General features: G+C 42.8%; 1 protein-coding gene across 1 annotated transcript; it reads right to left on the bottom strand.

Moving 5' to 3' along the window:
* Positions 1 to 62,993: 62,993 nt before the first annotated feature.
* On the bottom strand, positions 62,994 to 70,700 carry LOC146859230 (uncharacterized). Its single transcript, XM_085646965.1, has 3 exons — positions 70,545 to 70,700; positions 69,861 to 69,962; positions 62,994 to 63,452 (listed from the first exon to the last, which is right to left on the bottom strand). The coding sequence occupies exons 1-3, from the start codon at positions 70,588 to 70,590 to the stop codon at positions 63,277 to 63,279; spliced, it is 324 nt and encodes a 107-aa protein (XP_085503091.1). The 5' UTR covers positions 70,591 to 70,700; the 3' UTR covers positions 62,994 to 63,276.
* Between the last annotated feature and the right edge of the window lie 1,389 nt (positions 70,701 to 72,089).

Below are 72,089 nucleotides of genomic sequence, written 5' to 3'. Positions count from 1 at the left end.
CTTTTCTCCCCCCTACTTGGCCAAGTTAATAACACTTGTGGCACTCAGGAGGATAAAAGGCCTACCCACACAATAGAGCCATTAACAGGGCTAGACCCATTTTCCTGGAAAGTAAGGGGTGAAGAGCAAATCTGCATTATCTATTTAACACCTCATGCTGCACCTGTGCTGAGAAAGCAGAAGCCTACAGAAGCAAAAGTGGAAAGTAAAACCTCAAAGCCAGGCAAGGCTCCGCTTTAAAGTTTTGGTGGTAAGATATTAGGCTGCTGTGTCAGTTTGAGGGGGAGCTGATGATCTCAGAAGGTCTTTCCATTGACGACTTGAAGTTACCAACTTAAAATGTCCCAGAAAGCTATGCAGGGGGGTTGAGAAAAGGGTGGATTGTTGATGTGGCATGCTATGGTTGACAAGGTGTGCCTGTCTTCTAGTGATATCCAACCCCACTTAAATGTCTTGCATAAGGGAAATACTTTGGAGACAACACTGGACCTGGGCTGCAATGCTGCAGTAATGCCTTGGATTGTTCAGACTCAGCATAAATCTTGTGATCCAAAAGCTAAAAAGACATATTTGGCTGTTGTTAAAAACTTCCATAAGGCAGTCAAAGAGGCACGCATTAACTTTGATGCTGGTAACATCAATGCTGCTCAGAACTGGGTCAGGGAAATGTTTTCTATTCTGCAGTCAAACATTAAAGGGCCTCATAAAAGTCCTATTCTTGATGGTTTGGGAGATATATTTGGCTATTTTGCTGCAAAAGTGGCTGATATTTATGCAAACATTTCATTGCGGGCACCCACACCAGGAACCCCACACAAAACCATGCCTACCGGCTTTGAACTCAATGGAAGCTTTGAAAGGCTCATATTTGCTATAAGATCCACATATCTGACATACCCAGTAATGCCTATAATGTTAAAAAAATTAGGGCAGATTCTTTCCCATTTTCATTAAACTTACTAACCTCTCCTTTACAACTGCAATGGTACCATCTTGTTGGAAACATGTAGTAGTTTTACCTTTGTAGAATAAATAGTTCTCTCAACCATGAGATGCCAGAGAATTATCATCCAATCTCGCTTTCTGCCAATTCTGGCAAAAGCCATGGAACAATTTAGCAATAAACAGCTGTCAGAATTTTGGGAGGAACACCAACTACTTCATCCCTCTCAAACAGGATTCTGACCTGCTCACATTGCAAAGACAGCATTGCTTGCTGTTACAGAAGAACCTTGTCAGACTGTGGTTAAAGGAGGCTCTTCAGCAGGGATACTACTAAATCTGAGTACAGCTTTTAATAGGTCTCCTGTTGAATGCTGATAAAATGTTTGAGTGGAATTGTCCCCCTTCTCTACCATGAACTGGCAGCTAGCATGAGGAGTTCCTCAAGGATCTTCCCTGAGAACGACTCTTTTCAACAATATGTCTGCCGGACGATGACACTGAACTGATCCTGTCCTTATCTTCATCTGATGATAGGGATTCATGCCAATTTAGGAACTGTATAACCTTGTGGCAGAATGGATAATTCTGAACTGCCTTAAGGATAAATCTGACAACACTGAGGTTTTCATAGTGGGCAAATAAACCTCCTGAGTTTGGATCACATTGGTAGTCTGTCATGTTACGAAAGCCTCCTAGTCTGAAGCCACATTCAAGAGTCTTGGAGGTCCATTAGGATGGGGGGTGGAAAAGCACCCCGACCGCCCGCCGGCACCGTGGTAAAACCGGCGTCCAAATTAGGATCAACCGCCTAAAAAAAAACGACCACGGAGGAACAAGGCCAAGAAAAAACGCCCATAGCGAGCAGAGATGGCCGAACTCCATCCGCGGCGGTCGGATTCACGGCAAAAAAACAACAACCTGCAGCAAGTATAGCGGAGACACTGCACCGGAAATTAGGATATCCCCGACAGTCCTGCGGCACGTACCGCTGTCTCCGACCGCCGTGGTCACACCATGGGAAGAATGGGAGAGCTAGCGAAAGAGCGGAAGCACAGCCACCACGGTGGACGATCAGTAAAAAACACACCTGACAGCAACACCCCAACTGGACACACCCACATAGCTGGGTATAAAACTAGCCCCTTCCCTGACCACAATCCTTTGCAATACTCCAGGAGAGAGAAGGGACACATACCCCAGCTTACAGGAGAGGCAAAGGACACAATATCACTAGCCACACCACACACAGCACCACCATCACCTCTACACCTGCACAACTAACCCCCCTGCACAACCACAACCACAACCACCACTCACACTCCTGAACTCACAACCACTTTGCACACCACACACCGTGGCCACACAGAAAATGCCCAAATTCACTGAGAGTGAGTTGAAGGTTATGAAAGATGAGATAGTCAGAGGGGACCCACAGCTTTTTGGTACCCTGGTCCAACAGACACGATTAGCCACAAGGACACAAATGTGGGCAAGGATAGTCCAAAGGGTCAATGCAGTAGGGACCACCCCAAGATCAAAAAAGGAGATCATGAAGTGGTGGCATGATCTGAAGAGGGTGGTCAAGGAGAGGAGGAGCAAGAAGCGTGAGCTGGCTCAGAGGACTGGCGGTGGACCTCCCATTCCACCAAAACCATTCACACACTGGGAGGAGAAGGTGCTTGCCATACTGCATCCAGAGACAAATGGCGGATTCTACTTCATCACGAAAGGTGGGCTGAAACATTAAGAACTGATGGGCAAGTAGGTCAGGTTTAACTTTTTCCCAGGTACGGCCAGCCAACTTATCACCTAATCAAATCAGCCTGACTGAGCCTGTTAAGGCTGACCAATCTACAGAGTCCACTAGAAGGCTGGATTTTGGCTTACAAAAGATAATGTTATATAACTTCTCTCCTATACTAGTTATGATAAATGAAACAGTGGCAAGTTGTTGCCTTTATCAACACCAATTTTTAAGTCCTTGAATGATATTTCAGCTCCTTTCGTTAGCCTATTTATAAGGTCCCTGATTATAGTTATATGGCCCTTACCCCTGGGCCAACTTGGGGAGACCTTTTGTGTATGCCTAGTATGTCAAATTAAGGTAGGCTATCACTTTTAAAGTGCCCACAACACCAAAGACAAATTTGTAGACACTTTACTTTTAAAAACAGTCTTTAAAGCAAGGCAACCTTTAGAATGAGAGCAGGCCCTAGGCAGTAGACGGATGGAAGTGCAGGGAATTTTCTGGGCCTCTAAACCTCCATTTCCTATAATATACTTGGGACTTATAGGTAGATTGAATCCCCTGGGCCCATTGTCTACTCGTGACTTATAGGGTCTGTCATGGCTAATTGTAAGTCTACCCAATTGCATGTACCTTTTCAATCAGGGCATTGGCCCAGGGCCTGATTAGCAGAGCCCAGGGCACAGTCAGAGTCAGTTACCACCAGTACTAGTCAGTGAAACATGGCTGTGAACAGGGCAAAATAATGACTTTCTAACAGATACAATTTTGTTTTTGTACATCACCGTATCTATTTTCATATTGACATTAACGTTCTCAATAGCAACATTCCTGCCTCTAGTTAAATTTTTAACTACACTATCTAACCCATACTATATGACAGTTACTTTATTGGGGGCCTGTTCTTCTTCGCATATGACAGTTACTACTTTTCTATTTAATTTTATTCTACCCAGTTTGAGGACTGTGTTTTTACAATAAGAAATCCCCAATGTCACAGAACCATATAAAGTAAAAAACACAATGAAAACCAGCAACAAAGATGTGCACATTCCAGAAAGACCCCGGGGGGCAGGAGAACCAGTTTGACAACCACTCCTTCTCTGGGGCACCTCTCTCCTCACGTAGGTCTCTTTATATATGGTGCAGTGCTGGGATGGCTAGAGTCAATGTCCCATTGTCTAAGTCATTCCCTGGGATAAATGTGCAGCAGGACGCACCAATCTTGGCACACATCCCTCCCTCCATCATGGTCATTACGTCTAACACATACCAATGCTGCATTACCATGATGCGGATAGCTCTCAGTCCTTCGTGGTTCGAATTAAGGGTGAACTCAGTGCTGTTCATCATTTTAAGCATTTCTCACCTGTTGTTTTAGACCCAGCTTTTCGTCTGCATGGTGAAGAAGGGTATGGGCCCAACCGCCGATATTTGGGTGTCTGAGAACAGTCCGAATTCTTCTGGAATATCCATGTACTGAGCCCAACCCAAAAAATCTGCAGTTCTTTTTTCACAGTCCTGATTCTGCAAGGTTGTCTTTTTCCTTAGCGGGTCTTGTACAAATCCAATAGTTCTTCTCCTGGAATGACCAGGGCCCGAGGTGTGTATGGTTACGAGGGAACAGAGTCCACGCCATCCAGAGATGAGCTGAGTGTAGGCAATCTCGCCGCACTGCCAGTATGTTAGAATGGGGGTCTCTAGTTGGCAGAGGTAGGTACCTTTGACCAAATAGGGACCTTTGCTTCTAGTCAGGATAAGGTAGTGCACTTCTAAAATAACCCCTGCTCACCCCCTTGGTAGCTTGGCATGAGAAGACAGGTTTATCTCAGGCACTGTGTAAAGCATTTGTGAACACATACAGTAATACAGTGAAAATACTACAAATGGACACCACACCAATTTAGAAAAATAAGTAATCTTTACTAGACTTAACACAAGACCAAACGACAAAAATCCACAATACTGTAATTAAAAATAGTCTCTAAAATGGTAGAAATAGCTTGGTTCAATGTAAATGGTAAATGCAACACTTTACTCTCTAAGTACCTTGGATGCGTCACGCAATACAAACAAATGGGTTGCAGAGACGGTGATTCATCGGTTCCTTACTGCAGCGCAGGGGAGGTGATGCGTCGGTTCCTTACTGGAGAGGAGGTGATGCGTCGGTTTCTTACTGTGATCCGGTGCGATGCGACAAGATGGCGCCTCGTTGCGATGCGATGAGACGATCCGGTGCGATGCGAGAAAATGGCATCTCGATGCAATAACGTTGGATGTGATGCATGCACGCCCGACGGCCGTGCAACGAACTCGGTAACTTCTGAGCCGTGACAGGCCCGGCGAGACGCCTTTCCGGTGATGCGACGGTGACCTATGTGGCGGCGACATGCTTCTCCGGTGATGCGACGCGCTTCGTCAATGATGCGATGGCAAACAGCTGCAGCGGCGACACGCTTCTTCGGCGATGCAACAGCAACTGCTGCGGCGGCAACACTCTTCTCCTCGTTGCGTCGTGCTTACAGCTCCCAGCGACTCGCAGTCTTCTCAGAGGGCTTAAACAACAGTAGGCACCTCCCAGCAGGCAGCATTCCACACCAAGGGAATTCATGGGAGCTGATGGTGAAGTATTGTATCCCTGAGACTAGAGGCAGGAGGCAAGCACAGTTCAAGCCCTTGGAGATTCTTGTTCAAGATTGCAAAAGTAGACACACAGTTCCTTTTCTCCTTTCCTTGGCGGTCATGGCGGCAGCCTCGTGGCAGGGTGAGGCCCGCTGCTCTGGCACAGTCTTTGGTCTTCACAGTTCACAAGTGAACGACACCTAGTGGCCCGGCCTATTTATTCACACTTCTAGGCTGAAGTGGCGCACGTCGGAGCAGCCCTCTTCGGTTACGCTTATGCTTACAAGGGGGAACGACACAGCTACATGACTGAGATCTTCCCTAGTGTTTGACGTAACATGTTTGGGTCCACTGTCCATAACACTACAAGCACCAGTAGTATTTGTGCAGATGGAGATGTGTGTGTTCTGCATACTGAGATGTGTCCAGCACATCACCGCTACACTTTGCACTGTGTGCATTGTTATTCAAGGGTGAATTGCTTCCTTCACATATAGTTTGTTCTCACCTGTCCCAATATTCAGCTATTGTGTGGCTGAGGGGCCATGCCGTTTTCAGAAAGTTTGCTGTATTGTTCTGTGCTGCCTCAGTGGTAGGAGGGGGTCCTGGGGGTGGTGGAGAGTGTTGTGGCGTTCTTGGGTTTTGGAGCTGCTTGATCAGTAGGTCTATGACATGTGTTGTTCTTCAGATGTGGCTCTGGGTTGGGCTCCCTTTCATACTGTATGTAGTTGTTTAATATTTAAAAAACAAGAAGACATTATATAGTTTAAATAACAAATACAAAAAAATACAAAAAAATACAAAAACTAATTTTAGGATATTAAAGTTACAAAATATCAATTTTTTTTTCAAAATTGCTGAGAAAAACATGAACATTATAATTAGGAATTAGTATTTAAATAACCTTTGAAATTCAGAAAAAAACATAGGTCTTAGGAACATTATAGTTAGAAATTAGTATTTAAAAAAACATTCAAATTTACTGAAAAAACGATTTCCACATTTCCCAACATTGAGCTATTATATGGCTGGGGGACCATGCCGTTTTTGGAGGGTTCGCTTTCCTGTTCTACACTGCCTTGGTGGTAGTAGGGAGAGGGGTGGTACTGCGGGGGGGGGGTCCTGAGGGTTGTGGCAGTGGGTGTTGTGTCCTTCTATAGGTCAAATGAAAATTATAATTAGAAGTTAGCATTAAAAAAACATTGAAATTCACTGAAAAAAACCATAGGTTTCAGGCACGTTATAGATAGAAATTAGCATTTAAAAAACCTTTGAATTTCACTGAAAAAACTAGGCCTGGGCGGTAAATTCCGTTCCGCTCGCGGAATTTGGGTAATTTCGCGTTCCGCGGAGAACGCGAAATTGCCCAAAAATCTGCGTTCTGCGACTTCGCGAAATCTTTTGCTTGTTCGCCATCTCCATATGCGTGTTCGCGAGATATTTCACCCCGAGCACACAAACAGCGATTGCGAACAGGAAAAAAGTTTCGCGAACAAGCAATTCCGCGTGTTCGCGGAATTTCTGCGTGTTCGCGGAGATTTTTTACCATTTCGCGGAGATTTGCGTTTTGCAATTACGCAAATTCCGCCCACCCCTAGAAAAAACCATAGGTTTCAGGCATGTTATAGTTACAAATTAGCATTTAAAAAACCTTAAAAATTCACTGAAAAAACCATAGGTTTCAGGCACGTTATAGTCAGAAATTAGAATTTAAGAAACCTTAGAAATTCACTGAAAAAAACATAGGTTTCAGGGACGTTATAGTTATAGTTCACTCATACAAAACCATAGAAATTCCACCGTCATAGTTAGTTCAACTAACTATAACTCGCGCCCCCGCAATGCACTGCTGATGACGTCACATATTACATCATTCATGACATGGTCAGTGACATTGAGTGGCTAAATGAAAAGAAACCACACCAGATATATATATATATAAAATGTATGTATTTCTTCCTAAACACACCCTACTAGTCTCTTTATGAGGCTAGAGGTAAAAGCACATAAGTTACACTTCAAATATTACAGTAAAGGAGCACAAATACACGTTAGGCCCTAGGGGCGGACCAAACCATATGCTAAGAAAGTGGTATAAGAAACACAACTTAACTAGACACAAAGCATAGAACCTGCCTGTAGAAACGCTGGGACTGCAAGGAACCACCCAAGGTAGTGACACAGAGGACCCAAGGGGGCTGTGTGCAGTGTCAGAACACAGCCGCGAGCTCCCGTTAGCTTCTATGGGGAAAGTCGGGGTTAGATTTTTAAAGTTTAAGGACACTTAGAAATGGACTAGGACCAAACCCTCTTGAACTAAGCCAGTTCTAGGGTCAATACCCACGGGAGCACCAGAGTACTCGAGTTACCTCACCCAGGGAAGCCAGGTGCATACGTGTCAAATGGTGTCGGGTCGCGTCGTCGTTTTCAATGGAAGCTGGTGAAGAAGTGCTGCTACTGGGAAGATGCGAAGTGTCCAAAGAGATCCAAGCCTGGATTGGAGATGTGAAGAACCTGAAAGCAGATGGGACAGAGTCTGGGTCACTTGCCAGTGACCAGGGGTATGATAGACGATGCCCACCAATGTCGGCTGCTTCAGGTGAGATGAGGTGAAGCTTGACTCTTCAGCCACGAGGACCAGGAGGCATTGAGGATGCCCAAGAGCTGAATTCGATCTGTCCCACAAAGGATGTCGAGTGCTGCAGCATCAGTGCCTGCATTGGACACAACAAGCCTTGGCAACAGCAGCCCACGCAGAAAGGAGAAAGATGCTTCGGTGCGGACCAGCAAGGTCCGAGGGACTCCCCAGCAAGGAGGAGTGAGGGCACATCTGGAGCAACCAGGAAAGCCAAAGAAAGTCAGAGTTACCTTCACAGGGACCCACCAGTTGACGGACCAGGGATCGCGAAGGGACCTCAAGAGAAATCACAAAATGGTTTGAGCTGGACTATGCACAGGGACACCAAATGTGCCCCCAGTGAAAGACTTCAAAGTACACTCAGAGTGCACCCATCCAGCCCCAATACACTAAAACCTGTCTGAGAGCTGGTAACACAGCCCTGTGACAGGAAACCTATTGTCCAGGCCTCCCCTGCCAGAGTTTTGGTCAGCAGCAGGAGGCCAGACTCCTGTCTGTGGCTGCAGCATCCATTTTGTGATTCCAGGGCTCTTTTAAGCTGGTACTGGGTATACCGGTGCTGCCATGTCTCTCCCTCTAGAAGGGTGATATCATACTCCCATACCAGTTACTGCTGTGGGGGAATGATTCCAAGGTGCTTGACACCAAACACAAAATGTTTCCGTGCAGCCAGTCCAAAGTTAGCATTTACTGTTTGGTTATAATGCACTTAAAAGTATATGGTCAGGCTGCATTACAGACAAACCCGGAGAAGAATTTCCGAAGGTTGCAGAGGGGCTCTGCTCATGCATGGGCACCCTCTCACACAAAACCAAGCACCCTGCCTTCAGGATTGATAAGGCCTGCCATAGGGGTGACTGATAAGTTTATATGTGAAGTGATAGGTGAGATATAGTGAACCTATATCTCAGTAAGGGGTACATGCACCACCTTACCCAGGCTTCAGTAGCAGACCTGTGGTGCCATTTTGGAGGGCTTCCCAGTGGTGGCATAATACATGCTTCAGCCCCTGGTAGGCCTCTGGGGTACCTATGCCCTGGGTACATAGTATACCATATACTAGGGACTTATAAGGGCACCTCAGAATCCAATCTGTGGTGTACCTAAGGTACTAGGAATCATTTTAGAGAGGAAGCAGCTAGGCTGGGTCCTGAATAGCAGGGCCTCAGCCCGACTAAAGTTGAAAAACAGTGTTACAGCAGTAAAAAAGTGGGGGTAACCAGAAGAAGCAGTTCCTACTCTCCTACAGCATGTATAATAAAATTAGCTGTTCGCTTTCTGTATGTTTTTGTATGGAGCATATTGTTCTCTACATATACCTCAAGATCTAAGAAGTGTACTTCTTTCGTGCTAATGTCACAGGTGAATGTGAGATTCAGTTTGTTGTTATTGATTTCTTGTGAAATTCTTTGTGCTGACTTGTGATCCCTTCCACAAGATGAATACATCATCTATGTATCTGGTCCAGAGGACCACATTCTCTGACCATTCTTTAGCATGGTTGACCTTGAGCTCCTGCTCATCCCACCAGCCCATATGCAAATTACCATAACTGGGCGAAGCAGGTACCCATTGCTATCCCCTTGGTTTGTTTGTAGGTATGCTGGTCATACATAAAGAGGATGTTGTCTAGACACCATTCGGCCATGTTAGGAAGCATAAGAGTTTGCTGGTGTAGAGGTATGGGTCTAGTTCTCAAGTAGTGTTTCAGTGCTCTGATCCCATCAACATGTCTAATACTCGTATAGAGAGCTGTGACATTTAAGATCATAAGTAAGTACTGTTCATCCCAGGACACGTTATATATTTTACGGGAAAAAAATATATATATATATCTCACAGAAACTCCGCCAAAGAAAGAGCAGAGGCCGCAGTAGGGGTAACAAGGAGGCTTTTTTATTCAGCAAGTATACAGCATGGCGAATGCATTTCGGGTTTAGTTAGCCTTCTACAGCGCCAGGAGTGTATCAGGAGGTACAGGCGCCATCGTAGATTTTAAATGTCCTGCTTCAAAACGATCGGTACTGGGCTGCTCCGGCCCCAAGGACAGTGCCTTTGCTCACCTACTGCAGGACACCTGATGCGTGTGAACTACAGATCCCAGAATGCTATGTTATTTCCTGGTAGGTAATGCGGGGGTAATCAAGTCGTAATGTGGGATATAGGGCATCACGATGTAGCTTGGACCAATTTCATGCATGTTTCTTGAACTCTGGTGCCCCCTTGGGTCCCCAGACCGCATCAACCCCCGAGGATCAGGACTCCACTCGGCGGGGGCAAGTCTGGCAATCCTTCTCGCCAGCGCGGAGTTAATAACTCCAACACCGCCCCATCTCCTCCCAAACCCGGAGGTGGACCTTGGTTAATCCAGTCCCCTGGAAATGCGAAAAGTTCACCGCAGCAGATGCCAGCGAGACCAAGGCCAACTTAGCGATGCGGGGGCCTCTGGAGCGCTTTTTTGTCTTGCATGCTTAAATGTCTCACATAAACTCCTCCAAAGAAAGAGCAGAGGCCGCAGTAGGGGTAACAAGGAGGCTTCTTTATTCAGCAAGTATACAGCATGGCGAATGCATTTCGGCGTTAGTTATCCTTCTTCAGCACCAGTAGTGTATCAGGAGGTGCATTCGCCATCATAGATTTTAAATGTCCTACCTCAAAACGATTGGTACTGGCCTGCTCCGCCCCCAAGGACAGTGCCTTTGCTCACCTACTGCAGGACACCTGATGCGTTTGAACTACAGATCCCAGAATGCTATGTTATTTCCAGGTAGGTAATGCAGGGGTAATCAAGTGGTAATGCAGGATATAGGGCATCACGATGTAGCTTGGACCAATTTCCTGCATGTTGCTTGAACTCCGGTACCCCCTTGGGTCCCCAGACCGCATCAACCCCCGAGGATCAGGACTCCACTTGGCGGGGGCAAGTCTGGCATTCCATCTCGCCCAGTGCATGGTTAAGAACTCCAACACCACCCCATCTCCTCCCGAACCCGGAGGTGGGCCTTGGTTAATACAGTCCTCTGGAAATGCGAAAAGTCCGCCGCAGCAGATGCCAGCGAGACCAAGGCCAATTTAGCGATGCAGCGGCCTCTGGAGCGCGTTTCTGGCTTGCGCGCTTAAATGTCTCACAGAAATTCCTCCAAAAAAAGAGCAGAGGCCGCAGTAGGGGTAACAAGGAGCCTTCTTTATTCAGCAAGTATACAGTATGGCGAATGCATTTCAGCGTTAGTTAGCCTTCTTCAGCGCCAGGAGTGTATCAGGAGGTGCAGGCGCAATCGTAGATTTTAAATGTCCTGCCTCAAAATGATTGGTACTGGGTCGCTCAGCCCCCAAGGACAGTGCCTTTGCTCACCTACTGCAGTACACCTGATGCATGTGAACTACAGATCCCAGAATGCTATGTAATTTCCAGGTAGGTAATGCAGGGGGTAATCAAGTGGTAATGCAGGATATAGGGCATCACAATGTAGCTTGGACCAATTTCCTGCATGTTGCTTGAACTACGGTGCCCCCTTGGGTCCCCAGACTGCATCAACTCCCGAGGATCAGGACTCCACTTGGCGGGGGCAAGTCTGGCAATCCATCTCGCCCAGCACAGAGTTAAGAACTCCAACACCGCCCCATCTCCTCCCGAACTCGGAGGTGGGCATTGGTTAAAACAGTCCTCTGGAAATGCGAAAAGTCCACCGCAGCAGATGCCAGCGAGACCAAGGCCAACTTAGCAATGCGGGGGTCTCTGGAGCGCGTTTCTGGCTTGCGCGCTTAAATGTCTCACAGAAACTCCTCCCGTAAAATATATAACGTAATATATATATTCACTGAAAAAACCATGGGTTTCACACACGTTATAGTTAGGAATTAGCATTTAAAAAACCTTAGAAATTCAATGAAAAAACCAAAGGTTTCACACATGTTATAGTTAGCTGGACATTTCACTCGTAAAAAACCATTGAAATTCCCCCGTTATAGTTAGTTCAGCTAACTATAACTCGCGCGCCCGCAATGCACTACTGATGACGTCACATATTACATCACTCATGACATGGTCAGTGACATCACTCATGACATCACTGATGACATCTCAAATGACATCACTGATGACATCATCCAGCGAATGTGTGTTTTTCTGAAAATTAAATATGTTTAATATATGTATATCTCAAGGTCGATGGAAGAATAAATGAGTATATAAGTGTCTAAATTGATGATTTGTTTTTGAAAAATTGATTGTGTAACTGACTGATTAAGTGTATCTTTATGAATACATGGCTAAGTGAGTAATGTTTAAATGTGTAAATACCTGTATCAGTCTCTCACTTTGTATATAAGTGGCTGCATGGGTTGGTGAGTAGCTTCATGAGTGTCTATATAGGTTATTAGTTGGTTTTTTGAGTATCAGTATGAGTGTCTGAGTGTCTTCATGGTTCGGTGGGGGTTATTATGTAGTGCATAGGTGCATGAATGAGTGACTCACTGTTTGTATGTGTTGAAGACAGCATGTGTGTAGGACCGTATGGGTGGATGAGTGTGTGTATGGGTGTGTTAGTGAGTGAATGACTGTCTCAATAGTGTCTTTATAAGTAACTACATATGTTTTAAACTAGTATATATGACTATTGGTGTATATAAGTAAGTATATGTGCGAGTGAGAGATTGGAAGAGTGGCTGTATGAATAAGTATGTGTTTCTATAAGTGATTATTTAAAAGACTAAGTATGTGTAAGTTTCTGTAAAAGTAAGTGTGGTGGTGTGTGTATAACTGTATATGCAGGTAAATGGATGTTTGATTCTTTATTAGCATGAGTGACTATGTGTGAGTAACTCTATGAATGAGTGGCATTGTGTTACAGGATGTTTAGGTGTATGAGTACATATGATGTGTGAGTACATGTATGAGTGACTGTATAGGATTGTTGGTGGATGAGTGGATGTGTATGTGGATCTTAGAATTACTGAATAGGTTGTTGTAACTGTTATTGGTATGTCCATTTTTTTGAAAATTTCAGTCTCTATTTTTAAATGTGTGTATCAAAGGTTATATTAGGGTGAGAGGAGGTCTACCACTCTATCACAAGGATGATGTCATCAGTGATGTCATTTGAGATGTCAGCAGTGATGTCATGAGTGATGTCACTGACCATGTCATGAGTGATGTAATATGTGACGTCATCAGTAGTGCATTGCGGGCGCGCGAGTTATAGTTAGCTGAACTAACTATAACGGGGGAATTTCAATGGTTTTTTACGAGTGAAATGTCCAGCTAACTATAACATGTGTGAAACCTTTGGTTTTTTCATTGAATTTCTAAGGTTTTTTAAATGTTAATTCCTAACTATAACGTGTGTGAAACCCATGGTTTTTTCAGTGAATTTCAAAGGTTTTTTAAATGCTAATTCCTAATTATAACGTGTGTGAAACCCATGGTTTTTTCAGTGAATTTGCAAGGTTTTTTAAATGCTAATTTTTTTTTTTTTTCTTCTTTTTTTTTTTTTACATATTTTTATTTTAATTTTCTATCCTTTTTTAAAGACTATGGTTAAATTTTAAAAATTCTACAATATGTTTTTATTTTACATTTTTTTTAAAATAAACAGGTAAAATTTATTAGCAATACATTTTTTCCTTTTTTTTTTTATTTTTTTTTTGGGCGCGTACGGTAAGCTTACTGTAAGCGTACGGTTTACGCAATGTCCGTAATTTATCTACGCTGTTTGCGTATATTTACGCAATTTGCGTAGCCGCGCGTACTGCGCGTGGGGCGCGTACGCGTGTACGCTACACGCGCACGTTACGCGGAAGTGTTGGGGAGTGACTGTTATGCGCATGCGCGCGAGCGCGTGTCTTTTTTACGCGCATGCGTACTTTTGCCGTAAGCGCACCGTAAGCGTACGGTGGGTCATGTGATCATGAAACACAACTTTTGATTGGTTGAAACTACTTTCAGTTCTAGAACTCTCCTACACCACACCCATTGCCCTCATTTCTGCTTGTGATCCCTTAGGAGAAGGAGCTGGGTTGTCTTTGTGATACGATGGCAGAACAGCAGAGCTCTTCTGAGAGTGAGGCTAGCAGCACTACCTTGAGGCAGAGAGCGAGGAAACAAAAGACCTCTTACGTATGGGAGTATTTTTCTTTTCCAGAAGGCCAGCAAAAGGTAAATGCACCCTTAGTGACTTGTAAGCTGTGTAAGCGTGTACTTTCAAGAGGGAATCCTGACAGGAAGTATTCCTTTGGGAATCACACCATGATGAGACACCTTAAGGATGTACACAGAAGGACACATGCTCGACTTACTGAAGGTAAACCTTCAGTAAATCAACCAAGCACATCCACAGCAGCTCAGCCTGGACCATCATCTGCAGTGCCGAGTCCTTCTTCTGCAGGTCAGGTGAGCCCTTCATCTGTGGGGGGAGCATCTCCTTTTTCTGGTCCTCTGGAAATTAACCCTCGGTTTGCGAGGGTTGAAGTACGGTGCGCCACTTGTCATGATCTAATTAGTTATAGGGAGACCAGTATTTCCCTAGTGAACAGTAAAATAGATCAGCACACTTGTCGTACCATCTAATATTCCCAATCTTTCTTTCCTCTGTCCCTGCATAAACACAACTGCTCTTTTAAGAGCCAACCTTACCTTTCATCTATTTTTTATATATGTTTTTAAAAACTTTTTTTTTTCTTTTTTTTTACCGTACGCGTACGGTACGCGTAATGTTTTTTTTTTTTTTAAAAAAACACTAAAAATCAATTATCACATTACAAGGTCCTTGAGAGACTACAATTAAAAACTGAAAATGTGATTGTAGAGAAGTGGAAAAAAGGGACCATGATATTATTGACTTACCATACCCACTCAAAAAAATATTTATTCATTTAAATTTTTTTTTAATTGCTTTAAAAATGGTTCTAGTTTTCAAAAATGTTCTATCTCAATCTGAAAAAAAAGAAAAAAGTATTAATATTTAATAAAACATTTTATAATACAGTACACATATTTACATATTTTTCAAAAAATATTTTTGCCTTTTTTTTTGCTGTTTTCAGAATATATTGCATTTCACTATAAATTGTGAAAGCAATTGCATTCATCATTTAACAGCAGGCAAAAAAAAAATTAACAATCTCAAAGATTGTTTTAAAAAAGCCCACAATCTCTTTTTGCATAAACATAACTTTATAGAAATGCATAATATTCTTAAAAAATATCATCTAATATCAATACTTATTTCTTTAAAATACCGTCTGATATTTTTGTTTCAGAAGTATAATCACAATAATATATCTCAAATAACTCCACAATACATCGGGTTCCATTTCCTTTAGGCCAAATAGTAATTTTAAAATTCTTTTTTGGTTAAATTTCCAATGGTAATCCAATAAAAATCTAAAGTTTAAATTGTACAGATCTCACCGATTCTCTGTAACATTTTGGTTTCCGAAAGATTTATTAATAATTAAATAAGTCCACAATAGAATTGTTTACCTTTCCGCATGGCCAAATAGTAATTTTAAAAATCTTTTTTGAAAAAATTTCCAATGGCAATCCAATAACATTCCAAAATTTAAATTGTGCAGATGTTACCGATTTTTTCTAAATTTTTGGTTTTCCAAAGTTTCCTTAAAAAATGGAAAAATTCCACATTACAATTGGTTACCTTTCCATTAGGCCAAATGATAATTTGTTACATCTTTGTATTTGTAAATTCCAAATGGTAATCCAATAAAATGGTAAAATTGTTTTGTCCAGATGTTGCCAAATCTCTCTAAAATTTAGGTTTCAGGAAGATTAGATAGGAATTTGCTAAATCAAAAGGCAAACGTTGCTTAAAAATCAATTGGGAATCATTACACAGTGTCCAGCCTTTTTCACATTTAAGATAAACTGTGTAATGACCAGAAGTTACAGTAGGTCCTTCATGGAAAATTATTGCAACTGTTACAAAAGTTTTTCCTGAAATTGATAATTGCTGTCCTGTAAACTTCTTTATTAAAGTATCTAATTTTGAACCATCAGCTTTACAGCGTTGCATCATTAAAATTACATACTGTCCGTATTCTTTTAAAATTAACGTTGAAAACATGTCAGATTGACACTCACTGCATTCCATGCTATGATTAGCATCTTTAACTAATTTAGCAAAAGTGACTGTTTTACTTTCTGGCAATGTTAAATAAATAAACCTTTCATTATCAACATTAGAGCCACATATATTATAACAGTTTTCACAACTATGTTCCCATTTATAAGAGAGACCAAATACATTTTCAATGGGAACCCCTTCTTCTTCCAGTACCTGAAGAAAATACATCAAGAATTCCTGTGCGTCTTGCTGTACATTTTGAGAAAACTGTGTTCGTCCTGAACATACATCTAAAACTTTTCTAATTTCAGTAGCACTTTCTATTTGAGTTTTATCATTACTCAGCTTTTCAAAAAGGAGACTCAGCACAGAACAGAATCTTTTTCCCTGATTTACTATTATCTGCTCTTGCAAACTTTCCAGATAAAATGCAACATTCAGCACTACATTAGCGTAGCAGTTGACACCAGAGCTATTTTCAAAATGACATCCTACAACCTGTTCTTCATTTTCCTTATTCTTTTTGCTTGCAATTACATCACTCCTCTTTTTTTTCCTCCTCTCTACATCTTCATTACAGATATTCTCATTTCTCCTTTTTCGAGAAACTACACGTTTCTCCAACACAGGATACTGACCTAAATGAGGAGCATAGCTTCTTCTTAATCTATTATACTCCTTTACACAATTTGTATCAGCACTAACTTTTGAATCATCAAAGTCTATCATGAATAAACCTGATAATGTTTTCACTCGTGACAAAGCAACATATGCCATACCTTCTTTGAACACAGTTGAACCAATGTTCACAAATGCACAATCTACAGTCAATCCTTGAGACTTGTGAATAGTTACAGCATATGCTAGCGAAAACGGAAACTGCTTCCTACGTACATATAAGTCTTTCACAAGCATGAAACGAACTGAACAACGACAAATGTCTTTAACTTCTTCTATCTGATCAAATTTTATTTTTAAACATTCAATTCCATCTTTTTTCTGATAATTAATAAAACCCACAACTCTTCCCATAGCTCCATTAACTAAACCTTTTTCAACATCCAAATTTCTCCTTAAAAATACTCTACAGTTCATGCAAACATATAGATTTTTTTCTAATCCAGCTGTTTTGGAAATGTTCTTCTCTAGTGAATCCAATTTATTTTTCAGTGTGCCTGTTAATGTGACAGTAATTCTTCCATCCTCAATTTTGTCCACTGCTTCCAATTTCCTGATATCTTCCTTTTCCAATTTCAAAAGCTCCTCATTGAATATTGAGCATTCACGTAGAGTTGGCATTAAGCAGATGACACTTTTGTTTTCTGCAATGTTCTTGTATATCTTCTCTGCAACTATTTCTTCCTTTGGAAATAAATTATGTAGCAGCCGACTCTGTAATGCTTTTTTGCCAGCTTCAGTGAGTAGTCCAATTCTGATATCTTTCAGAATACTTCCATATTCTTCATCGTTTGCTTGCCTCATATTAGTAGTAAGTTCCTTGTACTCAAAGAAGGACCAAATATTTGTATTACCGATGCTTCCCAATTACTTCTTCGTGTCTTCATGTGTCACAGTATTAAACACTGGTTGTCCTTTAACTGGAGTAAGTTGCAAAAGATCTCCAAAAACTATGACGTGTTTTCCTCCAAATAACACGTCATAGTCTGTCTTCAGAATTTGCTGCATTCTTAAATGCACAAAGGCAAGCATTAAGTTTGATACCATGCTCACCTCATCAATAATGAGAACTTGCATCTTCTTCAATACTCTTGAAACTTCCAAGCATGCTTCTCCAGTTAGCTTGTTGTATTGTATTTTGTTCTCATGCTCCACTGGTAACATTAGCAAACGATGTAAAGTGATTCCTTTTATGTTATATGCTGCTAACCCAGTTGGAGCAGTAACCACACAAGACAAAGTAGAATCCGTTTTTTGCTGTAGGTAGCTTCTGATGACTTTTATTAGGAAACTTTTTCCAGTTCCAGCTTGTCCGCTTACATACATCCTGATTGGATGAAATGATGTGCATGAGCACTGTTTTTTTTCATGTAGAAATCCGTGATCAATTTTGTTTCTGATCTCTTCATAAATTTGTTGCTGCTCTTCTTTCAGTTGTCTTTCCAAATTTTGTAAGTCTATAAATTCTTCTTGAGCTTGATTCATAGCCGTTTCCACTTCATTCATGGCTATTGATGCTTCATTTTCAATGATTGGTTGTCCTAGGGGATCTTGACTGAGTGTTCCTGAACTTTGGCTGTCCTGAGAACTGTCTCTAGCTATTTCTACTGCAATTGTAGTTTCCTGTTCAATTTCTTCATTTAACATTTGCAGATAAGTTGTGAATGTATTGCATTGTATGCTGTCTTTGCAAGCATTAAAAGAATCTTCATAGCTTTGAAATTCTCCCAGTAGTTCATCCTCTGTACGCCATGGTTTAAACAGCTGTAAAAGAGCCAAGTAGTAAAATTCCTTTTTGTCAGTAGTGTCGCAACTCAGCTTCCGGTGATTTATCAAACTTCCTTTTGTTTGCTTCACCAAACATCCTTCCTCACCAATGACTTTATATTTTCCATTGTTGATGTCTTCTGCTGGTTTCCGTGAATAAATGTAGTTCTGCAGCACTTCATAGAGACACATGTTCTCTAGATGAAGACTTCTCTTGGGATAATATGTGTCCAACATGTTTGATTTCAAAATATCTGTACTTTCTGGGTCATTCTCGGCCAAATATTCAATTTCTCCAACAGATTTCAGTACCCGATTTCTCATTGCTGCAAGGCCTAAACTTGCCCAAATTATTCTTCTTGATTTCGAGTAGAGACTTGCAGAAGATAACCTATCTGAACATTCGTAGGATCCAATTTCTCGATGCGATAACATCTTCAAACTAAAACTGTACAGCTTCTTACTGACAGTTTTCTCATGAGAAATCTCTTCCCACATTTCCTTCAATTCTGTTTTTTCTGATTTCGTAATGTAAGACGTTACATATCGAGCAACAGCAATGGAATTGTCAGCTACATACTGTATATCCATGTTAGCGTTCCACATGGATAAAATCACTGGGTTGTAGTCATTTATATTTTTTGATTCTTCTTTTCTTTTAAGGTTGTAGGTATTCTTAGGTGATTTTCTTGTGATAGTATGTCTCACAGATGACATAAAACTGTTAACTCTTCCATTTGAAAGAACAGGTCTAGGAAATCCAAATCGACATTTAGTGTAGTATTTATCTTTGCTCTTGTATTTCCGTCGACAGTATTTTCCACACCGATGACTTTGGAAACGTAAAACTTGCTCCTTTAACTTTTTCTCTTCTGTGCTTTTTGGTATAGCACATGTTGCATATTCTTCAATGTAAGATAACACTGCTTCATCAGTATCTGTTCCAAACTTTGGGGCATCCTTGATCCACAACAGCATATGAATATGAGGAGCACCTCTTGCCTGGTACTCTTTTCTCCAAAAGAAATCCACTACTTCTCCTAGAGGTGGATTTTTTTTATTGCAGATGAAGGACATCATAGCCTCAAATCTATGATTGAAATATCTGCAAACATTAACCGGATCCAATGAGCACAGTTCTCCTGCTGTCTTGTATTCGATGTTTTTAATGTTTGAATTTGCCTCTCGTAGAAAATCCAGTAAATCATCCCAAGCGTACTCGGCACAGCTTAGGGTAACGAACCATGTTGGTGTTCCTAAATTCCGTAACATGCATTTTAATTCACCATGGCGTCGGTACCAATATTCATTTGTCCCACGCTGACAAGCCATCAGATTGATCAGTTGTGTTTCCAAATGATCATCTCGGTGCTGCACTTTCTCCATAAAATCCTTAGCAGACACATTTTGCAAATGTACTCCACTTTTTAAAATGTGATTTACTGCATAAGACAATGCAGACAAGTCGCTTTCAAATAAAAGATGGAACAAATAAGGAATACTTTGTCGAAATCTGGGATCTTCAGCATATAGTCTTGTAGTCCGATACTCAGAAGCTGGAATCTGTTCCGGACGTTCATCGTATCGTCCTCCTTTTCCTTTAGGAAACAGCTGGGGAAAACATCGAGCTTCCAAGCTCTCCTCCCATACACTCACGGGAGTTCCTTTTGCTTTCTTCATCTGAAATAGATCAATATTGTCTCCCATAACTTCTTTTGAATGAAGAGGATGTATGCTAAAATGTTCATAAATTTCTTCTTCCTTTGACTTGTCCACTTTTTCAATTTGTCCAGTTGGTGTTTCTGTGTCTTCTTGTAAATCTTCTTCTTCTTCTTCTTCTATATAAATTGATTCATACCATCTGTTATTCCTTTTCAAATACAAATTTGCTCTTTGTACTTTCCGTACATCTACCAGCTCCTGCCAAATCTTCTTATTCTTTGTAGGTACACCATTAACCAGAATAATTAATGGTTCAGTTTCCAAAGTATCCGCATCAATAGTTTCCATATTTTTTTTCAAATCCAAGGGCAAATACACCACTCTACCTTTTAAACCTCTCAGTAAATCTGAAGGAGGTAATTTACCAGTTTTGGGCTCCATACGTACTATGGTCTGGAACGGATGAACACATTGAATGAGTATAGACTCATATGTATTTAATTCAGAAAGTTCAGCAGGAATAGCATCCAATTCTAAATTATTATGTACAGCTCTGGTCGGCATTCTATTTTCCTCTAACTTGTTGTAACAGTATTTACAAATACGCTGATCTTCACCCAATTCAAAACAATTTTCAAGAAATATATATGTGGCAAAATCCTTCCACTTATAATTATCTTCATTTTCACTCTTTCTGTAGAGATCAACATTCCTAGTTTGTTTTCTATAATGAGTTCTGCGGCAACAAATACAAGTAATATTTGGTCTTTCATTAGAGATTATTGCAAATTTTGTTATGTGATCATTAAATGTCTTACTTACAGAGGGTTCTACATTCTCTTCCACTTCTTCCTCATTTACTGTGTCCTTCTCTGCACTGTTTTGTTCAGGACCAAAGTAACAAAACTGAATTTCATCAACAACCTTCTCTACATCTGATACCGTTCCACGGAACAGAGCCCTATTCAATTCATCTAACTTTATTGCTGGACTTTTAGCAAAATACAATCGTCTCACAAACTTTCTCATTTCAGTATGATGAACAGCCAGCATCCTAAAATGATGGAAAACACTATTACACACTTTTCTAGATAGACAAGCCAGAGAATGACCCTGCAAACCAGTATTCTCTCTCACTCTGCATGGATCCAGACTTTGAAGCACCTTAATCTTCTGTTTTACACTTTTTTTACTATATTCTCTTAGAAACTCACGAAATGTATCAATAGATTCCTGACGCACAGTGCAAATACTACTACAATTCCAAGTGTACACTGGGGCTTTAGGACGTCTCCCCATAGCCTCATCCGCCATCACTTGTATCTCATCTCTTGGAACCATTATCTCCTTCTCCATTATGCAACCATTTTTCACTTCATAAGCACGACCTCTGGTGTCAACTGCATGCAGCAAACTATTACTTTGAAAATAACTCTCTTCATTAAAAAAAGGTTCACTACTTGAACTATGCATCCATTTTCCTAAAAACACTTTAGAAAAGTTTGTTCTGTTCACTACTCTTTTCCTTTTGCTATGTGATTTCAGTACATTAACCATTTTGTCTAATGTACGTATCCTATTCAAAATTAAAATGAATAGTTTCCTTTTTAATTCTAATGCCTTTGCTGCAATGGCTTCAATTTCTTTTTTTCTCTTATAAAACTTAGCCTTTTGCTTATATTTCTTTACATCCTTTATCAAATTGGACATAACTCTTCTCTGAAACATTTTTCTACGTATCTCTTTAAACGCTGTTTTTCTGTTTAAGTTAATCTTTTTAGTTGCAGAAGGTATATTTGCATTAACTAAATTCTCAATTTTTTCCTGTCCTTTTCGATTGAAATCATTCTTTCCAGTACAGACATTTTGTACATTTTTCCTTTTTTTGAATATGTTCTTTAGAAATGTTTTTGTCTGCTTACCAGAAGATTTTTTCTTTTTCCCAACATGAGCATCTTCAACTAACTTAGGTCCTCCAGTTGTCTTCAAATATAGGTTTTTTTTGTGGTCTTTTTTTACTCTGGATTTTGTAGGCATCTTAAATTTTGTTCACTGCTCTTCAGCAATACCTGAAAAAAACTAAAAAAAAATTCCTTTATTTTATTTAAATATATTACTACATTTGTTTTCACATTAGTCACAAAACGAAATTTCTTTGCCAATTTGAAAGCACACTTACTACTCTTTTTTTTGGCAAGTGATAATGACTTTTACAGACTGACACATTATGAATCCACTTTTCAGATTTTTTAAAAAGCACATGTCCAAACTGCTTTTTCAGACCAGCACCATTTGTAACCTGGGTGACTGCCTACACTCCAGCAAGGGCAACCAGCCTTCGTGATGCTGAATGTATTTGCATTACTGACTGAAACCTCAAACCCCACTCGCTTGTGAATACTGTGCATGATTCCACATGGTAAGCAGCTGGGTGTGTGCTAAGAGTCTGCTTCTGCACCAAAAAATGGCTCCCCCTTTCCTTCTAATGCAACTGTGAAATCACCAGAGCAATACGCAATAAATCTCTGCCTGTAATTTCTCTTTGCACACAGAGTCATGTTTTCACATTAGTCACAAAACGAAATTTCTTTGCCAATTTGAAAGCACACTTACTACTCTTTTTTTTGGCAAGTGATAATCACTTTTACAGACTGACACATTATGAATCCACTTTTCAGATTTTTTAAAAAGCACATGTCCAAACTGCTTTTTCAGACCAGCACCATTTGTAACCTGGGTGACTGCCTACACTCCAGCAAGGGCAACCAGCCTTAGTGATGCTGAATGTATTTGCATTACTGACTGAAACCTCAAACCCCACTCGCTTGTGAATACTGTGCATGATTCCACATGGTAAGCAGCTGGGTGTGTGCTAAGAGTCTGCTTCTGCACCAAAAAATGGCTCCCCCTTTCCTTCTAATGCAACTGTGAAATCACCAGAGCAATACGCAATAAATCTCTGCCTGTAATTTCTCTTTGCACACAGAGTCATGTTTTCACATTAGTCACAAAACGAAATTTCTTTGCCAATTTGAAAGCACACTTACTACTCTTTTTTTTGGCAAGTGATAATCACTTTTACAGACTGACACATTATGAATCCACTTTTCAGATTTTTTAAAAAGCACATGTCCAAACTGCTTTTTCAGACCAGCACCATTTGTAACCTGGGTGACTGCCTACACTCCAGCAAGGGCAACCAGCCTTAGTGATGCTGAATGTATTTGCATTACTGACTGAAACCTCAAACCCCCTTCGCTTGTGAATACTGTGCATGATTCCACATGGTAAGCAGCTGGGTGTGTGCTAAGAGTCTGCTTCTGCACCAAAAAATGGCTCCCCCTTTCCATCTAATGCAACTGTGAAATCACCAGAGCAATACGCAATAAATCTCTGTCTATAATTCCTCTTTGCACACAGAGTCATGTTTTCACATTAGTCACAAAACAAAATTTCTTTGCCAATTTGAAAGCACACTTACTGCTCTTTTTTTTGGCAAGTTGTGGTAAATAAAATATTACGCTCTCAGAATTTTAGAATATCAATAGGATCATGCATAAAGCAAGAGGCTGAGTCTGTGGTATCAGGTTCATAAAGGGATTTATTCCAATAACTCGAGTCAAAGGGAGAATATTTCCATCACCAAAATTGGATCTGGAAAGGGGCTCAAAAGTATTCTCAATATTCTCAAAATATTATTCACAGAGTACAGTATATATACATTTCTCAATTGTACGTAAGCAAAAGAGCAAGAGAGAATGAGATAAGAGCATGTGGGCGTGTAAGTAGGCGTGAAGGTGGGCGTCCATGTGGGCGTCCACTTGATGATAATGGGTAATTTGTCATGTGTGGGTGGATACCTGGAGGGGGTTGCGTGATCTGCTGGAATTGTACTGGAACTTTGCCTTACTTGTGCTCAACTCGAGCATGACGTGTAACTGACGTGGGGCTAGAGGGAGAAAGGGACTTGACATTTAGCTCTACATGTGGAGACAAAAGTCTGGGGTTATGTCAACCTAATCCCAAATCATATCTAACATCCTATGTTTAAAGAACTATGTTATCCAAAAAGAAAGGTCTCTCGGAGTAGAACCTTATTCTATACTGACTATATTGACTGTGAGTGCGTGTACAAGCGTCTAAGTGTCTACACAATATGCGGGGGCAGAAATCGTCCATAGTAACAGGGCTATGAATTACTTGCATGAGGACAGAGAAGCCGGGCCTTTTGCTCGGTAGCTGGAAGAATGTTTACTTAAACTACTAGACAGGAATGCATTGGATAGGGAGCGGAGCAGATAATCACAAGGTGAAATACAGTTCTTGGCAAGCAGACAGGTCGAGTCAGGCACCGTTAGCCGCGCAGAGAATGAGGACAAAGTTCATGGATACAGATGCAGGCTCAGACTGGAGCTCTCAGAGGCAGAAGGCAGGAAAAGCTTGATGGCAGAATCAGGGCCTACTCGCCTGGACTGAAAAATAGCATAAGTGAACCATATAAAGCCGGTGGCCTTTCGTACTTAGGAATGGAATATCCGGCCCATTCATGGCGGATCTGAAAGAGGACATGTTAACGGTGGACGCACATGTATTTGCGTCTTCATAACTGGAACTGGAGGGAACATACATGTACTTGTGATTTATACATGAAACCGTTGGGGTCCAAGATAGGGGACATAACTGATCATAAAAATCCATATTTCCACATTCCCTCCTTGTCCCCTACTTGCCCGTCAAGAGATATCAATCTTCATCAATCCATTGATCTGTTCATATAGCATCATTTGTTCTTCTTTTTTTCTTCTGGGACGAACGAAATCTTGGTGGTGGAATACACGATGTGGCACACAGACCACAAATCGCTGGTCCACATTGTAGGCATAAGCAGCAACTGAATAGTATAAGAAAGCCAATACCTAGGAAGGATAGGACCCTCCATCCAAAGGTAGATAATACACTCCAAAACCAACCGGACCAAGTCCAGGTGCCTGGATTCTGGTGTATCTGGCTTACAATCTTATGAAGGCGAGTTATGGCTTTATATACAGATTGCGAATTTTCTGGTATGAAAAATGCAACAGCTTGATTTGATGACCCTACAAGCTCCGCCCCTATCGGCCAGGATAACGTCAAGGACAAGACGATTTTGAAGCACAACAATCCGCATAGCAGACTGCTCTTCTGTTAAATTGCTTAAGGCGGAAATAGTTTCGTTCACTACTGCTTCAAGGGTTCTGGTTAATCTACGTATCAGCTTACTATTGGTAACTGTACCTATATAGGGAAAGAAACCTTTATTGAAATCTGTGTATTTTTCCCATGCTGTCTCAGTGTAATCGACTATTGGGAGATCTCTCCATTCTCTATTGTGTACTAAATGAGTATTTCTATGATAATCAGGAGGAGCTAGGAAAACAGGTGGTAGGAGGAATGCTATGTAACAGGTACCATCCCAATCTAGAGGTAGGCGTATATATGCGGTCTGGCCACATATAAAGTAGGAATGACGAGAAGCTCTAAATGTAGACTTGCCTTGATCACTGAATTTTATTACAGTGGTGCATTTACTATGGCCCATGTGTATGGAGCCATTCTTTCTTATACATAATTCCCCTTTTACTGGGAATACGGACATGGCGGGCAAGATTGGTGTAGCTTCAGATTCAACGTTCAGGATCATGAGGTTAAGTGTAAAATTACCTAATCCATATACTTCATTTCTTAGATCAGTTCCTGTTCTTTTGGGAAGTCCCTCCTTGTTAGGGTAGCAGACTTTAAGCAAAAACTAAATTCAGGTTTCCCCATACCCAGTTGTCTTGATAAACTGCGGAATTCGAATCTAGGGAATTAATCAAACTAAACCATGCTCCACAGGAGCCATTGTGTGTGAACGGATAGAGAAAGAGGGGCAAAACTCCCTTATAGTTCTGATGGGGGGGAGTCGGCCACAGACCCAGCAGTCTGTAGCATTGCTAGTCTGATGTGAATGGTGCAGCATCTGAATAAAGGTATTGTTGCGTAAGGCAAGTCGATATGATAGCTCATAGGATGGCAGATCACTAAATGTGTGCTTTATGGTATCATTAGTGGAGGAGTATAAGAGTGAGGCAATAGGAGGAAAAATAGCATGTAGTATTAAGCTGATACATATTATCGTGATGCACAGAAGAGATTGAAAAATTACAGTCACTATACATCTATTTGCTTCTTATCTTGCTCTCTTATTTTTGCTTTATGTTAATGTCCAAGATCTTATGCGAGCCAGAATACATGTTCAACCGCTTCACCACCTAGTGGACTTAATTGATCAAACGGGTTCTGACTTCTTAGATCAAAGTTTAGCTTTGTGGAAACTTCTGGGGAGTCTCCTCTAGAAAATGGTGTTCAAAATCCAAAATCCAAGTTCAAAGTCTTTTTCCTTTGTAAAAGAGTGGTGAAGGTGCACTTTGACTTTAACGGCCGTCCCCGTGGTCCAGAGCACTGACTTTGGCGCCTTTCATCCAGGAGCGATGGAGTATTCTTTGACCTGGGTGTTGTCAGGGAAGGCGGCAGCAACCTGCGAACAACAAGAGAGTAGTGCAGACATCAAGGAAGCCAGGTAATCTGTCAGCATGTTACTATTAACATCAGTAATCTTTTAGGCATTGGAGTGCCCCACATATTTGGTGGTCTACCAAAGACCACTTCATAGGGAGATAAGCCTGTTCTAGAATGAGCTACCATTCGCATGAAAAAGAGGGCAACCGGCAGGGCTACCATCCAATCTACACCTTTGTCTGCGCAAATTTTAATATCTGATTATGTCTTTCTACAAGGCCTGCTGCTTCAGGATGTCGCACACAATGGAATTTCCAGGTATACCCTAACAGAAGGGACACCTGCTTCATTAGTACCAGGACATATTTGTAACCTCTACATCTGTTCATTTGGATATAATCCATTTGGAGCACTTCAAAAGGGTGGTCAGGTGGATGGAATCCACCTTGTTCCATCGGAATGCCTTTACCTGGATTGAATTGGCAACAGATCATACATGTTCTGACCTTTTGTTTCGCTGCTGCACGCAGGTGCTTGTTGAACCATATATTCTGTAAGCTATCTATCATTGCTTTCTCTCCTAAGTGTGCAGGACTATGTGCGGTATTTATAATCACTTGTACCATCGAATCAGGAAGAAGCCATGTGGATTTGCCCTTGTCATCCAACCCTGATCAGTCAGTACCCCTCCTTGTTCCGACCATTTCTTTAATTCGTCCATCGTAGCATGTGTCTGTATGTCTTGTACATCCTTGGAAGGATCCCTAACTGTCATGGCTTTGGACACTTATTGAACCTGTAACTTTGTCATGTCTAGTGGGGTCTGAGCTGTCTGTTTAGCTGTTCGGTCTGCCAGATCATTGCCTTGGGAAATGGTATCTGTGGCTCTAGTATGTGCTTTACATTTTAGGATAGCTATGGCTGTTGGTAAATGTATTGCTTCCAGTAGGGCTTGAATATGGGGGCCATGCTGTATCTTGGCCCCATGAGAGGTCAAGAAACCTCTTTCTCGCCAGAGAATCGGTGTAAATGTTTACTCTCAGGTGCTTAGCTCTTATGCACGCTTGTGTCAGGGCGATGAGCTCTGCTGCTTGTGCTGACAATATGTCTATTCTTTTAGTCTCTATTATTACAGTATCAGTAGTCACTGCATATGCTGCCACTAATTCTCCCGCCCCTGTCCTCATGCATGAGCCATCAACTTATAGTGTTAGGTCGGGGTCTGGGAGTGCAACGTCTGTCAAGTCTTGTCTTGGTTTAGTCACGGTATGTATTACTTCAACACAGTCGTGTGGTGAAACGCTTTCTGTACTGGAGGGCAAAAGGGTAGCAGGATTCAGTATGTTGCATCGTCTGATCTCTATGTGTGGTTGAAATAACGTTGGCTCATAGCCTGTCAGTCTAGCTACAGTCAGGTGTTGTGTTTGTGTCCGGTTCAAGAGAACCTCTACTGCGTGTGGTACTTGTACTGTCAGAGGGTGGCCCAGCACTATCAAGTCACTTTGTCTTATGGCTAAGGCCGTTGCTGCAACTGATTTTTGGCACGCAGGCAAAGCCTGTGCTACTGGGTCTAATGTACTAGAAAAATAAGCACAGGGCTCGTGTTTTCCTGCATGATCTTGTGTTAGGACAGATAGTGCTGTTCCATCCCGCTCTGTCACAAAAAGCATAAACGATTTGTTGTAATCAGGGTTTGCTAAAACTGGTCCTTGACATAAAGCTCTCTTTAATTCTTCAAATGCCACAGTGTGTTCTTGAGGACTTTAGTCTTTTTGTGTCTTGGGCTGGGAAAAACCAGAAATCAATTGAATACGTTCCGGTGCCCACAACTAATTCCCCTGAAAGATCACAATAAAACATGAGAAAAAGGGGAAAGCACCATACCTATTTCCTCGACTTAATTTCTAAGGGGGCTAATTTCTAAGGGGCTTAATTTCTTAAGGGGCTAGCGGGAAGCGAACCTCCTCAGGGGCCAGCAGAAAGCCAATATTCTCCTCCTTCCCCCCCTTTTTGACAGGAGGAAATCTGAAACAGATTTCACTGCTGTCAAACACTATCAAACCCTGTGTCTTGTCAACACTATTAATCCCTGTGTGTAGCTACTGGGCGTAAGCAAAATTATAGGAGATACACAGCGTATTTGAAACGGCGAGAAATCCTTCAAATTAATGTACAAACCTCATTGTGTTAGCTCATAAGCTAGCCAAATGACATCTCATATGCAAATGTCCCTATTACATGAACCTACACCAACCTGAAGTCAATATTAATGCTAGTAGGCCCTAATAGGAATGCTAAATTACCTAAATATTCGGAAAACCAAGTTTAAGAACAGTTGTTAATGTTGATAATTAATAATTTATCTGCTAAAGAAATCAGTCATTTTGCAATAATTTCCACCTATACAATAAATAGCCTAATTTAAAAACAAGTCAACTTTTGGGGCCACCACTTACAAGAATGAGCTTACTAAAGCAAACTTTAAAAAGGAAATCCTGTCAGATATTTTCTCATTACCCTAAATACCGAGCCTTATTTGTCACTCTGTGGTGGCAGTCCTTATTTAAAACAGGCCTTCAAGAGTTAAGATGCGAGTGCACAGATCATAATTGTTCCTTAATGTCCAATCTGGAAACATATGACCGAGGCTGCCTGTCTATAAGAGAAAGGCAGTCATGTGAAAAATATTTTAGTCTTGCATAATTTTTCCTTTTATTTCATTCATCTCCAACACTAATTAGACATACACTGATAACGTGTTGTCTGCTATTTTGACAGCATGATAAAGGTAATATCACGTCTGTGAAATTTAGTAATTGTGAACAAGTTCCAGCCAAGCGCTGTGCAAAGATCGCCGTCGTCACGACTATCTCTGTACTTGCACAGGAGAACTTGGTATTAAACGCTAAACAGACTGGTCAATACAACACAAAAACAAAACATATATAAAATACATATGCCAAGCCATCAGTATACCAAGCACAGAAAGCATAGACAATTACACTAACATGTATAAATGAGCAGTGATGCGCAATTATAGTACCTACAGCTCAGAGGCGAACACTCTGGCCTGCTTAATTTGTCAGGCTTATAATCAATAACTTATTTACCTGCCCTATACACCCCCATCTGAAATCACCGTGTCAAGTCTGACACACAGAATCAGCAATAATAATCAAAAACGAAGAACACACGAACCTGTTTGTTTTCTTTTATAAAAACAGAATCAGCAATAATAATCAAAAACGAAGAACACACGAACCTGTTTGTTTTCTTTTATAAAAATGAGCTATGCATCTTCGTCAACACAATGTACCCTAATGTCCCAGACGAAGACGCACCTCTCATCTCTCCTCACAGACTTTTAACCACTGGATCATTTATCCAATGCAACTGGTGGCAGCTTGTGGCCACAATTCAAAAATGTCTGAATTTGAAAATCGTTTTTATATAGGCACATAGCCCTTAAAATTCCAAGCAAGAGCAACATTTTACTTTCTGGCCAGAAGCAATATAGCATTTTCTAAAAAATAAAACAAATCTTCTCCATAGACATTTCCTCGGGGCACTCGTTTTGCACAGAATAGAACAAGGGAATCTTTCTCGACTTACATTTCTCAGCTGCCCTGTCTTATCAAAGAAGTTAAAAATAGCCCCTCAGCGCGGCCTGAGCCTGGGCTGCCAGCCAACTTTTTTTCGTTGTTCCGGCTGCAGGCATTACACAGATGTGATGTCAGAGAAGCTTTCTAAGCAGTGCCTCTGTTCTGCTCCTCTCACCGGCCCCCACCTACACTGGCTACAAGGTCAGAATCTGTCTCCGATTTCTGTATCACATACTGCTCTACACAGCCCCCACCTTCTCCTCACTCTGAAGCTGTCAAAGACAAAAAGACTACTCAATTCCATAAAAACTGCAATAATTCGCTCAATTGAAAAATTATTTTTACATACAATTTGCACTCAGGGGGTCATAATCTCACCGACTTGACCCAGCACATTGGCTCACTGGACCACCAAGAACACAAACCTGGATTTTGGAACAATTTTGTAAATTCGAAATACCCACAATTTTTCTCAAGCTAAACTTTTCACTAATTATTTTTCATTAACACTTTGTACATTAGGGGTGTCATCAAATCACAGGTGTTGCTCCTTCTCTAGCTACACCCCTCTCAATTTCCTATTGACAACGTAGTCAAATGTTGGACCATGTAAACATCAGCTATGCGCTGTTCATTTGGTGGGTGGCTCAAGAACCTTTGGGCTACTATATCATTATTATATGTATCGTGGTACTTGCGGTGGCACTCTAACTGGTCTTTCTACTGGGGCCACTCTTGCTAGGTCCTCTGAAAGGACGGGATAAATACCAGCAACGTCAGTATTTCTTTCTCTGTCAGCCTGCGCTCATTTTACCTACTCCAATTACTCCTGTAACATCTGTTCCTTGGCTTTTCCAGACTCCAGTCTACTTCTCTCTGCTTCGTGAAACACTTACTCTGACCTTCTATGTGACTCCTTGCGCCAAAACTCAATGGCATCCTTCCAAACTGGTCTACATTTTCTCTTTCATAAGAGTGTTTCGTTGTCCATCTACTTGTTCTGCTTTTACTCGGATACCTTCCTCAACTAACACATTTTCTCGAACTTTATTTGAATTCTCCTTACTCTTCTCTTCCTGTCTATGTGCTTTTTCCGTACGTCTATACGATTCTTTTCGCCATAATTCAATGGCGTCTTTCTGTGATTGTCTAGCTTTCCTTTTCCATAATTCTTCCTCTACTTTCACGATGCAATCTGCATCCCAGGTCCCAGCTGCGGGCCACCTGTGACTTTCTGATAATTCCTTGGTGTAGTCTACCCATAAATCAAGAAATAATATGGCGTCTAGGCCATGTTTATGATACATAAAGTACCCTGGAGTGTCCCTAGGAGGAATGGGAACAGCTTCTTCGAGTAGCCCTTTTCTAGTTTTGATCTGTCTTAATTTTGAAAAGAGCAGCATTTTGAGAACTGATCTGATACCTGATTTTTGAACACACTTAATACAATAAAACACGATAATGAACAGTCATTCATACCACAATATGTAGGACGTATTAACACATTTAACATTTAACATTTAATGAGCAACAATGATGATGATGATCTAAGAAACTAGTCACTAAACATAATACTCGGCATTAACTGCATTATTCTGAATTTATATACTTGACATACTAGATATACTGCTAAACAGTACAGATACACTGCTGAAACAGTGCAGACCGGATTTGTGTACCCAAACCCGTCTTGACCGGCACAACCTATGTGCACGTCAGAACGCCTCCCCGGCAATGGTACTCACCGGGTAGCTCGGAACGGAAGGCCTCGGAACTGAACTGGACTGGACCGGACTGGACTGGACTGGACTGGACTGGACTCGTGACCTGGATACTTCGGAACTTCGGAATCTGGTGGGCCTCTGTATACCTCGGACACAGCTCTCTCGCAGGTGGGCTCTGGGTAGGACAATCTGCGTTCCTCACCGCCTCGTATGGATGCCTGGTCGCAGTCTGTCCCCTTCGTTGGCCTGAGGGAGTTGGCGGGAAGACCCGCGACGTGCGCGCTTGAAGTCCATCACGGCTGTGGAAGGGGGCAAAACTGGACCTTCATCTCCGGCGTGTGGGGAAAGAGATTAAACTGTTCGGGCGCCATTATGTGGTAAATAAAATATTACGCTCTCAGAATTTTAGAATATCAATAGGATCATGCATAAAGCAAGAGGCTGAGTCTGTGGTATCAGGTTCATAAAGGGATTTATTCCAATAACTCGAGTCAAAGGGAGAATATTTCCATCACCAAAATTGGATCTGGAAAGGGGCTCAAAAGTATTCTCAATATTCTCAAAACATTATTCACAGAGTACAGTATATATAAATTTCTCAATTGTACGTAAGCAAAAGAGCAAGAGAGAATGAGATAAGAGCATGTGGGCGTGTAAGTAGGCGTGAAGGTGGGCGTCCATGTGGGCGTCCACTTGATGATAATGGGTAATTTGTCATGTGTGGGTGGATACCTGGAGGGGGTTGCGTGATCTGCTGGAATTGTACTGGAACTTTGCCTTACTTGTGCTCAACTCGAGCATGACGTGTAACTGACGTGGGGCTAGAGGGAGAAAGGGACTTGACATTTAGCTCTACATGTGGAGACAAAAGTCTGGGGTTATGTCAACCTAATCCCAAATCATATCTAACATCCTATGTTTAAAGAACTATGTTATCCAAAAAGAAAGGTCTCTCGGAGTAGAACCTTATTCTATACTGACTATATTGACTGTGAGTGCGTGTACAAGCGTCTAAGTGTCTACACAATATGCGGGGGCAGAAATCGTCCATAGTAACAGGGCTATGAATTACTTGCATGAGGACAGAGAAGCCGGGCCTTTTGCTCGGTAGCTGGAAGAATGTTTACTTAAACTACTAGACAGGAATGCATTGGATAGGGAGCGGAGCAGATAATCACAAGGTGAAATACAGTTCTTGGCAAGCAGACAGGTCGAGTCAGGCACCGTTAGCCGCGCAGAGAATGAGGACAAAGTTCATGGATACAGATGCAGGCTCAGACTGGAGCTCTCAGAGGCAGAAGGCAGGAAAAGCTTGATGGCAGAATCAGGGCCTACTCGCCTGGACTGAAAAATAGCATAAGTGAACCATATAAAGCCGGTGGCCTTTCGTACTTAGGAATGGAATATCCGGCCCATTCATGGCGGATCTGAAAGAGGACATGTTAACGGTGGACGCACATGTATTTGCGTCTTCATAACTGGAACTGGAGGGAACATACATGTACTTGTGATTTATACATGAAACCGTTGGGGTCCAAGATAGGGGACATAACTGATCATAAAAATCCATATTTCCACAAAGTGATAAACACTTTTACAGACTGACACATTATGAATCCACTTTTCAGATTTTTTAAAAAGCACACGTCCAAACTGCTTTTTCACACCAGCACCATTTGTAACCTGGGTGACTGCCTACACTCCAGCAAGGGCAACCAGCCTTAGTGATGCTGAATGTATTTGCATTACTGACTGAAACCTCAAACCCCACTCGCTTGTGAATACTGTGCATGATTCCACATGGTAAGCAGCTGGGTGTGTGCTAAGAGTCTGCTTCTGCACCAAAAAATGGCTCCCCCTTTCCATCTAATGCAACTGTGAAATCACCAGAGCAATACGCAATAAATCTCTGCCTGTAATTCCTATTTGCACACAGAGTCATATTTTCACATTAGTCACAAAACGAAATTTCTTTGCCAATTTGAAAGCACACTTACTGCTCTTTTTTTTGGCAAGTGATAAACACTTTTACAGACTGACACACTATGAATCCACTTTTCAGATTTTTTAAAAAGCACATGTCCAAACTGCTTTTTCAGACCAGCACCATTTGTAACCTGGGTGACTGCCTACACTCCAGCAAGGGCAACCAGCCTTAGTGATGCTGAATGTATTTGCATTACTGACTGAAACCTCAAACCCCACTCGCTTGTGAATACTGTGCATGATTCCACATGGTAAGCACCTGGGTGTGTGCTAAGAGTCTGCTTCTGCACCAAAAAATGGCACCCCCTTTCCATCTAATGCAACTGTGAAATCACCAGAGCAATACGCAATAAATCTCTGCCTCTAATTCCTATTTGCACACAGAGTCATGTTTTCACATTAGTCACAAAACGAAATTTCTTTGCCAATTTGAAAGCACACTTACTGCTCTTTTTTTTGGCAAGTGATAAACACTTTTACAGACTGACACATTATGAATCCACTTTTCAGATTTTTTAAAAAGCACATGTCCAAACTGCTTTTTCAGACCAGCACCATTTGTAACCTGGGTGACTGCCTACACTCCAGCAAGGGCAACCAGCCTTAATGATGCTGAATGTATTTGCATTACTGACTGAAACCTCAAACCCCACTCGCTTGTGAATACTGTGCAAGATTCCACATGGTAAGCAGCAGGGTGTGTGCTAAGAGTCTGCTTCTGCACCAAAAAATGGCTCCCCCTTTCCATCTAATGCAACTGTGAAATCACCAGAGCAATACGCAATAAATCTCTGCCTGTAATTCCTATTTGCACACAGAGTCATGTTTTCACATTAGGCCCTTAAACGAAATTTCTTTGCCAATTTGAAAGCACACTTACTACTCTTTTTTTTGGCAAGTGATAATCACTTTTACAGACTGACACATTATGAATCCACTTTTCAGATTTTTTAAAAAGCACATGTCCAAACTGCTTTTTCAGACCAGCACCATTTGTAACCTGGGTGACTGCCTACACTCCAGCAAGGGCAACCAGCCTTAGTGATGCTGAATGTATTTGCATTACTGACTGAAACCTCAAACCCCACTCGCTTGTGAATACTGTGCATGATTCCACATGGTAAGCAGCTGGGTGTGTGCTAAGAGTCTGCTTCTGCACCAAAAATGGCTCCCCCTTTCCATCTAATGCAACTGTGAAATCACCAGAGCAATACGCAATAAATCTCTGTCTATAATTCCTCTTTGCACACAGAGTCATGTTTTCACATTAGTCACAAAACAAAATTTCTTTGCCAATTTGAAAGCACACTTACTGCTCTTTTTTTTGGCAAGTGATAAACACTTTTACAGACTGACACATTATGAATCCACTTTTCAGATTCTTAAAAAAGCACATGTCCAAACTGCTTTTTCAGACCAGCACCATTTGTAACCTGGATGACTGCCTACACTCCAGCAAGGGCAACCAGCCTTAGTGATGCTGAATGTATTTGCATTACTGACTGAAACCTCAAACCCCACTCGCTTGTGAATACTGTGCATGATTCCACATGGTAAGCAGCTGGGTGTGTGCTAAGAGTCTGCTTCTGCACCAAAAAATGGCTCCCCCTTTCCATCTAATGCAACTGTGAAATCACCAGAGCAATACGCAATAAATCTCTGCCTGTAATTCCTATTTGCACACAGAGTCATGTTTTCACATTAGTCACAAAACGAAATTTCTTTGCCAATTTGAAAGCACATTTACTGCTCTTTTTTTTGGCAAGTGATAAACACTTTTACAGACTGACACATTATGAATCCACTTTTCAGATTTTTTAAAAAGCACACGTCCAAACTGCTTTTTCAGACCAGCACCATTTGTAACCTGGGTGACTGCCTACACTCCAACAAGGGCAACCAGCCTTAGTGATGCTGAATGTATTTGCATTACTGACTGAAACCTCAAACCCCACTCGCTTGTGAATACTGTGCATGATTCCACATGGTAAGCAGCTGGGTGTGTGCTAAGAGTCTGCTTCTGCACCAAAAAATGGCTCCCCCTTTCCATCTAATGCAACTGTGAAATCACCAGAGCAATACGCAATAAATCTCTGTCTATAATTCCTCTTTGCACACAGAGTCATGTTTTCACATTAGTCACAAAACAAAATTTCTTTACCAATTTGAAAGCACACTTACTGCTCTTTTTTTGGCAAGTGATAAACACTTTTACAGACTGACACATTATGAATCCACTTTTCAGATTCTTAAAAAAGCACATGTCCAAACTGCTTTTTCAGACCAGCACCATTTGTAACCTGGATGACTGCCTACACTCCAGCAAGGGCAACCAGCCTTAGTGATGCTGAATGTATTTGCGTTACTGACTGAAACCTCAAACCCCACTCGCTTGTGAATACTGTGCATGATTATACATGGAAAGGAGCTGGGTGTGTGCTAAGAGTCTGCTTCTGCACCAAAAAATGGCTCCCCCTTTCCATCTAATGCAACTGTGAAATCACCAGAGCAATACGCAATAAATCTCTGCCTGTAATTCCTATTTGCACACAGAGTCATGTTTTCACATTAGTCACAAAACGAAATTTCTTTGCCAATTTGAAAGCACACTTACTGCTCTTTTTTTTGGCAAGTGATAAACACTTTTACAGACTGACACATTATGAATCCACTTTTCAGATTTTTTAAAAAGCACATTTCCAAACTGCTTTTTCAGACCAGCACCATTTGTAACCTGGGTGACTGCCTACACTCCAGCAAGGGCAACCAGCCTTAGTGATGCTGAATGTATTTGCATTACTGACTGAAACCTCAAACCCCACTCGCTTGTGAATACTGTGCATGATTCCACATGGTAAGCAGCTGGGTGTGTGCTAAGAGTCTGCTTCTGCACCAAAAAATGGCTCCCCCTTTCCATCTAATGCAACTGTGAAATCACCAGAGCAATACGCAATAAATCTCTGCCTGTAATTCCTATTTGCACACAGAGTCATATTTTCACATTAGTCACAAAACGAAATTTCTTTGCCAATTTGAAAGCACACTTACTGCTCTTTTTTTTGGCAAGTGATAAACACTTTTACAGACTGACACACTATGAATCCACTTTTCAGATTTTTTAAAAAGCACATGTCCAAACTGCTTTTTCAGACCAGCACCATTTGTAACCTGGGTGACTGCCTACACTCCAGCAAGGGCAACCAGCCTTAGTGATGCTGAATGTATTTGCATTACTGACTGAAACCTCAAACCCCACTCGCTTGTGAATACTGTGCATGATTCCACATGGTAAGCAGCTGGGTGTGTGCTAAGAGTCTGCTTCTGCACCAAAAAATGGCACCCCCTTTCCATCTAATGCAACTGTGAAATCACCAGAGCAATACGCAATAAATCTCTGCCTCTAATTCCTATTTGCACACAGAGTCATGTTTTCACATTAGTCACAAAACGAAATTTCTTTGCCAATTTGAAAGCACACTTACTGCTCTTTTTTTTGGCAAGTGATAAACACTTTTACAGACTGACACATTATGAATCCACTTTTCAGATTTTTTAAAAAGCACATGTCCAAACTGCTTTTTCAGACCAGCACCATTTGTAACCTGGGTGACTGCCTACACTCCAGCAAGGGCAACCAGCCTTAATGATGCTGAATGTATTTGCATTACTGACTGAAACCTCAAACCCCACTCGCTTGTGAATACTGTGCAAGATTCCACATGGTAAGCAGCAGGGTGTGTGCTAAGAGTCTGCTTCTGCACCAAAAAATGGCTCCCCCTTTCCATCTAATGCAACTGTGAAATCACCAGAGCAATACGCAATAAATCTCTGCCTGTAATTCCTATTTGCACACAGAGTCATATTTTCACATTAGTCACAAAACGAAATTTCTTTGCCAATTTGAAAGCACACTTACTGCTCTTTTTTTTGGCAAGTGATAAACACTTTTACAGACTGACACACTATGAATCCACTTTTCAGATTTTTTAAAAAGCACATGTCCAAACTGCTTTTTCAGACCAGCACCATTTGTAACCTGGGTGACTGCCTACACTCCAGCAAGGGCAACCAGCCTTAGTGATGCTGAATGTATTTGCATTACTGACTGAAACCTCAAACCCCACTCGCTTGTGAATACTGTGCATGATTCCACATGGTAAGCAGCTGGGTGTGTGCTAAGAGTCTGCTTCTGCACCAAAAAATGGCACCCCCTTTCCATCTAATGCAACTGTGAAATCACCAGAGCAATACGCAATACATCTCTGCCTCTAATTCCTATTTGCACACAGAGTCATGTTTTCACATTAGTCACAAAACGAAATTTCTTTGCCAATTTGAAAGCACACTTACTGCTCTTTTTTTTGGCAAGTGATAAACACTTTTACAGACTGACACATTATGAATCCCCTTTTCAGATTTTTTAAAAAGCACATGTCCAAACTGCTTTTTCAGACCAGCACCATTTGTAACCTGGGTGACTGCCTACACTCCAGCAAGGGCAACCAGCCTTAATGATGCTGAATGTATTTGCATTACTGACTGAAACCTCAAACCCCACTCGCTTGTGAATACTGTGCAAGATTCCACATGGTAAGCAGCAGGGTGTGTGCTAAGAGTCTGCTTCTGCACCAAAAAATGGCTCCCCCTTTCCATCTAATGCAACTGTGAAATCACCAGAGCAATACGCAATAAATCTCTGCCTGTAATTCCTATTTGCACACAGAGTCATGTTTTCACATTAGGCCCTTAAACGAAATTTCTTTGCCAATTTGAAAGCACACTTACTACTCTTTTTTTTGGCAAGTGATAATCACTTTTACAGACTGACACATTATGAATCCACTTTTCAGATTTTTTAAAAAGCACATGTCCAAACTGCTTTTTCAGACCAGCACCATTTGTAACCTGGGTGACTGCCTACACTCCAGCAAGGGCAACCAGCCTTAGTGATGCTGAATGTATTTGCATTACTGACTGAAACCTCAAACCCCACTCGCTTGTGAATACTGTGCATGATTCCACATGGTAAGCAGCTGGGTGTGTGCTAAGAGTCTGCTTCTGCACCAAAAAATGGCTCCCCCTTTCCATCTAATGCAACTGTGAAATCACCAGAGCAATACGCAATAAATCTCTGTCTATAATTCCTCTTTGCACACAGAGTCATGTTTTCACATTAGTCACAAAACAAAATTTCTTTGCCAATTTGAAAGCACACTTACTGCTCTTTTTTTTGGCAAGTGATAAACACTTTTACAGACTGACACATTATGAATCCACTTTTCAGATTCTTAAAAAAGCACATGTCCAAACTGCTTTTTCAGACCAGCACCATTTGTAACCTGGATGACTGCCTACACTCCAGCAAGGACAACCAGCCTTAGTGATGCTGAATGTATTTGCGTTACTGACTGAAACCTCAAACCCCACTCGCTTGTGAATACTGTGCATGATTCCACATGGTAAGCAGCTGGGTGTGTGCTAAGAGTCTGCTTCTGCACCAAAAAATGGCTCCCCCTTTCCATCTAATGCAACTGTGAAATCACCAGAGCAATACGCAATAAATCTCTGCCTGTAATTACTATTTGCACACAGAGTCATGTTTTCACATTAGTCACAAAACGAAATTTCTTTGCCAATTTGAAAGCACACTTACTGCTCTTTTTTTTGGCAAGTGATAAACACTTTTACAGACTGACACATTATGAATCCACTTTTCAGATTTTTTAAAAAGCACACGTCCAAACTGCTTTTTCAGACCAGCACCATTTGTAACCTGGGTGACTGCCTACACTCCAGCAAGAGCAACCAGCCTTAGTGATGCTGAATGTATTTGCATTACTGACTGAAACCTCAAACCCCACTCGCTTGTGAATACTGTGCATGATTCCACATGGTAAGCATCTGGGTGTGTGTTAAGAGTCTGCTTCTGCACCAAAAAATGGCTCCCCCTTTCCATCTAATGCAACTGTGAAATCACCAGAGCAATACGCAATAAATCTCTGCCTGTAATTCCTATTTGCACACAGAGTCATGTTTTCACATTAGTCACAAAACGAAATTTCTTTGCCAATTTGAAAGCACACTTACTGCTCTTTTTTTTGGCAAGTGATAAACACTTTTACAGACTGACACATTATGAATCCACTTTTCAGATTTTTTAAAAAGCACATGTCCAAACTGCTTTTTCAGACCAGCACCATTTGTAACCTGGGTGACTGCCTACACTCCAGCAAGGGCAACCAGCCTTAGTGATGCTGAATGTATTTGCATTACTGACTGAAACCTCAAACCCCACTCGCTTGTGAATACTGTGCATGATTCCACATGGTAAGCAGCTGGGTGTGTGCTAAGAGTCTGCTTCTGCACCAAAAAATGGCTCCCCCTTTCCATCTAATGCAACTGTGAAATCACCAGAGCAATACGCAATAAATCTCTGCCTGTAATTCCTATTTGCACACAGAGTCATGTTTTCACATTAGTCACAAAACGAAATTTCTTTGCCAATTTGAAAGCACACTTACTGCTCTTTTTTTTGGCAAGTGATAAACACTTTTACAGACTGACACACTATGAATCCACTTTTCAGATTTTTTAAAAAGCACATGTCCAAACTGCTTTTTCAGACCAGCACCATTTGTAACCTGGGTGACTGCCTACACTCCAGCAAGGGCAACCAGCCTTAGTGATGCTGAATGTATTTGCATTACTGACTGAAACCTCAAACCCCACTCGCTTGTGAATACTGTGCATGATTCCACATGGTAAGCAGCTGGGTGTGTGCTAAGAGTCTGCTTCTGCACCAAAAAATGGCTCCCCCTTTCCATCTAATGCAACTGTGAAATCACCAGAGCAATACGCAATAAATCTCTGCCTATAATTCCTCTTTGCACACAGAGTCATGTTTTCACATTAGTCACAAAACGAAATTTCTTTGCCAATTTGAAAGCACACTTACTGCTCTTTTTTTTGGCAAGTGATAAACACTTTTACAGACTGACACATTATGAATCCACTTTTCAGATTTTTTAAAAAGCACATGTCCAAACTGCTTTTTCAGACCAGCACCATTTGTAACCTGAGTGACTGCCTACACTCCAGCAAGGGCAACCAGCCTTAGTGATGCTGAATGTATTTGCATTACTGAGTCCAACCTCAAACCCTTAAACTATTCTTTTTTTATACCAGTACACCTTAATTTATTGTGAAAACATAGTCCATATTATTTTACATGTTCCTCACATTTAAATTTCTCCCAAAACAGAAAATAATAAACACAACTTCAACAAAAAGAATTGCATTTCTATTATTCATTTCTTAATTTACCATATACATCCCCTCTCAAACTCTTAACTCACCTTTAAAATTAGTTAGTTGTGAAAGAAATGTGGCACTCAAACAGCAGATTATCAGAGCCAGGATCTCTGTTCTTTACACCTCTCTCCTCTCAGCAGAACCAGATAATGGCAAACTTTCCCTCTCTTTTTCCACATATATACATGTTAATTTCAAATCTCAGTGCTTCCCCCTTTTTTTCAAATGTAATCACACATTTCGATTGGTTGAAAACCAACCCTTTTCCAAAAGTACACTTCTGCCTAGTACCCTTCCCCCAACTTGACTTCTGCCTGCTACCATAGCAACAGCTCATGGAACACTGCTGTGTGGAGTTAGGTCAGAAGTTCGCCAAACAATGTTTCAATTCCACAGAGCAAGAGTGCTTGACTTTTCTAACCTAACAGCAAATCCATAGTACTGTTCTTTGGTAACACATTTTTCTGTACCAATACAAAACATGCTTCTATAAATTTACACATACAGCCTAGTTTTTAGTGTAGAATGGTATGAAACAGCCAATCAGTTCTTTTTAAAAAAAAAAAATATGTATGCCTCCATTTCCAAACTGTCTTTCATTTCTTTTTACCATTCTACTGAAATACACCTCCTGAGTGCATCCAGATCTCCTTTGAAGATGTTCACAGTGTGGATTGTAGGACACAGCTATGTCTTCTGGAGTGAAAAGTTTGCAGAGAAAACAGGTATGGTGAGAGACCTCGCTTTGCCAAATGTAGACATTAAATGGATTGGTCAGAGAGGGTTAAAGTGGCACCAATTGATGCCATTGGTGAAATCCTTCATGCAAAACCAACACCCTGACCTCATAATAGTGCACTGCGGTGGCAATGACCTAGGCACTTTGACTGGGGTAGGTCTGGAAATGCTTATGAAGGACACCTTTGCACAACTGTTTTCACTTTTCCCTAAAACTGCCTTTGTGTTTTCTAACATATGCCAAAGGCAAAAATGGAACTGGTCCAATCATTTCTGTCCACAGATTGACAAAGCAAGAAAGCACGTCAACAAATCTGTTTCTGCTTTCCTCCGTGACTATGGTATGGGTTCCATTTACCACAACAACTTGCGTTACGACATGCAAGACATTTATAGAGGAGATGGTGTGCACTTCAATGATGAAGGGAACAGAGTCTTCCTCTTGAACCTTAGACTCTGCATCGGTACTTACTTGTAGGTACCACTTAAAAATCACTTCATAAACACAACGGCTCTTTTTAGAGCCCCCTAATATCTAAACACTTAAATCTGCATTTCATTTCTTTTTTTTTTTTTTTTTTACCGTACGCTTACCGTACGCGTACCCCGCGATTTTTTTTTAAAATCAATAAATGTTTTCTTTGTACTTTTCTGTCCTTCTTTGACCCCCTTACAAATGTTAGGGGGTCTGTAACTCTCCTCCTTGCCCCCTTTTCTTGTTATCACTCTTTTTTTTCTGAGTGAAACACACGAAATGGCGGCCGCCGCTTCCTGGTTTCGGCCGATTCGAATGTTTACTAAGATCTAAGAGCCAATCAGAATCGTGCTCGCGCACGCCACCGTACGCGTACGGTAAGCGTACCGTAAGCGCACCGTAAGCTGGCTCAGATATATATATTGATTTAAAGGCTATTTTCTCAGAATCTACTGAACAGATTTACACCAAACCTACAAAAGGCACTTCCTTGACCTGAGGACTACCTCTCTGCCAAATTTCTAGTAATTCTGTTCAGCCGTTCGGGCTGTAGCCCTGTCTAAAGGTCCTATGGAAAAATGCATGGGAAAAACGCGTTTTGGGACCCCCCTTTTATCTCAGCCCCCGCTTGACGAATCCCCCCGAGACTTTCAGGGAAGGAGCGGAGCGTAGCGCCCCACCTATTTTGAAAAATTCGCGAGGATTCGTCGACCGGCGCCAAAGTTATTCAAAATAGAATGTTGCGGATTTCCTATGGAAACGTGGTCCTAACTATAACTACCTACTGGCGACCGCCAGTAGGTAATTTATATATATATTATATATATTTTTCACGTAAAATATATAACGTAATGTAGATATATATATACGTGTATATATATATATATATATACCTTTTTACAGCAATTATTTTGTATGTCCTTTCATCCAATAGTCTAGTATAATCAGATGTTGACTTTATATATAGTTTCATACTCTAACGTTTGTGAAGTGCTCTTGGGTTTGACATTTCTTTTCTTTTTTTGTAGCCCAAAAGGCTGCTGGTTGCCAGAAATGTGCATGCATAACAGCCAATCTGTTATGCTATTTTATAGTTTGGAAAAAAACAGGAATTTAAAATTGCTGCACACATGCGCGCTCGCGGGCAGTCATCTTAGAAGGTTTTCTATTCACATTCATTCCAAGCTGGCTGAGGTGTATGGGCTCAATCTTACATTATTTTTTGGGTTATACTTTCCTATTAATTTAACTTTCCAAGATAGCAGGCGGACATTTTGAAATGATGAAGGCAGTATGTCACTTACCATTTCATGAATAATGTAATATGTGATGTCATCAGCAGTGCATTTCGGGGCCGTGAGCTCTAGTTAGCTGATCTAACTGTAACGGCCGAATTTCACTGGATTTGTACGAGAGAAAAGTCCAACTAACTATAACTTCCCTGACACCTCTGTTTTTCAGTGAATTTGTAAGGTTTTTTAAATGCTAATTTCCAACTATAACGTGCCAGAAACCTATGGTTTTTTCAGTAAATTCAAAGGTTTTTTAAGTGCTAATTTTTAACTATAACGTCCCTGAAACCTATGGTTTTCTCAGCGAATTTCAAAGGTTTTTGAAATGCTCATTTCTAACTATGCCTACGTGATGAATACAGGCCCCAGCTAGGCCCGCAGGACACAAGGGTTCGCTCTCCTGTAACGGAATCTATAAGGAAGTTGGCACGGAAACTGCAAAGTACAAAAACAGCATTTATTAACCCTTAAGGGTGGTCCTACAATCCACACAACACTCTTCAGTATTGCATAGAGTAGCACAAAGAACTTGCGTACACAGTCCCCTTTTATACACAACAGAGGGGCTCATAAGTGGGTGGATACAACATGAAGCCGAAGAACATTACCATTTATGGTCATTTTCGATACTGAATCAATATGTGGGCGGAGCTAACACACTCCTTGAGCCCGCGAAAACATGGTCAAGCAAGGCTAACTGATAACAGATGTGGTCAAGTCTGGGCATGTGCCAGATGGACAAAGGAGCTATTTATAGACTGTTACTAGGCAGATTACAAGAGCAACTAACACAGAGGTTGGACTCTTCTCGTGGGGAACACGTGGAAGCATGACAATAGGAAATGGAGTCCGAACTTCGGTCAACATAACAGAGAAAACATGCTCTATAAAAGGGGAATTAATGTCTTTAGTAAATGCTTAATCACATCGTTGTTTCAATTTACAACAGACGACCCTTTCAGCATTTACTGAAGACATCCGGCTTGTTAGAATAATCATCATATATATCAATTATCATCATCTATTCTACTTCCTTAGCTAAACGTTTCTGATAAGTGACATTGGCAATAGCTTTCTTATCGGGGATACAAAATGATACACATAATGAGCAGAGTAAAGGACCACACTGAACGCAGATACAGCATGAAAACAGAACCGCCACAATAATGCAGAGACCAGTTAGAACCTTCCATCCCCAGGCAGTAATTAACGCCCAAAACCATCCAGAAAAGGACCAAGTGCCGTTTTCTGTATGGATCTCAGCTGCAATTTTATGCAGTTTATTGATGGCATTATAAACTGATGGCGTATGATCAGGAATAAACACACAACAGCTACTTCCAATAATTTTACATGCTCCTCCTCTGTCAGCTAGCATAACGTCTAATACCATACGATTCTGCAATGCAACAATTCTAGTAATCTGTAATTCCTCCGTAAGATTCCCAAGAGCAGCAGCAGTCTGATTTGTCACAGCTTCTACCACTCTTGTTAACCTTCGGATCTTCCTACTGTTCAGGGCAGCTCCAACAAAGAAAAACAGTCCCAAGTTAAAATCAATATACTGTTGCAGACTGGTGTCAGTCTGATCTACATCATCAATTGATAAAGTACGTTTATACCTATTTACAGTCACATTATTTAATAATTTCAGATCCTTATGATAAGATGCGGGTGCTAGGAATACAGGAGGTAATAGAAATGATACATAGCATACCCCAGACCACCCAGCTGGCAGACGGTAATAACCTTTATTTCCACACACAAAATACGTATTATGGGAGGCCAAGAAGGTACTATTGTTCAACCCATCAATATTCAGAACAGTAATGCAATCACTAACACCAACAGGAATAAAACCCACACTCTGGACACACAGGTCCGCTTGAGCTTGTGCTACTTGAATTACAAACTTGTCCTTTCCCACAGTGTCTCTTGTGTTCGTAAAGATGTAGGGAATGGATTCATTGTCTGGTCGGTACTCTTCCCACTCCCAAATTGTCCCATTCGCTTGTGGATACCCATTTTTGTCTTGATGGCATTCTTTATTGAGTCTGAAGAGCAATCGTCCCACTGTTGGTTTCCGAGTAGCAAAAAGCAAGGTATACCATGCTCTACAAGAGCCATTATGAGAGAAAGGAAGTGGTATAAATGGCGTTCCTCCCTTCTTCTGATGAGCTGGCATCATCCCACATATCCAACAGTTCGTAGCATTCGTAGCAACGTGGGTATGATGCAGCATCTGGATGAAAGTGTTATTCAAGTAAGATTGTCGATGCTTCAACTCTTGATACGGTAATGTATAAAAGTAGTGCTCCTCAGGCACCGGAGTAGTCAACACAAAAATTTTCCGAGCGGGAGTTACATCCTCCACGAACCATGTGGTTATCCCAACAATAGCTACTGTCAACATGAACCCTACTGCACAAAGTATTTTCTTTTTCTCCATGTCAAGGTAAAGATAAGAATAAAACCAATATCTTCCTGAAACTAAAAAGTCTGTCAGAACTCTTCCCCTTGGGCAGCGGTTGATTTCTTCACCAGCGGGCCAAGACGGGTGTCACTACACTAATGCAGGGCTGATCCCCCCCCCTTGCCTCATCGGCTCTCCGTTTCACTAACCCAAGGGCCGTTCTGACAGTATGTCCCGGTACTGGAAAACTCACTTCCTTGGTCGAAGATGATATCGCCTTCCTCCAGGAGTCGCGTGGTCCGGAAAGAGCTCCTCAGTGGCGTTTGGCTCCGCAGCACGGCCTGTCTCTGCAGCTAAGATTTCTCGTTGATCGGTCAGCACGGCAGGTTCCACCAATCCGGGCGGCACCTTCCTACAGTGGAGAGAGTGGATCCAATTCTTTCGGTTGGAGACTCGCACAGCCGTCCTCGTTGCGAGGAGGACCTGCTCAGGGCCCACCCATCTCGGTTCCAAGCTGTTCGTCCTGTCGAAAACTTTCACCATGACATGGTCACCAGGCCGGAGACCATGTCCTTCACCGGTAGACCGATCAGGGAGCGCCTCTCGGACCTGTTGATGAATAGAAACCAAGTTATCCGTTAACTGTGCCAGATAATCGCTCATCATTACACAAGGTACATCATACACAGCCTTAGGTCTTGGTGGACCCCAAATATTCATTGGGCGTCCGAAAACAATTTCGTAAGGTGTAAGGCCAGTTCGAGAGTGTGGTACCGATCTAATTGACAATAACGCCAGTGGCAGAGCGTCTGGCCAAGTCAAAGACGTCGAAGCTTGAATCTTAGCAATCTTAAGCTTCAGTGTACCATTATACTTCTCAACTAGGCCTGCAGACTGAGGGTGAAACACGGCGTGGAACTTCTGAGTGATGCCTAGACCCTTCAAGACATACTTTATAACGTCCGCTACAAAGTGAGGGCCATTATCACTCCACAGAAGTCTACAGACGCCATATCGAGGGAAGAACTCTTTCAGCAGCAACTTCGCAGTAGTCATCGCAGTATTGTCTTTCGTAGGGTACGCTTCAACCCATTTGCTGAAAGCGCAGACCACTACTAGAACATACTTCAGATTATTACAGCGCTCAAGCTGGATATAATCCATCTGCAGAACCTCGAAAGGCGCAGTAGGTGTTACAAATCCTCCTGCTGGAGTTCGAGTACCCTTTCCTGGGTTATACCTCAGGCAGATCATACAGGTCTGCACCACCCTCTTCGCTGTGCTAGCAATCTCTGGATGCTCCCAGACTTGGGTAAGCAATTTCACAATTGCGGAAGCTCCAACATGTGCTAGCCCATGTGCCATCTGAACCATAGGCTGTACAAAAGCCGTGGGTAATTTCCATCTATCCATCTGCTTATTTCTCCAGCAACCCTCATCATCCAATTCTCCCTCACTAGCCCATTGTTCCCGCTCTTTGTCAGAAGCGGTCCTTTGCATTTCTCGCACTTCCTCCTTCGCATCATGCCATCTTTCCACCTGTGACTTCACTACATACACGGCAGTAGTACCGGGCTGCATCGCAGTTTCCCGTGCTACTCGATCTGCCAACGCATTCCCTTCTCCAACTTTGTCAACTACTTTCCTATGGGCGCTACACTTAACGATAGCAATTTTCTTTGGGTATGTCAATGCGGTTAAAAGATTGTGAACTAACTCTCCATGCATTATCTGTACTCCATGTGACGTTAAAAACCCTCTCTCCTTCCAGAGTAGGCCGAAGTCATGCGCTACTCCGAAGGCATAGCGGCTATCTGTATAAACATTCACACATAGTCCTGTACTGAGCTCACATGCTCGTGTTAATGCTATCAGTTCCGCTGCTTGGGCTGATTTCTGTGGTATGCGTGCTGTCTCCACTATCGTTTGTAATGTGGTAATTGCATATGCTGCTGAAGCCGTACCATCTGGTAGCTTCAGACATGATCCATCCACCCACAGTTCCCCATCTACATCTGGAAAGGGCGTATCCTGGAGATCAATACGACCCTTTGTTTGTTCCTCAGTCACGAGAATACAATCATGCGCTTTCCGCGCCTCAGGCTGGGTTTCGGGGTATGGCAACAATGTTGCCGGGTTTAACGTTACACACCTTTTTAACGTAATATGAGGAGCCAAAAGCGTCAACTCATATCCCGTTAAACGGGCACTGGTCAAATGCTGCGTCTTTGTTTGATTAAGCAGGGCATCGACAGCATGGGGGACTAATACCAACAACTTATGAGATAACACAATTCCCTCACTTTGGCGTATTGACACAGCTGTCGCCGCAACCGAGCGAAAACACCCCGGTAATGCTCGGGCAACAGGATCAAGTACAGCCGAAAAATATGCACATGGGCGCTGCTTATCGCCGTGCATCTGCACTAAAACTGACAATGCACATCCATCTTTCTCATGCACATACAACGAAAAGGGTTTTGCATAATCAGGGGTTCCTAACACTGGTGCTGAACAAAGGGCCTGTCGTAGTTGCTGAAAAGCAGTATCACACTCATCTAACCAAGGGATTGGGATAGGCGTGTCCTTTGTCAAAAGGGCTAACAATGGCTTAGCTATGTGCGAAAACCCCAATATCCACTGTCTGCAAAAAGAAACAAGGCCCAAAAATGCACGCACATCCTTCTGTGTGGATGGTCTCGGTGTATCCAAAATTACTTGGATACGATCCGGTGTGAGTGCACGTCCCTCCTTAGACAAAAGGTGACCCAAATAAGTCACCTTTGGTCTACAGAATTGCAATTTCTTCCTAGATACCTTATGATTGTGGGATGCTAAAAAGGAAAGTAAGGATAACGTACTTTTTTCACACAACTCCAGGGTGTCAGCCGCCAGCAAGATGTCATCGACATATTGAATAAGGGCGACCCCCTCGAGCAGTACAAAGGAATCCAATTGTCGTTTCAGAGCCTGACTGTAAATGCTAGGGCTTTCTGTATAGCCCTGGCGAATCTTACAGAAACGATAAGATCTATCATGCAATGTAAACCCAAAAAGATATCGGCTATCAGGGTGAATGGGAATGGAAAAGAAGGCATTCTTCAAATCAATCACTGAGAACATGGTCGCCGTAGGCGGGACCAAAGTAAGCAACGTCGTGATATCGGAAACCACTGGGTACTGAGGTATCACGATCTTGTTTACTTCTCTCAAATCAATTATGAACCGATAAACTCTGGCATCCGTATCCTTTTTCAGTATAGGAAGAATCGGACTGTTACAAATGTTGTAGGGGACTTCCTCGACTACCCCAACCGTTATCAAATCCTGCACTATCTGTATGAGAGCCTCCTCACCCTCCTGGGAAATACGGTACTGTGGGAGGCGAGGTAACACCGCCCCCTCCTGGACGCTGATGTGGACCGGTGGAATCACCATTTGTCCTACATCAGTATCCGAAGTTGCCCACAAAGCACGAGGGAGGGTAGCTAACAGCGCATCCTCTGACATCGTACACATCCGTTCTGATCGGGGGTAATTGTCATTCAATATTACCCGTACACCAGCAGGGGAGCAACGGATCGTAGCCCTAAAATGCTTTAACATATCAAGACCCATAATGTTGTCCGGTGTGTACGGGGCAAGCAGAAACGGACAGGGTGCAGAAAAAGAATCAACCTTAAACATGAGGGGCTGTGAAAGAGGGCTTCGGGAAAGTGTACCATCGAACCCTACCGATGTGACCATTAAGCCGGATGGGGGAGCCCCCGGAACCAATTGCTTAGATAGCGCACTACGTGTCGCTCCTGTATCCACTAGGAACTGATCAGTAGAGCCCAAAACCTCAGCCGATACATAAGGGCCCTTCTGATCGACCGGCACCTCAACTGATTCTAACCCCCATCCAACGCATTCCTATGCATGCTGAGAGTCATGGTACCCCGACCGGTCAATCCCCGACGCTTGGTACTGATGCTGGCGATCAAAAACGTTTGATCTATCGCGGTGCTGTCCGGCAGAGTCAAAACGAGCCTGTTCGTTAGAATTCCCTCGAAAGTTCGAGAAACCCCCTCTACCTCGCGGGCCACCATAGGTGTGCCCCTGACGCGATGCATGCAACACAGGGCAGTCCCTAGCCCAATGACCCGATTGCTTACAATACGCACATTGGTTCCTATTTAAATCAGATCGGCCCAAGGGAGGACCATAAGATCCTCCCCTACCTCTATTACTACCCCGTCGGGGCGGGCCATAGACTTGTGCCAACATCACCTTTGTTTTCAAATCTTTCGATTTCTTTTCCTCCTGGCCCTTTGCTTCTTGCTCCTGACGCTCATAATACTGGGCGATAGTCAGGAGGGCCGTCGGTGTAGCGGAGGACCAAGAACTCTCGCTCGCTTTTAGACGGGCCGCAACTGCCGGCAGCAGATTAGCCACATATTTATCCGCAAAAAGGTGGCGACCCGTATCGTCAGTAAGCGACTGGCCACTAAAATCATGAAACGTCTCCTCAAAGCGCGTAAAAAAGTCCGCAACTGACTCGTCAACTTTCTGTTTACATGCAGCTAACATATTCCAGTCAATCTTTTTAGGGGGGATAATTGTCTTCAACTTAGTCACAATAGCAGCAGGGAGATCTAAAATACTCTGGGGCGGTTTCTGCGCAGGCTTCCGCTCCCTATCCTCATCTTCCAATTCAGACCATCGAGCCTTAAAAGTGGCAACATCATCTACCTTCCGCACAGATCGCCACGTGTCTGGTGGTAGAATAAGCCCAAATAACAAATCTATGTCTGCTAAAGTCATGACGCAAGAATTCAAGGCCCCCTCGACTTCTTCGTAGAAGGCCGCTGGATTCTTGCGGGGGTCAGGCAGCGCATTCTTTAATGCCATCACATCAGCTCTATGCCACGGAGTATAAACCCAATTATACACAAAATATCCCTTAGCATCGGCGGAGGTAATGTCCGAGCTAGTCCCCGCTCCTTTAGGAGGAACATACAAAGGCGCCGCCTCGCGCATTGGCTTAGCATGCACTAGATCGCTCTTATCTGATTGAGAGGTGGATGAGTGGCCTTCTGCAGTACACAAATCCGACTGCGTCTCCTCCCCTGCTCGTTGGCGCGCTTTTTCTCTATGGGCCAGCACCGCGTCCCGCAAGGCGAATAGCCGCCGAGCCGTATCAGGAGCCTTAGAGGGAGAAAAAACACCATCATGCAATGCTTTGGCATCCGATGTCACTTCTTCAGGCTCAAAGACACTAGAATATTTCCGAAAAGCAGCAATCACTTCCTCAGCGAAATGACTCAAAAAATACAATCTCTCTCTATCCTGCCACGACCCCCAAGTATGAAACAATTCGTCCACGGACACCTTACCCTTAAGTGCACGGAAGGAAATTTGCCGAAGCTCAGCCATATGCTCAGCCGATAACATGGACCGCGTATCTACCTTACCCGGACCTGGGACAGAATCTTGTGGCCTCGGAGCAGATGCGCCAACATAAGGGGGCGGAGAGCGATCTAGTAAATAAAAATCATCATCAAGATTATTAAGGACAGGATAAAGTGGCTGCCGAACAGCGTATTGACCCGAAACTTGTAGCCTACGCTCCTTCTCTTGCCTGTCCGTCTGCTCTCTGTCCTCCCGACGCTTCGCTTCCTGTGCTCGCACATGATCATTCTTCCGTTGTTCTTTATCAAACAGCGCTTTCTCACACTTCTCTCGCTCACGCACCTCCTTCACCCACAACCGCACACACTCAAACATATCCTGACGAGCACGCCGCTTACACATACACTGTTCCACATACTCAATCTTACGTATATCAAACGATCCATACAAAGGCCATCGTAACTCAGGATCTTTTTTTGTATATTTCCTCCATACTGTGCTGTACATTATGGAAGAAAGACCATGCTTCACATACATATCCCTATTAGGAGTCCCCTCTGGGGGAGCTGGAGCAGATTCCTCGAGGTTCAACCGGTTTCCGAAACAGCAGCACCACTTACGGAGTGCGCTGAAAGCAGGCATGCTCAGAAATAATGCAAAATATGCAATATTATAGAAAAATGGCACTTAATCGTTGCGCCGTTCAAAGTTACACAGCTCCGGAGAAATCTCTCCACATTACCTGCCTATATGTGTTGCAACGCATATATTCACAAAGACAAATTCAAAATATGACTAGTCATTACAAATCAAACTCAAATAGCCAGATCAGGCTTCAAAAAAACTCGGAGCAAGTACCGTACACCGGTTCTTACCAATCAAGAGTCCAGATTCCAACTGCCAAGCTCCACAATCGCCCAAACGGCTTTCACGGCAAGACCGACAGAAGAGGTCTCAGTCGAGGACCGGCGCCACCCAGACGGTCAGCTCGGAAGGGAAGGAAGAAAAACCTCGGGATGCCAGGGCTAAGACGCCGCTGGCAGTGATCACGTCCCCGGTCAAATTCCTCACCTTCGTCGCGACCAGTCCTTCGAGCATCCGAGTCGCCGATGAGCCCCACGTGACGGGCGCCAATTGATGAATACAGGCCCCAGCTAGGCCCGCAGGACACAAGGGTTCGCTCTCCTGTAACGGAATCTATAAGGAAGTTGGCACGGAAACTGCAAAGTACAAAAACAGCATTTATTAACCCTTAAGGGTGGTCCTACAATCCACACAACACTCTTCAGTATTGCATAGAGTAGCACAAAGAACTTGCGTACACAGTCCCCTTTTATACACAACAGAGGGGCTCATAAGTGGGTGGATACAACATGAAGCCGAAGAACATTACCATTTATGGTCATTTTCGATACTGAATCAATATGTGGGCGGAGCTAACACACTCCTTGAGCCCGCGAAAACATGGTCAAGCAAGGCTAACTGATAACAGATGTGGTCAAGTCTGGGCATGTGCCAGATGGACAAAGGAGCTATTTATAGACTGTTACTAGGCAGATTACAAGAGCAACTAACACAGAGGTTGGACTCTTCTCGTGGGGAACACGTGGAAGCATGACAATAGGAAATGGAGTCCGAACTTCGGTCAACATAACAGAGAAAACATGCTCTATAAAAGGGGAATTAATGTCTTTAGTAAATGCTTAATCACATCGTTGTTTCAATTTACAACATACGGAGGTAAGACATGGGCAGAAAGAGGAAGAAATGCACAGAAAGAAGCAAGACAAATGCAGAAAGAGGCAACAGAAGTCCAAAAAGACGAAGAAAAGTGGAGAAAGAAGCAAGCGCTGTGCAGAAAGAACCAACAGAGGAGCAGAAAGTCCTCCTGTGCCTCTAAATGTTTGCTGACAGGTACTGGTGGGAACTGACTCTGACTGACCAGGCCTGGTGTCAGTGCTATGTTAAAAGACACTTAGAATACAGTGAAAACACCTATATACACTAGGGAACACTATGCGTTGGGGTATCCCTGTGATTAGCATGATCTCCTCTGTAAGGCCCTAGTACATAATAGGGCAGGGGGATTAAAACTACCTTAAGTCAGAGGTGCAGAAGGATGTTTCATTAAGTAGGAGTCATGTTTACAGAGTGGTAGAGAAAGGGTGCTGGGCCTCCGACCAGCACTCAGGACTTCCGCTGCAGAGAACTTAGAGGAGGTACCAGGAGGGCTTCTTGGCCCCCAAAGTCTCTCCGGAGTAAATTGAACTTCATCCCCATCCCGTAGTCTGCCAGGAGGCGAGTTTGAAGAGTCGTGGTGAAAGGGGGGCATGGCCTCCGAAGACATCTTAGCAATCCCACTGTTTGGGACTTACTGGAGGTAACAAGAGGGGTAGTTGGCCCCCAAGGCCATCCTTGGGTGCCAACTTCCCCTCCTATTAACTCCAGTAAGTCCCACACAGCAGCATTGGTAAGTACTCATACCAGGCCATGCCCCCTTTGCCCAACACTCTGCAAACGCGCTCCCTGGCGCGCTCTTGGATGAGGATTAAAGTCCTCTTCGCTGCTGGTGGACCTTAGGGGTCAAGATAGCCTACCTGATACCTCCAGTATGTCTCAGATAGTGGGATTGCTGAAAAGTTGACCAAGGCCACGCAGACAAGTTTCACTCAGGAGATTAGAATCAAGGTATATAATTCTACTTGATTCCAAAATCCCTAACGGGATGAATGCAGATGAGGCACTTAATGTACAGCTCTGTGGTGCATATTGGAGGTACCTGGTGGGCTAGTTGGCCCCCAGGGACACTCAGTATTCAAGAGGAATTAATTCCCCATCTAACAATGAGCCAGGGGGCGCGTTTGCAGAGTGGTGGTGAAAGGGAGCGTGGCCTTTGTCCACTTTTCAGCAATCCCACTGTTAGATTTGGGGGTCTCTAGTTGGCAGAGGTAAGCACCTTAGACCAAATAGGGACCCTTGCTTCTAGTCAGGGTACAGGTACACACGGTAGATAACCCCTGCTCACCCTCTAGGTAGCTTGGCTCGAGCAGACAGGCTTATCCCCAAGGCAATGTGTAAGGTATTCGCACTTAACATCTACAATGACCCCCCTAGTACACCACAAACGTAGACCACACAGGTGAGTATATCAAAAATATATCTTTATCTAGTTTCAGCAGTGTAAATCAAGTATCAAAGGGTTGCACATTACTCGCTTTCTTGGGTTGTCAGGATTGTAAGAAGATAGTCTCTAGTCTCTTGTGTGATTCAATACTCAACAAAACAGAATCAGTTCGTAGGCTCTTGGTGTTTGCACAGCCACGTTCCTCTGGCGGTGCTTCTGCGCTTATTATTAAAGCGCTCCTCTCCGGCTGCTCGGGGCAGGGCTTCCACAGCTCCCGAGCGATGGACCAGTCCGGTCGCGGCTCCCTCGACGAGCCCCCAGTGACGATGTCGACGTCACCGGAGTCAGCCACTCGCAGCGCGGCTCCTCCAGCCAATCCTCCTATCAGCAACCAATCAGGTCGCGGCCTCCTCGTTCTCTTCTCCGCGGCTTCGCAGAGCGGGGAAGTGCAGCTCTTAATCAGTTTCAGGCCCCCGGGCCACGGCGGTGTATCGCGGGCAGAATATTCCACGGCGCCCCGTGTCAGCGGGTCGATCGTGACGCTGCCAAGCCGTACAGCGGCCTAGTTAGCACGGGGGGCGCCTTCAATCCTGCGGCCACAGCAATACACGTGCCGATGAGCACGTCGGTCTTCACAATGCGGCAACCGGTGTCGGGCCAAAATCAGCGTGGCACTCTCCAGCAAAACAGAGAGCAGCCAGCGCACTTCCCGGGGCAGATGTTTAGAAGCTTGGTAGAACAGTCCACGGTCCTCGCAGCACACAGCAGCGCAGATGGGACACAGCAGAGTCTTTAAAGTCTTGGCAACCTTTCTATCCCTGAGTTGCAAAACAGGAGGCCAGCTCTTCTCAGGCCCTTGGAGATTCAGAGTTGAAGACACAGCACACAGCAAAGTCTTGTTAGGTCAAGTAGGTAGGGTCACAGCACACAGCAAGGCCCCTTCTCCTCCTCAGCTTCAGTTGCACAGCAGAACAGGTCAGCCCTTAGAGCATACAGCAAGGCAATCTTCCTTTAGTCCTTCAGCAGTCCGTCTTTCAGCAGAGGTTCCTCTTGATTGTAGAATCTAAAAATCTGTTGTCAGGGGTCTTGTACTTATAGCCCTAAAAGTCTTTGAAGTCTTTGTGCAAGTGGGTCCTGAGCCCGGTCTGATCCAGTTCTGGGTGTTGCTGGAGCACTTTGTTTTCCTGGCTTCTGCTTTCTTTTCAGAGTGAGGGGCAGAGTCGTCAGTCGCCCAGCAGGAGGTGGAGCCAGCAGTGTGGCAGGCAGGCACAGCCCTATTCACTCCCAGGTGCTATCTCCTCCCTCCACTCTACTTGCAAATGTCGCCATTCAGCAAAAGGCTGACTCAGCCAACCTCCTGGGGGATCCCCCGCCCCTGTCACTCTCAAGCCAGACAGTCAATCCACAAGCATGCCCAGGCACACAGAAGGGTCAGACAAGAGAACAGCTACTCTCTAAAAAGTACTATTCTCCAACTCAGGATTTAAAAACAACCTCTCCTAAAAGATGTGTTATTAAATGCTGAGCTCAGGGATATCAAATACTCATGTCTTATCTTGTTCCTATGAGAAGATAGGCTGATAGCCATTGGCACCAGCCTCCCCCATGTTAGCCTATGGAGCAAGATAACCTTGCAGCAGTGAACACACAAAATGGCCGTGGTTCACTACCAGAGCATGGTACCTGCACTAGTACATGCCCTACCTCTTACATACACTGCACCCTGACCAGGGGGGTACCTTGGGCCTTCCATAGGGATGACTGATGTGCACAAAAAGGGAAGGGTTAGGCCTAGTCAGTGGGGACACCGACCAGGGTGACATGGCAGTCCCGGGGACTGCAGGCAGGCCTGCGGCGGCAGGCCTGAGACACCATTTTAGGGCTACTCATGTGGGTGGCGCAACCAGCGCTGCAGGCCCACTAGTAGCATCTGTCATCACCAGCCCTGGCACACACAGTGCACTTTACTAGGGACTTCATGGTGATACAAATATGCCAATCAGATATATCCAATTAATATGATATTTTACACAGGGAGCACTTACACTCTGGCACTGATTAGCAGTGGCAGAGTGTCCAAAGCATCTAAACCCACGCCAAGGATGTCAGGTCTAACACCCACTATCTGAAACATACTGGAGGTATCAGGTAGGCTACCTTGCCCCCTAAAGTCCCCCAGCAGCGAAGAGGACTTTAATCCTCATCCAAGAGTACACCAGGAAGTGTGTTTTCAGAGTGGTGGGGAAAGGGGGCTACGAGAATTTATCAATCCTGCTGTGTTGGAGTTACTGGAGGTAATAGGACGGGTAGTTGGGCTCCAAGGTTCGCTTTGGGGTCCAACTACCCCTCCTGTTACCTCCAGTAAGTCCTGTACAGTGGAATTGCTGAGAGGTCTTCAGAGGCCAAGCTCACCTTTCTCCACCACTCTGGAAATGCCCCTCCTGGCGCAGTACTGGTTGGGAGATGAAGTCAATTTTACTCCTGAGGGACTTTGGTGGCCAAGTAGCCCTCCTGGTGCCTCCTGTAAGTCCTACGCAGTGGAATTCCTGTGCGCTGGTTGGAGGCCCAGCCGCCTTTCTCCACCACTCTGCAAACGTGACTAGCAGTTAAAGAAGCATTTGTAATGTAACAGGTCTCTCATTTGCAAGAGTTAGAGCTATTGGTGTAGTAAATCTAAAAGTTTTTTACCAATGTTTTTTGGAGTGGAGTGGTGTACTTTGTGTGTAGTGGTAATATGTGGTATGTTGTGAAGTGAAATTATGTGGCTAGAAAGTATGTGGTATTTAGTGTATAGGAATTATGTAGAGTGGGATTATGTGTCATGGAGAGTAATTATGTGGTATAGTAGTCTGTGTTGTGGAGTAGTAACCTCAGGTTTAATCTTCCTCGTTTCGATAGGAGCTAAATTCTAAACTCAATGAGACAAAAAAAAGAAGAACTCACTGAGGAGCACTCCTGGACCTAGTCAGAGATATGAGCAGGGCCACTGAAATTATGTGACTGTTTGGCTGCACTGACTTTCGCACAATTATACATTTTCCGCGTTAGCCACATAATCCATCATCTGCTGCCAAATCTGCAGATTTGAACAAAAAAAGCCCTGTTTCTAGCTCAAACGGCTCAAACGTTACCAAAAATCCAGCGACAAGTGTTACAGCGTGGTTGCAGGCCCTTTGCAAACCTAGAATGGTCGCCTGTTACGTATTGCTAAATGTGGGTGTTAAATTGGTACTAATGGTGTGCAAACCACTCTTGCTTCTTTTTGCACCTTTTTTGCCACTTTCTGCATTTCTGTTGCTTCTTTCTCCAGCTTTCTGTTTTTCTGCACTTCTTTTGCCACTTTCTGGTCTTCTCTTCAACTGTCTGTACCTCTCTTGCCTCTTTCTGTACCTCTCTGGCCTCTTTCTGCACCTCCCTTGCCTATTTTTGCAGCTCTGTTGCCTCTTTCTGCCCCTCACTTGCTTCTTCCTGTACCCCTCTTGCCTCTGACTGCACACCTGTTTCCTCTTTCTGCACCTCTCCTGCTTGTTTCTGCACTTCTCTTGCCTCTTTCTGCACCTCTGTTGTTTCTTTCTGTACTTCTCTTGCCTCTTTCTGCACCTCTGTTGCTTCTTTCTACACCCCTTGCCTCTTTCTGCAACCCTCTTCCATTTCTGCACCTCTCTTGCCTCTGTCTGCACTCCTGTTCCCTCTTTCTGTACCTCTTTTACCTGTTTCAGCAAATCGTGTGCCTCTTACTGCAGTACTTTTGCCTCCTTCTGTACCTTTGTTGCTTCTTTCTTCATTTCTCTTTCCTCTTTATGCACCCCTGTTGCTTCATTCTGCACTTCACATGCTTCTTTCTGCACCTGTCTTGCTTCTTTCTGCACCCCTGTTGTCTCTTTCTGCACTTGTCTTCCCTCTTTCGGCACTTCTTTTACCTCTTTCTGCATCTCATGTGCCTCTTTCTGCACTTCTCACGTCTTTCTACACCTCTGTTGCTTCTTACAGCAATTCTCTTGCCTCTTTCTGCACTTCTATTACTTGTTTCTGCACCTTTATTGCCTCTTTCTGTACCTCTATTGCCTCTTTCTGCACCTCACTTGCTTCTTTCTGCACCCCTGTTGCCTCTTTCTGCACCCCTCTTCCCTCTTTGTCCAACTCTCTTGCCTCTTTCTACACCTCTCTTCTCTCTTTCTATACCACTCTTGCCTCATTCTGTACCTCTGTTGCTTCTTTCTGCACCTCTGTTGCCTCTTTCTGCACCCCTTGTCCCTCTTTGTCCAACTCTCTTGCCTCTTTCTACACCTCTCTTCTCTCTTTCTACACCACTCTTGCCCCTTTCTCTACCTCTGTTGCTTCTTTCTGCACTTCTCGTGCCTCTTTCTGCACCCTTTGTGCCTCTTTCAGCACCTCTGTTTCTTGTTTCTGCACTTCTCTTCCTCCTTTCTGTACCCCTTGTACCTCTTTCTGCACCCTTCTTCTCTTTTCCTGCCCATCTTTTGGTTCTTTTTGCACTGCTCTTGCCTCTTTCTGCACCTCTCTTGCCTCCTTCTGTATCTCTGTTGTTTCTTACTGCACTGCCCTTGCTTCTTTCTGCACCTCTCTTGCAAATTTCTACACCCATCTTGTTTCTTTCAGCACCCCTCTCCTCTCTTTCTGCACCCCTGTGCCCTCTTTCTGCACCTCTTCTACCTGTTTCTTCTCCTCTGCTACCTCTTTCTAAACTTCTCTTGCCTCTTTCTGCACCTCCTTTGCTTCTTTCTGCACTTCTCTTGCTTGTTTCTGCACTTCTCTTGCTTGTTTCTGCACCCCTCTTGCCTCTTTCTGCACCTCTGTTGGTTCTTTCTGCACTGCTCTTACTTCTTTTTGCACCTCACTTGCCTCTTTCTACACCTCTGTTATTTATTTTAGCAATTCCCTTGCCTCTTTCTACACTGCTCTTCCTTCTTTCTGCACCCCTCCTGCCTTTTTCTTTACCTCTATTGCCTCTTTTTGCACCTCTCCTACCTCGTTCTGCACCTCTTGCCTCTTTTTACGCCTCTGTTGGTTCATTCTGCACTGCTCTTGCTTCTTTCTGTACCCCTCATGCTTCTTTCTGAACTCCTCTTTTCTCTTTCTGCACCTCTCTTGCCTCTTTCTGCACCCCTGTTCCCTCTTTCTGCACCTTTCCTGCCTGTTTCTGCAGCTCTCTTGCCTTTTTCGGTGCCTCTGTTGGTTCTTTCTGCACTTCTCTTGCTCTTTCTGCATTCTTTGAGCCTCTTTCCGCACCTCTGTTGCTTCTTTCTGCACTTCTCGTCCTTGTTTCTGCATCTCTCCTGCCTCTTTCCGTACCTCTCTTGCCTCTTTGTGCACCTCTCCTACATTTTTCTGCACCCAACTTACTTCTTTCTGCACCTCAGTTTGGTTCTTTCTGCACTGCTTTTGCTTCTTTCTACACCTCACTTGCCTTTTTCTGCACTTCTCTGGCTTCTTTCTACACCTCTGTTGCTTATTTCAGCAATTCTCTTGCCTCTTTCTGCATCCCTCCTGCCTGTTTCTGCATCAATCTTGCCTCTTTCTGCACTTCACCTGCTTCTTTCTGCACCTCTCTTGCCTGTTTTGGCACATCAGTTGCTTCTTTCTGCACTTCCCATGCCTGTTTCTGCACTTCTGACTTAGAGGTGGTTTTAATCCCCCTGCCCTATTATGTACTAGGGCCTTACAGGGGAGGTCATGCCAATCACAGGGGTACCCCACCCCATAGTGTGCCCTAGTGTATGTAGGTAGTTTCACTGTATTCTAAGTGTCTTTCAGCATAGCACTGGCTCTGGGCCTGGTTAGTCAGAGTCAGTTACCACCAGTACCAGTCAGCAAAAAGTTGCGGGCACAGGATGACTTTGCAACAAGGCCTCTTTCTGCACCTCTGTTGGTTCTTTCTGCATTTCTCTTGCTTCTTTTTGTGCTTTTCTTCATCTTTTTACACATGTCCTACCTCTGTAGGCATAGTTAGGAATTAGCATTTGAAAAACCTTAGAAATTAACTGAAAAACCATAGGTTTGAGGGACGGTATATATTTAGAAATGAGTATTTAAAAAAGCTTTGAAATTCACTAAAAAAACATACTTTTCAAGGACGTTAAGAAATTAGCATTTAAAAAACCTTAGAAATTCACTGAAGTATCACAGGTTTCAGGGGCGTTAACGTTAGTTGGACATTTCACTCGTACCAACCAGAGAAATTCAGCCGTTATAGTTAGTTGAGCTAAAAAAAAAACATACTTTTCAAGGACGTTAAGAAATTAGCATTTAAAAAACCTTAGAAATTCACTGAAGTATCACAGGTTTCAGGGGCGTTAATGTTAGTTGGACATTTCACTCGTACCAACCAGAGAAATTCAGCCGTTATAGTTAGTTGAGCTAACTATAACTCGCGCCCCCGCAATGCACTGCTGATGATGTCACATACTATATTATTCATGATATGGTCAGCGACATCACTGATGACATCACTGATAACATCTCAAATGACATCACTGATGACATAATCCACATGATAATCTGATGCACCTCCTCATACCCTAACATAACCTTTGATAAAACCATTCTAAAATACAGACTACCATTTTCGAATCGATAGACACACTAACACCAGCTACTACATACCTACTCATTGATTCCTAGGTCTACACACACATGCACTCATTCACCCACACAGTTACTCAAACATGCAGTCACTCATCAAAACAGCACTATCATGTGCACTCCCTCACCTATACAGACACTCACACACCACCACTCATCGATAGAGTTATTCAGCGACCTAGTCAGTCATGCAAAGAATCAATCACACTCCCATTTACTCACCTATACAGTTATACACACACCACCTCACTTATTCATACAGATACTAACACTTACTTACTCTCTTATACAATCACTGATACAAGCACACACTCCTCCAAACAGCCACTCTCACAGTCACTCACTCTCACATATAGTCCTTTATATACTCTAACAATCACATAGTCTGCCTTTCACATATGCCGTTACTCAATCATACACCACTGAGATATCCATTCACTCACCAACACACCCATACACACTTGCCCACCCATACAGCCCTTCACAGATGCACTCTTGAACCTATACACCCAGTGAATCACCCACCCACACATCCATGCAGAGTCACACACCTCCCACCCACTCACACAGACAGCCAATCAATAACCCACATAGATACTCATGTAGCTACTCACCAACCCATGCAGTCGCTTACACGCCAACAGACAGACTGATACAGACATTCACACAGTTTAGTCACTAACCCATGCATTCAGTAAGACATGTTTAATCACTCACTTATACAGTCAGTCAAGCACCTATTAAATCATCCATTTAGACACTTATACACCCACTCATTCTTCAATACACCTTGGCATATATATATATATATATATATATATATATATATATATATATATATATATATATATATATATATATATATATATATATATATACATAAAATAAATTTAAACATTACAGAAACAGTCACTGGATGATGTAATTAGTGATGTCATCAGTGATGTCATTTGAGATGTCATCAGTGATGTCCATGTCATGAATGATTTATTATGTGACTTCATCAGCAGTGCATTGCGGGGGCACAAGTTATAGTTAGCTCATCTAAATATAATGTCCGAATTTCTCTGATTTTTTACGAGTGAAATGTCAAACCAATTATAACTTCCCTGAAACCTGTGTTTTTTCAGTGAGAAAATATATATATACATATATATTATATATATACATATAAAATTAAGAAGGAAGGGGTGCTGAGGAGCAACATATGGTGTGGATTTTGATGGGAAGCACGGATAGAGCAGATGGAGATGAGAGCGAGAAAAGCCACACGCTCCATTGTTTTATGGAATACAAAATAATTTATTTTTTGGGCGATGCCAATAGAGGCAGTATGTACATCAGCCATTTGAAAAGATAATAAAGAGGCCGTGCTCCAGGAGCTGTACGAAAGAAACAGGAGGAAAATCATTCTATTGTAAGCATCGAACTGAGACAATCATGAGCAAGTGCCCACCCAAAGCTCACTCCTTTGTATGGTACACAATGGGTCTTTGAAAGCAGACAGCTTGAGCTGCCTTAGTGTCACCTCATTATAAATAAGTTGAGCCAAAAGAGTTGCGAACACGTTGCTGCTGATGTACTTTTGAGGCTGCGGTTAGCCGACAGAGCCATTCTGCCCGCTTTTTAACCCAAAACAGAAGCAAATAAACAGCGACAGGAGGGATACACGACCTTTATTGGGCCAGTTAGTTGGCCGTTGATATGATGCTATTAAATGTTGTTACAGTTGACATTAAGGAACAAGCTGTTTGCACGTGCGTGCGCGAGACGATTAATTTCACTTGCACAAAGACATTGCACTTTATTTGAAAGAACAATAAGGGAGAAAGCACCCGGATAAAGCATGCGCACTCAATGTTATTAATTCAGACCCGGGACGCAGCATGGGAGCTTGCATCTTCCACTTCTCTGTGCTGGGCAGGGACTGGCCGCCCCGTCTACGGTGCCACGTTCTGTGTGGCAGAGGCGAAGTAGAAGAGGCCGATACTTTTCACCACGTCTAAAGCACTTGCTGCCGTTTGTGTAACGAGGCTTACATCTGTGATGGCGCACCCAGTTCCATCACTGGGACGTCTGCAGTCTTTTGCCCTCCGGCATCCGTCGAAAACGGGGCCTGTGGAAAAAAAGAAAAGCATTAATTCGAGGGAAGAAAGAGATACAGCCAGGGGCAGAAGCCAGGAAACATAGGCATTGCACAGGCATCAATTGGGACGGGATTATGCAGATTTAGGGACCCAACCAGCACTCTCTAGCAAGCTGCGGCTGCTTAGCCTCGCTGCCACCTTACAACCAAGGCCTAACAAGCATTGGCATAGCCAATAGGTCTCGCCTTCGGGACCTTCTAGGTGTTTAGTAATCCAGCACAATTTCCTTGGTGCAACAACATCAACTGTTGCTTGGCTAAACACTTATAAGGTCCCAAAGGCGAGACCTATTGGCTATGCCAATGCTTGTCTATTTCCTGCTTTGTTCTAAAATGATACAAAAGAGGGCGATAGCACCTTTAGAAAAAGAAGTTGGAGGCACCTTAATGACGTGTGTAAGATAGTGGGTGCTTCTCACGTGGACGACACTGCTGGACCGAAAGGACCACGCGCAATGCAATTTGCATGAATTTAAGACTGTGAAATTTTATAATAACAAGAGATCCATCACAATTCAAAACCCCTGGTGGCTTATATCATTGTGGGGAATGTGAAAGATATGAGGACATTATTTCACGCCTTGAGAACCATCTCTTTAAACATCAGGTCAGGGCCCTGGCACATTTCATTTTGTTTATGATATTACACTCTGCTTTCACTAGAAGGAGATGGAAAGGCTAAGGACACGTGGCAACAAGAAGCTTGCTGGAGAAATCATCAGACAATCTGTGCAGCGAGACCTACAAAAGAGGGGAAGTAAGCCTCCGGTTCGAAATATTTCCCATAGTGCTTGTTCCTTTTGAAGTTGGCCAGGTCGGCCTGCAGCGCGAAGGTGGCCAGCAGGAAGTAGGCCTCTTCTCTGAGCACGCACTGGGACTGCAGCACTTGGGGGCATATTATCAAGCACGGCGTTAAAATTATCGGCGCTTTAGCGGCAGAAAACTGCTGCTAAAGCGGCGATAATGGGCTTGATAATATGCCTCAGAGAATTCCAATAGAAGCCCATGTTCACACCAGAACATTGTCTTCTATGGGAATTCTCAAGGGCCTATTATCAAGCCCATTATCGCCGCTTTAGCTGCAGTTTTCTGCCGCTAAAGCGCCGATAATTTTAACGCCGTTTCTTGATAATATGTCTCTTGCTTCCTCAGGTGCTAGCAGGCGCGCAACACCCATTGGACTCAAAGGGCTTCAGCTCCCTCCTCCCCCCCGTCGTGTGTGGCAGCCCGGGATGAGACAGCTAACCCGGCGCACACACAGCCGCACCCAAGCACTTCACAGGTCTTTAAAAGACAATTTGCACGTTAATGAGGTCTTGCTGTTGTTTCACCCCTTTTAAGAGCTCCTGCAGCTCCACTCTGCATGTTGCTTAAAGATTCAGACCCCCGAATTTTTTTCTTAGCACCCCTCCCCCCCCCCACGAAATGTGGCTGTAGTTGCACCTCTGGGTGCCAGTAATAATAGTATCTTACTGTTCTGTCACTGGGAGGAGAAAAGAAAGGGAAATCATTTCCAGTGACACTTGTAATGTGTGGAATAAATGCCTTGCAATAATTTTTTTAAACCCAGAAAACTGGAAGGTTACATATGACAACTTTCACTCAATATTTGGTGAGTGTGTCTATTTTCATTCCATAAAATCAATTCTTTCCTTCCTGATGTTGGCGTGAGTAACTATTGCTGGAGGGCACCTGAGGGCTGGCTGGCTGTCCCGAAGCAGTCTATCCCAAAAGAGACACAGACCCCTTTTATCAATCATAAAACTTTAACATCTGCCTGATCAAGCCACAGACAACAGATATTTACGCAAATATTTATAGAAACTATTCTGTTTTCCCTCTTGAAGACAGTAATAGTTACTCACGCCAACGTCAGCAAGGAAAGACCTAATTACTGGTCAGTTTGTGTGGTGGACGCTGTACATCACCACTAGTCTTCCAGAGACTCCAAAGAGGGTATGTCAGGGGTGACTCCGGCTAGTAAGAGACTAGTGGGCATGGAACTCAAATTTCATGGAATGAAAATAGATACACTCAACAAATATTCAGCGAGAGTTGTCATATGTAACCTTCCAGTTTTCTGGGTTTAAAAAATTACTGCGAGGCATTTATTGCACACAGGAGCATTACAAGTGTCACTGGAAATTATTGGAAGATGAGGAATAAAGGAGACCACACTTCTGACAAGTACGTCTGTAGTGCCTGGCATGAGTAACTATTGCTGTCTACAAGAGGGAAAACAGAATTGTTGCTATAACTATTTGTGTAAATATCTGTTGTCTGTGGCTTGATCAGGCAGATATAAACATTTTGTGATTGATAAAAGGGGTCTGTGTCTCTTTTGGGATAGACTGCTTTGGGACAGCCAGCCTCTTAGGTGGATGGTTCAAAGAAATGTTTCATTTCTGCAAGAAAGCTTTGATTGAGACAGAGCTTTTGGAACAACAGCCACTGGATTTCTGACTTTGCAAATCGTGTGCAGCCGAGTTCTGCATAGAAGGACACCTCTTCGCTTAAAAGTTTAACATGAAGAAGCATGAGGCACTGCCAATTTGGAGTGAGAAGAAATGACTGAGTGGTAGTTAGATCATGCCAGAGATCAGGCATCGAGGTCTGTCATTGGTAAGCAGCCAATAGGAGTGCCTGCTGAGTTCAGCTTATGGTTCTCCTGTACGTCCATTTTCCTGCATCTGATTTTTAGGTCTCGGCTACTCAGCCTACATGAGCTGCATAGGAAAAAGACCTTTAGTAATTGACACAGCTTTGCGGGCAAAAACATGCACGCGTTGCATTGCTTTCAATGGCAACGCGTGCACGTTTGGCGATTCCCTAGTGGGAGCGAGCTTTAAAACCATGTGGTTTTGATTAACATATGGTTCCTGCTCACTCCCGCAAGGGAAACAGGCGCAGGACCCCTCCTTTCTCCCCTCCCCCTGCTGCCTCCTCCTCTTGAGAGCGAGGCGCGCGCGCTCTTACTCGCCAGAAAGCAGCCAAGTTGAACTTGAATAGTTTTTTCTATATACTACTAAAGCAGTAAGAAAGTGATCGAAATACACCATCTCCTTATGTCCCTCTAACGTGTTGTTTTAAAAATATTTAACGACTAGATATTCAAAATGTAAAGACAATTATAGTTATATTTGAAGATGTATTTTTGTATCCTACACGGTATGTCACACAACGTACTGTTTTGCTTGACTCAAATTTTTTTATTCAGTCGCATTGAATTATTATCAATTGCAGGCTTAAGTTTTACTAGCTGCTAACACACTATTCCAAAATGGCCGCTGGCTGTACTCCAAGCGTGGCTCCGCTGTCTCCTTTTGATGTCTATGACTTGCAGAGACAGTGCTGCTCAGCTGGAACTTTCTATTTAGTGGTCTGTGCAATTTGCTGTCAGTGCTGAAAGAGGCCCTGCAGCCTCCCGTATCCATATCTGTATGGCACATCACAGCAAACTACACCTGACAAATGATGGGTAACGATCAGTACACCGGCGAGGCAGTAAATCAACCTTCCGGAGCCAGCGAGCAGGACAGCGAAGAATCCAAACAGGTATTTAAAACCGCATGGGGTGCACAGGTAGGGTGTCTTGGACAAAGTCAATGTATCACGAGTGCCCAGGAGGGACTATCCTTCCATCGGTTTGTGGTTGGTTAGGTATGAGCTGCGTACTTAGTTGCTGTCACAAAAGCAACAATGCAGTTTGGCGAATATTTGTGCACGAGGCAAACTAAAAGTACATTGGCTGATGGGTAGTGCAGTGTCTCAAATGTATCTGTCACCTCATTGAAATGGACTAATAAGCTTGTTATGGCTTTCTGACACTTTTATACATAAAAATAGCTGCAGGACATAGCCAGACACTCCAGATAGAGTACACGGGGTCCTTCCTATTTACCACCTTGTGGGTAGGTCTGCCTTCCTTGGATGATACTGACCACATATAAATCGCCGTATTCAAGGCCATTAAATAAGGATTTGACGTCCTCCAGAAAAAGCTTTATGGTTTGCATAGATTTGTTTCTCATACATTTTCAGATTTTTTAAAATCTCTGTTATTATTCAAAGTTATGCCTCAAATGAGCCTCCTGCACTTTGCCTGCCATGATACACCGATATGTACGGCAATTAAAGACTGACCCATAGGTTAGTCTCCAGGTCATTGTCTGCTCTCTCACTATTGCTAGGCGCACACAGTTTCATAGCCAACCCCATATTCATTTCAGAAAGAACATTTGAACCTCTTTTCAGAACATGCCGTCAAACAGTAGAGACTTAACCGATCTTGAAAATGCAATCATTTTCTCATCACCCTGTCGGTTTCTAAAAAGCACACACAGATTTTTAAGAAACAAAAAGGTTTCATTTAGTATACATTATTTCCACCAAACAACAACATTGTTTTCGAGAAAAAAACATGTTTTATCCTGAACATTTCGCTCATTATTTTTTTATAATTAAATACGTGTTTAATTCTCAAGTATTGGCTTGTCCTTTTAGTTAGGTGCTAATAATTGGGCATGTAAGATTCTGCCTTACAGGTCCACTTATGACTGTGAAGTATGCCCCACATATGCCATCAATTTTTTATGGTATGCCAGGGATGATGTGGCTGGAAACATTGAAGTCAAGTCCCCAAAATGCCAGGGGTAGCAGAGGTGACATCGCACATCCTTTAACCGTACTGACATCTCAGGAAGTGACAGAACATAACCTTTTACCTTGATTCTCAGGAAGGTATGCCACTCGACCTTGTTGACATATCAATAATTGTTCACCTAGTGTATAACTCAAAGAGGAAACGTATTAATAAATCACGAGAGGAACAAAAAAAGAGAGTTATTAAAAAACAGTAGTGGTCATGTCCACCAGTGTTCATCCATATCGACCATATATTTAATATGAACTTAGTTACTGGCTTGGTTTACTCATCATTATTAGCAAGCTTTAATTTATGATCAGTTTCACAGAGCGAAGCATAGAGGCTTGGCTTTAAGTTGGATGGATAAGTCCAGGTCCCAGACCTGGTAGTAATTAAAAACTGATTTTGAAACGTGTCTCCATTGGGCCTTATATTCTTGTCTTTCATTATACTGGTAAAAACACTGATCAATTTCGGAATGACAAACGTTAATAAGAATCGGCATAGCCAATAAGTCTCGCCTTTGGGACCTTATAAGTGTTTAGTTATCCAGCACAATATGCTTGGTGCAAAAACATCAACTGTTGCATGGCTAAACACTTATAAGGTCCCAAAGGCGAAACCTATTGGCTATGCCAATGCTTGTTATGATGGTCATTAGACATGGCCTCCATAATCAGTCTGCTAGAAACACTGCGCGTTTCCAAAGTTAAAAGGGAACTTCCTTGGAGTCAGGCTACTTGAGAAGCCTTGGTCCATCTAAAGGTCCACATACGGATATTAATATATACACATATATATATTTGATATTTTTTTTTTTTTTAAAATTACGTCTCTATTAGCAATGGACACTTTCCGCACTTTCATGTAACATGGGATTTTTATTCGTATATCATATTTTTTTAAGTGGCATGTAAAAATGCAATCCTATGAATTTTATATTTTAGTTGTTTCATGTACATATCGTATGACCCTTTGTTTTCTTTATTTCTTTGACTCTATTTTGACATTCAAAGCTGCTGCCTAAAATCACAAGGAAACACTAACATACAAAACAATAACACAAACCACGTGTACTCGCCCCCTGCACATCCACCTCTATATCACACAAGACATCAACTTAAACAAGACAAATGTATTATCTTTGCCAATGCTTAAGGTACTTTTTAATTCGCTATGAGAAATGGTCTAATTTTCATGTTGCCTTTTTTTGCATTTTGTCGTAGGCCAGGTTTTCTTAATTTTTTGGGGATTCTATATGCTGACCTGTATTTGACGCTTTGTAAACAGATTGCTGTTAACTCGGTCGTGCTCTGTGTGCAGAGTAACTGCGTCAATTGTTGAATGCAGTGCTTAATTTGGTCCATAGTTTCTGGTGTTCAGTGCCGGCATTTAATTATCAAAACGGGCACTTATAACAGTCTGCCACATGGTGGAGCTATCTGTCCAATTTAGACATGAGCGCAGCAACAGTTCTTTACTAATTTGATATCCATTAAAAATGACTTGTACCCCACACCCAAGCTATTCTTATAACGTTGAGGGACCTGAAATAGAATTGTTACATTTGTACGGGTGTGACGGTCAGTGATTGTCAGTAGCAGCGCTGGTAGGAGCAATGGGTGTTGGAAGTTGTAGTGATCTCCTGGCCAGGGCCTTGGCACGTCTCCTTCTTCTGCTTTTTTTTTTTTTTTTTTTAAATTAAGCACTGGTTGAAATAAATGTTACAATACCTTTGAAGGCGCATTCATCCAATAAATCCGCGCAGGGTACTTCTTTGCATGATTTCGGATCAGCTAGGCAGTTGTTACCAATCGGACAGTTTAAAGCAGCAGCTACAAGAAAGAAACGAGTAGATATTTCTCAAACACTGCTGAACCATTTTAACATGTGATAAAAATCAAAACAATGACACTAAAACGGCAAATGCATTTAAAATGAGCCCATATGACCTATTTTGTTATCTGGTCCTTTAAGGTAAAAAAGGAAAATGGTTTCACAAAAAAATTATTAAATTACGATTGCAGCTTTAAAATAAACGAAATTGTAAAAAAAGATTAAAACATGCAACATTAACATGCAAAGACAATGGTTTTCAATGATGCCTAATCACCGAAAAACGGTAAACATAATTTGTTGGCTGAAATAACAGTTATCAGTGCTATCACAGAAAGTGACAGTATTTGCGAATGCTAAGAGAATTTTTCAAGGGCATTATTTCAGAAATCAGATCTTTTTTTTCTTCTTCTGAGAGATTTACAGGAAAAAATAGATGTTCCATCCACTACAGATTATCGGGGCTCGCGATGCACAGACTGAACGACATTTGAATATTCAGTACAGAAAATGGAACAGTGCGAAGTTTTAAGTTGCCTTTCGAAGTGCACTTTGCAAAGTCCCGTAGCAAATACTCTTACCTCCATTAAGGATCACAAAGCCGATGAACAGCAACATAGACTTCATGGTGGATTTTGCTAGTGTCTCTGCTGTGCACAACCCTCAACTGCAAAGATTCTCTGCTGGTGTGAGGTGCACAATCTTGGGAAGGTGTTTGTGCCGCGGCAGGCAGATATGCTTCGTTATATGAAGTGAGAATTCACCAATGTTTGCCCCTGGCAGTGGTGCCTGCGTTTGTTTACTTGTTAAAGTTCCAAAATTTGGAGAACTTATTAAAGATGTTCTGGAAAAACATGGTGACGTCAAGAACTTTGGCACCATTCCTAAAAAAAAGACTAATGAATTAACAGGTGATTTTTTTTCTTAAAGTTGCTTGATCTGAAATGCTGATTGTTAGACCTGGCACTTTTGACAGGTTTATACCCAAACGTTTTACCTCCTATTTTTCTGACCCTTGTTTTGTTGTCTGTATGATTCTGGGCACTTCACCACCGCTGATCAGTGCTAAAGTGCATATGCTCTCTATATAAATTGTGACAATGTGTGGTTATCCATGATTGGCATATTTGATTTACTGGTAAGTCCCTAATAAAGTGCACAATGTGTGCCAGGGCCTGTAAACTAAATGCTATTGGTGGACTTGCAGCACTGGTTGTGTCACCCACATGAGTAACACTGTTAATATGCCTCAGGCCGACGACTGTAGTGTCTGCGCACGCAGTTGTAAACTGACATTCCCTTTCTTTACATGTAAGACACCCCTAAGTTAGGCCCACGGTGCCCCCATGGGCAGTGTGCAGTGTATGTGAAAGGTAGGACATGTTTTGATTTTTTTTTAAAGTATGTTTATTAGCATTTGCAAGTATTAAACATACATGTCATAATTCAACCAACAATATATTCAGAAACAAACCATCTGACATTAGAGATAGTACAGAACAGCTGGGGTATCCACACCTCTGAATAGCAGGCAAGAGAGGAAGCTCTACGACCCCTGTAAAAGTCCCATTGTTCTGGGGCTTACCACCCCACAGTTGTATAAGTTGTAGCTGCTACTCTCAATCGAATAATAACATTCCCAATATAGCTCCTACCACATTTTGTTCGCAAGTATTCACAGGTGAGAGCCACCATCATTAGTCCTGAGTTTCAATATAACTGGCCCGCCTACCCCAGTGCTACTCCAGTCGTTTACATACACGTCTTAATTAAAAAGAAAAGAAAAGAAAAACATAATGTAAACAATAACTGAATAGGTGAGCTTCATGCAGAGGGAGTAATATCACAGGTATCGAAACGTACGAAACGAGTTGTGCCAGAGTGGGAGTTCCCATAGGTACTAAACGGGAGAGGGGGGAGGGATCCCCAGCTATCAACAATCTCTGTGCGTGAAAGCAGCCAGGTACCATCATTCCCTGATGCTCAGTCCAACACCCATCTGATGGGCACCCGGTGTTATGGAGGGGCTCAAGTAGGGATTCTGGCTATGTAACAGCAGTTCGGGGTCCCCGCCCTGAGTCAGAGTCTGTCCCATGTGACCACTTTCCGCAGGGGTGTCCCAGCTC

Source organism: Triturus cristatus, chromosome 3_2, assembly GCF_964204655.1.
Source record: "Triturus cristatus chromosome 3_2, aTriCri1.1, whole genome shotgun sequence".
In the NCBI taxonomy this organism is placed as follows: Eukaryota; Metazoa; Chordata; class Amphibia; order Caudata; family Salamandridae; genus Triturus; species Triturus cristatus.
The sequence above is the reverse complement of the archived record's forward strand: the minus strand, read 5'-3'. Positions and strand labels throughout refer to the sequence as shown.

Bases quoted from the DNA above. Each gene is read 5' to 3' on its own strand.
- LOC146859230 (XM_085646965.1), bottom strand. From the start codon at position 70,590: ATGAAGTCTATGTTGCTGTTCATCGGCTTTGTGATCCTTAATGGAG. The intron at 69,963-70,544 runs GTAAGAGTATTT...TCTTTCTTGTAG, and splicing joins CTTTGTGATCCTTAATGGAG to CTGCTGCTTTAAACTGTCCG. The intron at 63,453-69,860 runs GTATTGTAACAT...TTTTTTCCACAG, and splicing joins GGATGAATGCGCCTTCAAAG to GCCCCGTTTTCGACGGATGC.